The 69,511-nt window shown below is 32.6% G+C and overlaps 2 protein-coding genes across 2 annotated transcripts; one reads left to right on the forward strand and one right to left on the reverse strand.

Moving 5' to 3' along the window:
* The first annotated feature begins 15,701 nt into the window (after positions 1 to 15,701).
* On the forward strand, positions 15,702 to 38,810 carry LOC143228731 (E3 ubiquitin-protein ligase CCNB1IP1-like). Its single transcript, XM_076460022.1, has 8 exons — positions 15,702 to 15,756; positions 15,999 to 16,069; positions 16,298 to 16,372; positions 32,413 to 32,527; positions 33,413 to 33,433; positions 33,928 to 34,125; positions 35,350 to 35,418; positions 37,990 to 38,810. The coding sequence occupies exons 2-8, from the start codon at positions 16,043 to 16,045 to the stop codon at positions 38,139 to 38,141; spliced, it is 657 nt and encodes a 218-aa protein (XP_076316137.1). The 5' UTR covers positions 15,702 to 15,756; positions 15,999 to 16,042; the 3' UTR covers positions 38,142 to 38,810.
* Positions 38,811 to 43,875: 5,065 nt separating this feature from the next.
* On the reverse strand, positions 43,876 to 54,437 carry LOC143228732 (uncharacterized). The gene is made up of 7 exons (XM_076460023.1): positions 54,243 to 54,437; positions 50,898 to 50,984; positions 50,506 to 50,569; positions 49,556 to 49,652; positions 48,994 to 49,234; positions 45,182 to 45,324; positions 43,876 to 44,529 (listed from the first exon to the last, which is right to left on the reverse strand). Exons 1-7 carry the CDS (start codon positions 54,352 to 54,354, stop codon positions 44,359 to 44,361), a joined length of 915 nt encoding a protein of 304 aa, XP_076316138.1. The 5' UTR covers positions 54,355 to 54,437; the 3' UTR covers positions 43,876 to 44,358.
* Between the last annotated feature and the right edge of the window lie 15,074 nt (positions 54,438 to 69,511).

Below are 69,511 nucleotides of genomic sequence, written 5' to 3' on the forward strand. Positions count from 1 at the left end.
AGATTTAACTGAAATTGACTACGATAACGCTAACAGTACAGATACGTGTTGTGATGATCATAAAACCATTTGTGCCACAAGGAATTTCTTTTATTCTTCGACTTTAATGTCTGTAAATTTTACAAATTTTAATGCGAAATAAACTTTTGTTTGTTTTTAGGCTCAAAGCAACACCATGGGCTATCTGTATTGTGCTCACAACGGGTATCGAAACCCGGTTTTTAACGTTGTTAAAAACGTACCAATGGACCGCTGAGAGGTGGAGCGCATATTATAGTAATAAGTAAACAGCTATAAAATTAACAAACTTTTTCCACTACACATTTTATTAAAATATATTAAACTTACTTTTAACGTCAGTCTTTTCTGTCTAATCGTTAAAAATAAGTATTGTGGTGAACCTCTGGGTTTTGGGGCTGGTGATCATCATTCGAACCTGTGCGATATCGTAAAACATTCCCAGCGCGTTAAGCTGTGTTTGCTTGTTCTGGATTGTGCGCAAAGCTACACGAGGGCTATCTGGACTAACTGTCCCTAATTTAACAGCGTAAGGCTAAAGGGAAGGCAGCTAGTCATCACCACCCACCGCCAACTCTTTGGCTACTCTTTACCAACGGATAGTCGGATTGATCGTCAAATTGTAACTACCCCACGGCTGAAAGGACGAGCATATTTTATGTAATGGGGATTCGAACCCGCGACCCTTGAATTACGAGTCGCGTGCACTAACCACCTGTCCATGTTAAGCTGTGAATGCGTTATAAATGTAACAATTAATCCCTTATCGTGTGTGGAAGGATGACTAGCAGTTTTTCCCTCTGACCAGTAATTTGAAATTAGGAACGTTATTAGAAAGAACCTAAAACAAGCATGTTAAAATAGTTTTTTAGAAGTGTATTCATATTATTTGTTAATAAGTTTGAAGGCTTATTGTGTTAAAAGTCGGAATTCGACCAGCCTCGAGATGGACAAAGTTGAGCTCTACGCCAAAACCAAAATCCATTAAAAATAACAATTATAATAATTGTAATTAATGTTGTGAAGAATTATCCTTCAGTTCGGAAAGCAGTATAGAAAGAAATACGTCTCTCGCATAAAGCAACAGATGTTTGTGTTATGTTTTTCATTCCAATAAAGCAGTATAGAAAACGTCTCTTGCATAAAGCAACAGATGTTTATGTTTCTGATTCCAATAAAGCAGTATAGAAATACGTCTCTCGCATAAAGCAACAGATGTTTATGTTTCTGATTCCAATAAAGCAGTATAGAAATACGTCTCTCGCATAAAGCAACAAATGTTTAAGTTAACTTTTTGTTTCCAAAATGTTCCTTAAGAGGGGGTCCTATATGCCTCTGTAAGTGAAGGAAACAAGTGGTTGGAATAAAGGGTGAATATTTATTTCAAGACAGGCGTGGTTTACAGTAATGTTTCCTTGCTGAATAAAACACTATGTTTATTATAATTAATCTAAGAAATGTTTTTATAATGCTTGTTTCAAGCTCTAAATACTAGTCACCTACAGAAGTAATAATTATTTAAAGTCTCACTTTAAGATAACGTCTGTATTTCTTATCGTGCTATTTAATATTAAATTTTTCAATCCGAATCGCCGGAAGTTATATTTGGTCTTAATCTGATATCTACTTTAACATCAGATGCCTAATTCTTAATATAGCTTAATTATTATGTGTAACAGTTGTACCCTACCAGATTTATAAAAGAGCTATATATTGTTTTGTTGTTGTTGTTTTATTTATGGAACGGGGGGTTAGTCCCGTTTGGCCAAATATATTTTTTATTAAAATCGGCCATCAGTGTATACAACTGTTCTTTAACTATAGTTTTCATATGTAAAAACGGATATAGTTAACAGTTGAAACCTTTTCCTTCACTAGAGGGCCTTTACCAGTGAATTTGGTAAAATATTATTAATTTTGTGTTGCTAGGGTATTAAACGTTTGACTAAAGTATTTTTGCTGTTTATTTTACGTCGATAATATAAACACTAAAGATGTCTTGTTTCATGATAAAATCTATTCATTAATATCTCAAAGCAAATCCGTAGCTAATTAACGAGCAGGGCATTTTTTACTTCATTCATAGAATTATTACTAATTCTATTAATAACATAACTGGTGTTAAGAATATAATCTTTCTATTAATTCTATTAATAACAACTGATGTTAACAACAAGATATTTTTAATTAATTCGTAGGGTAATTACTAATTCTATTAATAACATAACTGGTGTTAAGAATATAATGTTATTAATTCTATTAATAACAACTGATGTTAACAACAAGATATTTTTTAATTAATTCGTAGGGTAATTACTAATTCTATTAATAACATAACTGGTGTTAAGAATATAATCTTTCTATTAATTCTATTAATAACAACTGATGTTAACAACAAGATATTTTTAATTAATTCGTAGGGTAATTACTAATTCTATTAATAACATAACTGGTGTTAAGAATATAATCTTTCTATTAATTCTATTAATAACAACTGATGTTAAGAACAAGATATTTTTTAATTAATTCGTATGGTAATTACTAATTCTATTAATAACATAACTGGTGTTAAGAATATAATCTTCCTATTAATTCTATTAATAACAACTGATGTTAAGAACAAGATATTTTTTAATTAATTCGTAGGGTAATTACTAATTCTATTAATAACATAACTGGTGTTAAGAATATAATCTTTCTATTAATTCTATTAATAACAACTGATGTTAACAACAAGATATTTTTAATTAATTCGTAGGGTAATTACTAATTCTATTAATAACATAACTGGTGTTAAGAATATAATGTTCCTATTAAAACTTTAATGAAACTTTTATTATAAATTTGCTGCACAATAAACACTTTCAATAAACACTTTCAATTTTTTTTTTTTTTTTTCAATTTTCAACGAGACACCAGCTTTTCAGTAGCAGTCGTTACAGTTAGTCAGTATTGGTTACAAACAAAATTATTTACTTGGGTTTAAGGGTTCTAGATATAGTCGTTAATGCTGTGTTACAAAAAAAGTAGTTATGAAACCGAACTGTCCTTCACGGTGTTAATAAAGGAGCTAATTTAAGATATAGGTATGTATTAGAAGTTGTAAAATATCTCTAATCGTCTTAGTCAAAATTCTTCTTTTAATTTAAATATATATAAAATAGAATACGAGATAATTTCTTTTAAGAAATCCAGATGCTGTGATGTGAAGGTAACTCAGTTACCACAATATTAACAAACCAGAATGATAAAACTTTGCTATAATTATTCGTGTTTGATTAAACTGTATGCGTGATATGTACAAGCAGAACTGGTAACATTTATAAAGTTTAGAAGTTAGTGTTTTGAGCCCGCGTTTGTTTGTTTTTTACTGTAAATGTCTAGTTAGTTGGTTCTTATATCTTAAACCCCCACTTGTAAAGAAGGGTGGAGATCTTCGATAGCGAAATTATTTAACAAAGTACAATAAAATTGTTTACTTATATTTTCTAAGGGTCTCTGTCTTTTCTATTTCACACGAATGTTACCTATAAATGACACCAAGAAATGTCGTTCCACTATTTATGTTTTGAGGTCTTCCTTACGTTCATTGATTACGAAGTTAACAAACAAATTAGCACACACTTGATACAGTTACAGTCGCAAATATATAAGGGGTCAATTTATAAGTTTCATTTGTTTGAAGTCAGGCACAAAGCTACACAATGAGCTATCTGTGCTCTGCCCACCACGGGTATGGATCGAAACCCGGTTTCTAGCTTTGTAAGTCCGCAAACACACCGCTGTTTGGCATTTGTAGTGTAGGTCAACAGACTAAAACAATATGTGTTATGTGCTTAAAAGCAAACACAAATTTACAGTTTTAATAAAATTTTGAAAATATTTAGTTTAACTACGATATTAATTTTGCATCATAACTCGTGTAATTGTTCTCTAAAATATAAGAGGCGCACTTGTCAGCATTAAACGGAATACAATCATAAAAATAACCGAGTTACCTTACAGAATATGCACGCTTAACATTATAGAAATATTTTTTTAAACCAGAAATAATCTGACAATAAACCTGTTAGTTACAATAACACTGTAAAAGCTAGACGTAATGAACATCGGTTGGGAGTGAGAAAACTGCTGCCTCTTGGTCAGTATAAGGGATTACAACACATTAAGTCATTACTGAATGATCACAAAGAGCGACAGCTTTTCTTATTAGGCAGTATGAAAACAAAAGGAACCAGCGTGATTATAAGACTATGTGAAAGAGAAAAATGTTTTTTTGAATTTCGTGCAAAGCTATTCGAAGAGTAAGAATAGATGTCATTAGTTATATTAATAAACAGAAATCTATGTTTAAATTGGGAGAAGTCAATTTTTCCTAGAAATAAGTACAACCTTGAAATTAAAGGAAAAGGAAAATGCGAACGTAGCACAATCATAACAAAATGGTATCAAAGTGACTTTCTCAAGCCTATTCAGAATTTGAATTTAGAATTAAATAAAACAACTTAATATTCAATAAAATATAACTTCTAAATTTAAATCTAAACAGCATTAATGGAGTCCAAATCTGAATGTTGAAGTTAAAATGCTCTGGTGGATTGGATAATAACACACACACACGGATATCATTTGAATTACACTATAACTAGTTTGGATTTTTATGAAGGACCACAAGCATATTAAATCTCTCGATCGTTAAAACCACATAAACAGCGCAAATACCCGCTAAATATAGTATAATTACGGATTGGAACTCCGGAAGCTAGCGAAGTATTAGAAATTTTAGGCGTAAAATTTACTCGTGAATTTATTTATATATTTTCACCAAAACTTTAACTTCAACGAAGAGAAACTGATGTAGCTATCTGATATATTCTTTAATTCGTTACTTGAAAGACTGACACAAGTACATAAAGTAAGCCTCGTATAATAGTGGAAGTTGAAAATTGTTTGGTTTGGTATTTACTCAAGTTCAACATCAGATTAGTGTTAATAACTTCACTAAGTGATTATAAAATATACGAACGTTTTTATTAACTTACTATAGTATTATAAATTTACATATTAATGATAAGAAATTATAAGAATATTATCCGAGGCTTAAATATACAAAAAAGTAAGAAACATACATACGACTTTCCACTTACGACTACCACTGCGTATCTTCAAAAAAAGTAGGAGAGGCGGCGCTGTACTTATAAAACACTAGGTGAAACACGTCGATTTACCGCTATTTTGATGTGGTAAATTTCAGTGTTACAAGAGGTAAACAAATGACACGTTCACGGTTTTTTGAAGCCTAAAATTTGTAATATTTTTTTGTTAGTAACATTTATTTACCATTAATCACACTACTTTGGTAAAGATATATAAATGGGTATGAATCCAGCTGTGTTAATTTTTATTTTGATTATTTTAAGCCTGTCGTTTCCTATTGAGGCTGAGACCGATGACCCACAAGGCTACCAATTGTACCTCGATCAATATGTACAAAGTACTTTAGAAATAAACAGTTTGATCACTTGTAAACAAAACTCTCGATTATCTTAATATTTTAATTTCATCGGTAGTGTCTTTCCATGTTTTCGGTGATTATCTGTTTAACGGCTTAACACTGGCGTTAGGCTTCACCTTCATATTTAAATTATCTTTTATTTTGATACCAAAAAAAACTCATTTATATAAATAGAAGGACTACACACACATATATAAAACAAGACAATAGTTATAAAATAAAATATGTATATATGTATGTGTGTGTGTATTAAATAAAATAGCTTCAAAACTATTATATTTATTGCATTGGTTGCAAATAGGCCATTAAAATCAGCACTATAAAACAACAATGAATTTAGTATAAGTTAATTCTTAAAATTAGTTTTATTTTAAGATTCCTCTGCGAAGTTGTCTTTAATGATAGCAACTAAAGGCGTTAAGGATGTCCCATCTATCAGACAAAATCCAAACTCAGAGGTAAAAAACTAGTTATCAGTAGTGGAAAATCAAAGTGCGGCGTTGAGTGCTTATACCACAACGACTCAACTCCTAGTGCCTTTCACTGTCTGCAGCCAATTGTGGAAATGCAGTCACCCCTCTAAGCTCTAATGTGTTAACAGTGCTTCCACAGGCCAGGCACCCAGCATTTTGCAAAATTTAATTTTTCAAATAATTCCGGATCATTTGTTTATTGGCAAACACTTTTACTGAAACCTGACTGGACACAAAAGTGGACGACTGCCACACCCTTTACGAAAACCGAATTCACGACTGGCCACAAAACGGATATCGACGTTTAGTGCTGCTCTGGTATTGATAGGGTAACGCTAATATAGAAAAATGACTTGCAAGTGCAGGGTGTGTATGTGTGGTATTTGTGGTAAATATCCTCGACGTTAGTGTGAGTGTAACTGTTTAGACCCAGATACCAAAATGGCACGAGAAGCACGTGGAAGATAGCCTCAGAGCAAATTAAAGGCACGAAAGAAGATTAATTACGTATTTCATTGAAGAGTGGTGAAGATGAAACGTATAGCGATATTTTCTGATGATCTCGTGTGTCATCAAAGAAACGACACAGATCATCCAAGAAGTCAAGTGTGAAAGTCGCTAATACCAAGGTCACGAACTTCGTATATACTCTGAAAACAAAGAACACGAAATCGAACAAATAGCCAAGAACACAACAAACTATGATTGATCTTAGACAAGAAGAGAAGTTATTACCACACATACATCTTCTGAGGTTAATACAGTGTGCTGTGGGAGTTATTGTTTAAACATTTAACGAACTGTTTGACAGTCTTGTAGATACAGATATTGTTTAAACATTTAACGAACTGTTTGACAGTTTTGTAGATACAGATATTGTTTAAACATTTAACGAACTGTTTGACAGTCTTGTAGATACAGATATTGGTTAAACATTTAACGAACTGTTTGACAGTCTTGTAGATACAGATATTGTTTAAACATTTAACGAACTGTTTGACAGTCTTGTAGATACAGATATTGTTTAAACATTTAAAGAACTGTTTGACAGTCTTGTAGATACAGATATTGTTTAAACATTTAAAGAACTGTTTGACAGTCTTGTAGATACAGATATTGTTTAAACATTTAATGAACTGTTTGACAGTCTTGTAGATACAGATATTGTTTAAACATTTAACGAACTGTTTGACAGTCTTGTAGATACAGATATTGAACTGTTTGACAGTCTTGTAGATACAGATATTGTTTAAACATTTAAAGTAGATACAGATATTGTTTGACAGTCTTGTAGATACAGATATTGTTTAAACATTTAAAGAACTGTTTGACAGTCTTGTAGATACAGATATTGTTTAAACATTTAATGAACTGTTTGACAGTCTTGTAAGATACAGATATTGTTTAAACATTTAACGAACTGTTACAAACAGTGTTTGGGAGATACAGTCTTGTAGATACAGATATTGTTTAAACATTTAATGAACTGTTTGACAGTCTTGAAGATACAGATATTGTTTAAACATTTAACGAACTGTTACAAACAGTGTGTATTCCAATGGGAGCGAACTTCTCTTTTAACATAGCCAATCTGTGTATTAGTTGTCATTTTTTGCATAAAAGTCATTCATGAAACAGGTTTCAAATCCTAAGTAATATTGATATATCAGGTCATCCATTAAGTCACGCCCGATGTTAGGTTCAGAAAAAGTGAAAAGATTTCAAACACTTTTAATGTTATTTAAACAATAATGTTATATTATTATTAATTACTTCCTGACAACGATTCACAAACTTCTAACTGTCACTTCTGTAACATTCTTATGGTTTGGAGGAAAAGAATGTAGAGAGGGTAGTTTTGACATCTTCATGTGTTACAAGTTGTTTACCATCAAGATAGTTCTGTAAACATCAGAATAGATGATAATCAGATGGGACAAAGTCTGCAGAATAATGAAGATGTGGAAGTTTTTCCCAGTCTAGATCTTCAGTCTTTACAGATGTGGTTCTTGCTGTATGGGACCGTGCATCATCCTGGTGTAACACACCACCTTTACGATTGATCAAAGCAGGACTCTTGTTTTATCAGTGCAACATTCAAGCGCTCTAACGGTTGACAACGGAGGTCTGTAATTGTTACATTGAGTGGCAGCAACTCAAAGTGGATCACACTAACAATATCCCACCAGGTGTTTAACAAGACTTTCCGTGGGGGGAGGTCCAGTTTACCTGTAGTGCGCTAAATGTTTTTATAAAATATCCATTTTTCATCTCCAGTCACTAACCTGTCCAAAACAGGTGAGTTACGTTCACGAGAGTACAGAGAAGTGTAAATGTCCGCTCTTGCTCTCAGTTCTGACACCTTCAATTGGCAATTGAAAACATTTATTGCACTGTTTTATAATAAATATAAAATATTTTAATTAATAAATTTTCGATAAAGAAAATGCATTTTTTGACACTAGAGGTAGCTACACTAAATTTTTATTAACTTAACTAATTGATACTCGAAAAGAACATTATTCATCACTCCACTTTTAAAGAGATATGTTAACACCCCCCTCCCGAAAAAAACAACAACAAAAAACATTGCCAGATATATTAGACTGGTCAAAAACCTCATCCTTTCCAAGATCTATGAGTTACTTTGGGGCTTCAAAAGGGTGAGTATAAGATATTTCTTGTTTTTCCAAAATATTTTTGGCTTCATTCCCCCCTCCAAATGTTTAGTGGTGGTATCGCTGCTAATTGTATTTGCTCGATTCTGTCGAGTTCTTGTTAAGACGTAATTCAAAGAGCCCTAACAGTGTTTACACCAATTATGTCATTATCTGCTCGTTAAACTGGGCCTAACGCTTCATTTATAACTGGTAAAGTTTGTTCTAACGACGTGATATTATCCATTTTGTCGGAGAAAAACCAGAATGATGTAATACACATAAGTGGTTAAGAGTATACTTGCATGGCGGAAGTAGCGTCATAGATCAATGAGGTTGTATCAGAAAGCCAAGAGTTATCGTGAAACTTGGTTGCTGTCAAGGGAACGCGTTACAAGGAGATATGACATGAAATCACAGTTCGAGTGCTACTCGACAAATAGCGCGTTGTTAAGTCTATAGTTCTTGTTTTGTTTGTTTTTTAATTTCGCGCAAAGTTACACGAGGGCTATCTGCCCTAGCCGTCCCTAATTTAGCAGCGTAAGACTAGAGGGAAGGCAACTCTTGGGCTACTCTTTTACCAACGAATAGTGGGATTGACTGTCACGTTATAACGCCCCCACGGCTGAAAGGGCGAGCACGTTTGGTGCGACTATAGTTCTACAAAGTGCTACTAGAGTACACTTCTGTCTCACTACTCTTATCAAACATTTAAAATCTACTTGTTTTCCCTTTTAATTCCCCAAATTTTTCATCATCAAATTCGAAGTTCAAGACAACCAGTAAATTTATTTTATCATGAGCATAATGTATTACTGGTGTAACTGTATTTTACCGAAATAAAGCACGTAGTGCAGAGAACAAAATAGTCCAGAATATTATAATATTTCTTATTTTTACACATAGTATTATTTGTTTGTTGAGAAGCACAAAGCTAAAAAATAGGATATCTGTCATTTGCCCACCACGTGTATCAAAACCTGACTTACAGCCTCATAACTTCTCATATTTAACTATGAGCCATTGGGAAGTATAGTGAATTATGAATCAAATTGTAAATTTGTATTGTAGATGTACTTTTTATGAAATTCACGTATTTTAACGATGAAGTATAGTCTTTTTTGTTATATTTTTTGTAAATATCTTTATAACAAATAACTTGTTCCATATTTTTTCTGCGTATTTGAAAAGCATCGTTGTACACATAACCGGAAATTCACTACTTAAGAAGAAGAACAAAACGATATAGATTTGAATGTTTTTCTGTTTCCCCGGTAAGTCTTCGGGTCTACAGTGCTAAAATCAGGGCTCGATTCCCCTCGGTGAACTCCTCAGATAGCCCGATGTAACTTTTCTATAAGGAAACAGCATCAATGTCTTTCTGACGTTTCCTGAAAACCGATGGTTCAATTTTGACGAGGTATATAACAGAGATCGCATTTCACTTACTACAAATAATGAATATTAGACCAATAATACATTATGAGATGAGATGATCGTAAAAATGGGAGTGATTGTAAACTCTGATGCATATTTTGTTTTGTGAGAGTTGGTTAAAATAATTAATTCCAAAATATTAGTATAGATACCATTTATATAACTTCTGTCTTGGAAGAACATGTACATAAAACACAATACATAAAAAACGGTAATATTGGCTCAAACAAATGGTATTAGAGTCAATAGTATTTGCAGATCCTTAGAAATAATAAAGTTTAAAATGGTCACGAATTATTAACTAGAAACAAAGGTCTTTCGAAAATCTGCATAAATATAATATTTTTGTCTTCACACTTCGTTCCTGAAGATGACGTTGTAAACCTCGAAACATGTAAAGTTCGTATTTTATAAACGGGTTTAACTATGTATCAGTTTTAACGTTGTCTGTTGTTTATTTATTACATATTTATATATGTGTATGTACGTGTGTATGTGGGTGTAATTTAAGGGATGCGAAACATACTTTACCCCCTCATCTTACTCCCCTACACGCCTTAGTAATAAAATTCGTTTGTTTTTCGTAACGTAGGTATTTGATTGGTATTGACTTTTCATAGGCTGGGAGTAAGTGTTGCTGTTATCGTAGAAATAAAGGCTGTGACTTGTTGGTAATATTATTTTTTCTTATTCATTTGTTCATATTAATATAAATTTTTGTGAGTATTTTATGACTGTTATCATTATTCTTAATAGTTCACTACCTAGGCAAAAAAGATTGTCAACTATGGGTTGATGTGTGAGCTTAAGGTACTCTATGGCTATCACAAAGAGCAATTAATCTCTTTAGGTAATTAATGTTGCGTAAACAAACATTATTTTATCGGAACTGAATATTGTTTAAAGTCACATCTTTTTTTAATTCACGTTCTTTATTATATACAAAAGTTGTTAAATATATTTGAAATGACGTAATTAGTACTGTTAGAATAGATGTGATAAGCTATTAAGCCTAACTGTTAATTAGGCCAACGTACCTCTACCACTTGTAGAAGTAATCATTGTGGAGACAATAGAACTACAAAATATGAAACATTTTTTAAAGTGTAAACCTACAATGGTACGTGTAAGTAAGTTTTGTAATTTATTTGATGAGGACTACCCAAAAGTGTTTCAGAGTTTGTAATTCGTTTAAACCTTCGCATAAAAAAAAACGACATATTTCTTTGAAAGTGTCTTTCAAACAGCGCTGTATTGTAGTATACATGTGCCACCTAAGTTTTATATGAAACTTAAGCCTAATCAATAGCCTTTTCATTACTTTACTGAATTTAGGCCTAAAAGATACCTTCAACGCCAATTTCATATTTGAACTATAATTGTCCATAATATTTATTATCGAATAATAACTTAGACAATAACTTATGCACGTTTCAGTTTCTAATATTCCTTACTGAAAATTAAGTTCGTTATTAATTTGCAATAATAACATTTTATCATCACTGTGTTGAAAGACAGGATTTTTTCTCATATTCTTTATGTGTCTAGTTTGTGTTAGAAAAAAAGCCAAACTGGGCTCTGTCCACTGCCGGGAATCGAACATCGGATTTTAGTGTTGTAAGTACGTAAACGTACCGTGGTCCAACCAGGTGTGTGTTTGTGTATTTATAGCAAAGTCACATTGGGTTATTTGCTATCTCCAACGAGCGGAATCGAACCCCGGAATTTATCATTATAAATCAGAATACTTCCAGCTGGCCCCACCAGAGGATTTATGTTTAGTGTAACTGGTAAAACTTCAAGACTAAAATTTAAAATGACTAGGAAGAAATATATCCCTGTATTTTATTTCTTATGTATTTTATAGTTTTTAAGATATGTCTTTATTGGTATTATATACATATGCAAAAGAGAAAAAAGTCAGACATTTGGTGTGTTTTATATAAAAAATATTATAAGTAATATAAGAATTAACCTTTCAAATATTTATACACTGTGAAAGTAATGCTACCTACATAGGCTTGTTTTTAATTATATTATAATTAAACAATTATATAACAATTATATTAATATATAATATAATTATTAATATATATTAATAATATATGTAACAATTATATTAAATGTTGTTTGTTAAATGTTCTCTCATTATTTGAGAATTTCGTTTTTTCATGCTAATATACAAAATTTATAATACAAAATCTTGGTTTGTACAACTTGCAAAAATAAACTGGTTAGTTTTCTTTTTTTTCCCTAATCAGGTTTAAACTGGTATAATTCAAATAAATTTTTTATCATAACTTTTCAGGTGTAGAACTAGAAAGCAAAACTAAAAGTGATATTTTTTTTTTGGATGTTGTTATTTTTTTTAACAAGTTCAGTAAGACAGAAGATGGACAGTGAGTTGATATGTAATTTCAAGAAATGTAGGAAGAAACTTTCATCGCTTGCGTGGGTATGTTGCAACAATAACCAAATAATATAGTTACATTTGGTCTGCAGTTAGAAGAATTGTAACCTTATTTCTAAAGTATTTATGGTTTGAACATTTTAAAATCCGTTTTACCTGTGACTAATCAAGATGTTCCATCAAAAAACAATTACGATAGCTATAACTGAAATTATTAAAATCGTTGAATTATTTGAAACAGCATTATATATAATTAATTAGCATTATAATTAATTAACATCATAATTAAATACATTATAGTTAATTAACATTATAATTAATTACATTATAATTAACCAAATTGTTTTAATTTTTCAGGTGACTTCCTGTTCTCATATCCTTTTTAATTTTTACATTTATAATTTTTGTCTAAAGTTATTAAGTTTTGGTCATTAAAACAGTCTTTAGTACACAAAATAGAAGTTATTCGTAGTTTATTAAATAAAATTGGAATATTTCTTAAGTGCGTAAGAAGACACACACACACATATACACTGCTGCCAAAATCTTAAGGCCAATGAACATAAAGAAAAAATATGCATTTTGCGTTGTTAGACTCAACCACTTATTTGAGTAGAGCTTCAAAAGATGAAAATAAGAAAAGGGAAAATAAAAATAAAAAACTTTTTAACATTTAATAGGGAAAATGCGATCACTGTGAAATTAGCCTAAATATTAGATGGTCAAAAGTTTAGACCATACCAAAAAGAAGTCCTAAACAGGGTAGGAAATGCCCAACAAGAGGTCTCAGTAGTGAGTTGAACGAATGTCATTGCGAATAACTTCAACCATTCGCTTTGGCATGGTCGATATAAGTGTTTTCAGAAGGCTGGCTGGAATGTTATTCCAAGTGGTGAAGATGGCTTCACGATGATCATGCACTGTTTGGAACTGACGTCCATTTCTATAGACTTCCCTTGCCATCCACCCCCAAACATTTTCAATGGGGTTCAGTTCGGACGAATACGCTGAATGGTCCAAAAGAATCACGTTATTCGCCATGAAAAATTCCTTTGCCTGCGGGCATTGTGGATTGCAGCGTTATCCTGATGAAAGGTCCAGTCATTTTCACACAAGCGAGGGCCTTCAGTCAATAAGGATGTTCTCTCCAACATGCCAATGTAGCCAGCTGCTGTTTGACGCCCCTGTATAACCTGAAGTTCCATTGTTCTATGGAAAAAGAAAGCACCCCAAATCGCGATGGAACCTCCTCCACTGTGTCGTGTAGAAAATGTCATGGGTAGGATATCCTTATCGTGCCAGTAACGTTGGAAGCCATCTGGTCCATCCAGGTTAATTTTTTTCTCATCAGAGAACAAAACCTTCGTCCACTTTTTTCGTCCCATTTTTGGTGCTTCTTAACAAAGTTTAACCGAGCTGTTTCGTGGTGCGGAAGGAGACGTGGCCTTTGAATACGTTTACGGTTTTAAAAGCCTTTTTTTCGCATGTGCCGTTTTATTGTTCTTTAGCTGCATTCTGCGTCCGTAAGGGTCTTAATCTGGTTCGACGATCGCCTGGTGTCTTGCCGGACAACCCGTCGAATCCTCCTGCTCAACGCCGGCGAAATTTTCTTGGACCGACCACTTGAAATTCTCGTTCCGTATCCTTCAGGATCTTTTAAGAAATTTGCAACAGCAGTTTTACTACGTTCAATCTCACCAGTGATGACACGTTGAGAGAGACCTTGTTTTTACAGCTCGACAATTCTGCCACGTTCAAACTCTGTCAACTTTTCAGCCTTTGCCATGTTTTTACCCAATGTAACACAGGAGATGTCAGTGGGATATGTTGACAACGCTAATGCTTGAACACAAATGACTAAATTTCGTTACGTGTTCACCGATTAACGCTTTGTGTCAGTATGGTCTTAAACTTTTGACCAGCTAGTATTTAGGCTAATTTCACAGTGTTCACATTTTTACTATTAAATACTAAAAAGGTTTTTTATTTTTATTTTTTCCTTTTCTTATTTTCATCTTTTGAAGCTCTACTCAAATAAGTGGTTGAGTCGAACAACGCAAAATGCAAATTATTTTTTTATGTTCATTGGCTTTAAGGTTTTGGCTAGCAGTGTATGTATTGAATTGGGCAGTATTCATATGCTTCAGACACTAGTTAAATTCCCTACTTTCCTTGATTAGAACTGAAATTTTACTAAATCATAGGAAAAACTGAAGTTTCATAAGTGTTGTTCTCTCTGTCAAGGGATCTCAGAAATTTCCTATAGCAATTGAACGTCGTTTCTCTGTGTTGAGAAACTGATAGGAACACAAAATCAATAAGGAAAATGGTGGTGTTGTAGATTTAGTTAGAATAATAATGTGACATGTGCATCTTAGAGTGTGTATTTTGATCTTAAGTGTTTTTTTTATCATAGCTTCCCAGTTTTTGTATTGTTTATGACATCATTTTCTCTGGTTTTGATTCTCACGATTCCTACTTATTGGCCTGACATGGCCAGGCAGTTAAGGCACTCAACTCGTAATCTGAGGGTCGCGGGTTCGAGTCCCTGTCACACCAAACATTCTCGCCCTTTCAGCCGTGGGGGTGTATTAATGTGACGGTCAATCGCACTATTCGTTGGTAAAAGAGTAACCCAAGAGTTGGCGGTGAGTGGTGATGACTAGTTGTCTTACTGTACTAAATTAGGGTCGGCTAGCGCAGATAGCTCTCGTGTATCTTTGCGCGAAATTCTAACCAAACCAAACACTACTTATTTCTCCACTTAAAATTGCGAGGGTGTTAAAACTGGGTCTCTGTGTGTGTGTTTCCACGCACGTATCTTGAAATCTAATAGATCCAATATTTCATTTACCAGTAATAGATAGGTTAAATAATTATGTTGAGGGTTTGTTTGTTGATAACGGCAAATTGCGAGACAACAGGCTATCTGTGCTGTCTTCAGGTTTACCTCTGAGTTACAGTGCCACAAGGGGAACTATAGAAACGAAATTGCAGCGTAATGTATTGAACCCATTGGGGTGTCAAAGTAAAAAACACAAACAGGTGGTCCAAGAACAATGTTTTAGAACCATTTATATAAAGATCCACCTTATGTTTATTTTGTTGAAGGTTTTAAACTTAGAATAGGGTATAAAGAAAAGTGTTAAAACTATGAAAGTCTTTACCTTACTATTTGCATTGTACATATCTTTTGTAATGAAGATGGTACTAGGGAATTTGAAAAGGCATTTGTTTGCCCAGCTTGTAAGTATAATTTGTTAATTTTGTATTTTAAATGTATAGAAATACGTATGTGTGAGCAAGAACTGTGATGTTACGAAGTTTGTATTCAACATGGTTAGAATGATTTGTTTTGTGAAGTCTATCGGTCAATCCAGTTTAACCAGATTTTTTTAACAACTTAATGAGGATTAAGTCAAAATTAATATTTTCTGCAGCTATTTTGTGACAGAACAACCACTTTTATGGCATTTTTGTCTCACTAGGTGACTCTGTGTTACAAGAGAAGTTTGATATTATAAGAGTCGACATGAATCCAACAGAGCAGTACAAGTCGGTAAGCTTCGTTAAGGATAAACAGTTCTATCGAATGTCTTATACGTGTTTAAATGATTGAAAACTGGGACTTCTGAAACGTACAACTGAAAATGTGCTACTTAATATCCGAGTTGTTTTTTTCCTCATAAATGAAGTTATAAATATTTAAGTTAGCAGATTTGTTTTGAATATGTGATGGTAAAGTTATAAAGTGAGCATATGATAACAGACTGTTACATTTTCACAGATGGTGTTGGTAGGGCAGAAACCAGAAGTTATTCATGAAATTTGTACCAGGGCTATTTCTTTTTGGAATTATCAGGTACATTTATTTATATTTGAAGAGACGTAGTTGGTTTTGTCAATACAGTTTGTGGGTGTTTATACAACAGAAACATGTAAGAAAACTACGTTTACCATACGTTGATGGTAACAGTAACAACATAAAGTACAGCGGAGCGCCGTTAAGCCGCGGTATTTGAGGGGTCAACCTACTAAACCGCGGATTAAATCTTTGTGACTGAAAAGCCGAAGTCGCCAACACCTCCGCCGAGGAGCCTCATCCGGGCCATTGCGTGATCATTATATCGGGTTATCAAATTAAAAATAATACTTTAATTATTGATCACTTTTTTCACGGATTTACCGCGGATTAACTTTGTATGGAGAGTTGTGATTCGGTAACAATGGCGGACTCCATAAATCTGACATAGAGAGCGGATAAGGTAGATCAACGGTCGATTTCTATTGTAATATATTTTATTTATTTCCCAAATTAAAGCAAATCCTTTTGAAACATCCCCTTGAAGTTATAAAGCCAGGATTAAATTCGTAAGCCGCGTTTTTACACGTTCTTAAATTAGCGGTGAACCGCGATAATCCTCGCTCACAAGACTTGCTACAGCGGCTTCAGCGATTTCGCGTTTTACTGGTCCGCGGCTTAATGGCGCTCCACTTCAGTTATATAAATACAGGTTATCAAACTCTTTGAAAAATACAAAACACAAATTAATTGTACCAAAATCAGATAAATTTCAATAGGTATATCTTCTAAAACCCTGTGGTGAAAGCATCTAACAAAGAAGATATTGAGGTATCTCATGTCATCAGCACGTTAAATTATAAACCAGGAAAGGTTAAGAAAACACTACAAAATGGAAGGTTGAATTATAAACTAGGAAAGGATAAGAAAAAAGAATACAAAATGGTAGGTTGAATTATAAACTAGGAAAGGATAAGAAAAAAGAATACAAAATGGTAGGTTGAATTATAAACTAGGAAAGGATAAGAAAAAAGAATACAAAATGGTAGGTTGAATTATAAACTAGGAAAGGATAAGAAAAAAAGAATACAAAATGGTAGGTTGAATTATAAACTAGGAAAGGATAAGAAAAAAAGAATACAAAATGGTAGGTTGAATTATAAACTAGGAAAGGATAAGAAAAAAGAATACAAAATGGAAGGTTGAATTATAAACTAGGAAAGGATAAGAAAAAAGAATACAAAATGGAAGGTTGAATTATAAACTAGGAAAGGGTAAGAAAAAAGAATACAAAATGGAAGGTTGAATTATAAACTAGGAAAGGGTAAGAAAAAAAAGAATACAAAATGGAAGGTTGAATTATAAACTAGGAAAGGGTAAGAAAAAAGAATACAAAATGGAAGGTTGAATTATAAACTAGGAAAGCGTTAGAAAAAAGAATACAAAATGGAAGGTTGAATTATAAACTGGGAAAGGGTTAGAAAAAAGAATACAAACTGGGAAAGCTTTAGAAAAAATAATACAAAATGGAAGGTTGAATTATAAACTGGGAAAGGGTAAGAAAAAAGAATACAAAATGGAAAGTTGAATTATAAACTAGGAAAGAGTGAAAAAAAAAGAATACAAAATGGAAAGTTGAATTATAAACTAGGAAAGAGTGAAAAAAAAATAATACAAAATGGAAAGTTGAATTATAAACTAGGAAAGAGTGAAAAAAAAAAAATACAAAATGGAAGGTTGAATTATAAACTAGGAAAGAGTGAAAAAAAAAAATACAAAATGGAAGGTTGAATTATAAACTAGGAAAAGAGTGAAAAAAATACAAAATGGAAAGTTGAATTATAAACTAGGAAAGAGTGAAAAAAAAGAATACAAAATGGAAAGTTGAATTATAAACTAGGAAAGAGTGAAAAAAGAATACAAAATGGAAAATTGAATTATAAACTGGAAAGAGTGAAAAAAAAACAAAATGGAAAGTTGAATTATAAACTAGGAAAGAGTGAAAAAAAAATACAAAATGGAAAGTTGAATTATAAACTAGGAAGAGTGAAAAAAAAGAATACAAAATGGAAGGTTGAATTATAAACTAGGAAAGAGTAAAAAAAAAGAATAAAAATGGAAAGTTGAATTATAAACTAGGAAAGAGTGAAAAAAAAAAATACAAAATGGAAAGTTGAATTATAAACTAGGAAAGAGTGAAAAAAAAAGAATACAAAATGGAAAGTTGAATTATAAACTAGGAAAGAGTGAAAAAAAAAGAATACAAAATGGAAAGTTGAATTATAAACTAGGAAAGAGTGAAAAAAAAAATACAAAATGGAAGGTTGAATTATAAACTAGGAAAGAGTGAAAAAAAAAAGAATACAAAATGGAAGGTTGAATTATAAACTAGGAAAAGAGTGAAAAAAAAAAATACAAAATGGTAGGTTGAATTATAAACTAGGAAAGAGTGAAAAAAAAAAGAATACAAAATGGAAAGTTGAATTATAAACTAGGAAAGAGTGAAAAAAAAGAATACAAAATGGAAAGTTGAATTATAAACTAGGAAAGAGTGAAAAAAAGAATACAAAATGGAAGGTTGAATTATAAACTAGGAAAGAGTTAAAAAAAAAAAGAATACAAAATGGAAAGTTGAATTATAAACTAGGAAAGAGTGAAAAAAAAAGAATACAAAATGGAAAGTTGAATTATAAACTAGGAAAGAGTAAAAAAAAAGAATACAAAATGGAAAGTTGAATTATAAACTAGGAAAGAGTGAAAAAAAAGAATACAAAATGGAAAGTTGAATTATAAACTAGGAAAAGAGTAAAAAAAGAATACAAAATGGAAGGTTGAATTATAAACTAGGAAAGGGTTAAGAAAAAAAAAAATACAAAATGGAAGGTTGAATTATAAACTAGGAAAGGGTAAGAAAAAAATACAAAATGGAAGGTTGAATTATAAACTAGGAAAGGGTTAAAGAATAAAATGGAAAGTTGAATTATAAACTAGGAAAAGAGTAAAAAAAAAATAAAAATGGAAGGTTGAATTATAAACTAGGAAAGAGTGAAAAAAAGAATACAAAATGGAAAGTTGAATTATAAACTAGGAAAGAGTGAAAAAAAAAGAATACAAAATGGAAAGTTGAATTATAAACTAGGAAAGAGTTAGAAAAAATCAGGAAGGTTGAATTAATACAAAATGGAAAAATTATAAACTAGGAAAGAGTGAAAAAAAAAGAATACAAAATGGAAAGTTGAATTATAAACTAGGAAAGAGTGAAAAAAAAGAATACAAAATGGAAAGTTGAATTATAAACTAGGAAAGAGTGAAAAAAAATACAAAATGGAAAGTTGAATTATAAACTAGGAAAGAGTGAAAAAAAAAAGAATACAAAATGGAAGGTTGAATTATAAACTAGGAAAGAGTGAAAAAAAATACAAAATGGAAAGTTGAATTATAAACTAGGAAAGAGTGAAAAAAAAAAAAATACAAAATGGAAAGTTGAATTATAAACTAGGAAAGAGTGAAAAAAAAAATACAAAATGGAAAGTTGAATTATAAACTAGGAAAGAGTGAAAAAAAGAATACAAAATGGAAAGTTGAATTATAAACTAGGAAAGAGTGAAAAAAAAAATACAAAATGGAAGGTTGAATTATAAACTAGGAAAGAGTGAAAAAAAAAATGAATACAAAATGGAAAGGTTGAATTATAAACTAGGAAAGAGTGAAAAAAAAAAAGAATACAAAATGGAAGGTTGAATTATAAACTAGGAAAGGGTTAGAAAAAAAAAGAATACAAAATGGAAAGGTTGAATTATAAACTAGGAAAGGGTTAGAAAAAAGAATACAAAATGGAAAGTTGAATTATAAACTAGGAAAGAGTTAAAAAAAAAGAATACAAAATGGAAGGTTGAATTATAAACTAGGAAAGAGTAAAAAAAAAAGAATACAAAATGGAAGGTTGAATTATAAACTAGGAAAGAGTGAAAAAAAAGAATACAAAATGGAAGGTTGAATTATAAACTAGGAAAGGTGAAAAAAAAAGAATACAAAATGGAAGGTTGAATTATAAACTAGGAAAGAGTGAAAAAAAAGAATACAAAATGGAAGGTTGAATTATAAACTAGGAAAGAGTGAAAAAAAAGAATACAAAATGGAAGGTTGAATTATAAACTAGGAAAGAGTGAAAAAAAAAGAATACAAAATGGAAGGTTGAATTATAAACTAGGAAAGAGTGAAAAAAAAGAATACAAAATGGAAAGTTGAATTATAAACTAGGAAAGAGTGAAAAAAAAACAAAATGGAAGGTTGAATTATAAACTAGGAAAAGAGGAATACAAAATGGAAAGTTGAATTATAAACTAGGAAAGAGTGAAAAAAAAAAATACAAAATGGAAAAATTATAAACTAGGAAAGAGTACAAAATGGAAAGTTGAATTATAAACTAGGAAAGAGTGAAAAAAAAAGAATACAAAATGGAAGGTTGAATTATAAACTAGGAAAGAGTGAAAAAAAAAAGAATACAAAATGGAAAGTTGAATTATAAACTAGGAAAGAGTGAAAAAAAGAATACAAAATGGAAAGTTGAATTATAAACTAGGAAAGAGTGAAAAAAAAGAATACAAAATGGAAAGTTGAATTATAAACTAGGAAAGAGTGAAAAAAAGAATACAAAATGGAAAGTTGAATTATAAACTAGGAAAGGTGAAAAAAAAAGAATACAAAATGGAAGGTTGAATTATAAACTAGGAAAGAGTGAAAAAAAAGAATACAAAATGGAAAGTTGAATTATAAACTAGGAAAAGAGTGAAAAAAAAAAAATAAAAATGGAAGGTTGAATTATAAACTAGGAAAGAGTGGAAAAGAATACAAAATGGAAAGTTGAATTATAAACTAGGAAAGAGTGAAAAAAAGAATACAAAATGGAAAGTTGAATTATAAACTAGGAAAGAGTGAAAAAAAAAGAATACAAAATGGAAAGTTGAATTATAAACTAGGAAAGAGTGAAAAAAAATACAAAATGGAATTATAAACTAGGAAATGGAAAAAAAAAATTGGATTGAATTAAACTAGGAAAGAGTGAAAAAAAAAAGAATACAAAATGGAAAGTTGAATTATAAACTAGGAAAGAGTGAAAAAAGGAAAGAGTGAAAAAAAGAATACAAAATGGAAAGTTGAATTATAAACTAGGAAAGAGTTGAAAAAAAAGAATAAAAATGGAAAGTTGAATTATAAACTAGGAAAGAGTGAAAAAAAAGAATACAAAATGGAAAGTTGAATTATAAACTAGGAAAGAGTGAAAAAAAAAGGATACAAAATGGAAAGTTGAATTATAAACTAGGAAAGAGAAAAAAAAATACAAAATGGAAAGTTGAATTATAAACTAGGAAAAGAGTGAAAAAAATACAAAATGGAAAGTTGAATTATAAACTAGGAAAGAGTGAAAAAAAAATACAAAATGGAAGGTTGAATTATAAACTAGGAAAGAGTGAAAAAAAAAGAATACAAAATGGAAGGTTGAATTATAAACTAGGAAAGAGTGAAAAAAAAAGAATACAAAATGGAAAGTTGAATTATAAACTAGGAAAGAGAGAAAAAAAAAGAATACAAAAAGGAAAGTTGAATTATAAACTAGGAAAGAGTGAAAAAAAGAAAATACAAAATGGAAAGTTGAATTATAAACTAGGAAAGAGTGAAAAAAAAATACAAAATGGAAAGTTGAATTATAAACTAGGAAAGAGTGAAAAAAAATACAAAATGGAAGGTTGAATTATAAACTAGGAAAAGAGTGAAAAAAAAAGAATACAAAATGGAAAGTTGAATTATAAACTAGGAAAGAGTGAAAAAAAAAGAATACAAAATGGAAAGTTGAATTATAAACTAGGAAAGAGTGAAAAAAGAATACAAAATGGAAAGTTGAATTATAAACTAGGAAAGAGTGAAAAAAAAGAATACAAAATGGAAGGTTGAATTATAAACTAGGAAAGAGTGAAAAAAAGAATACAAAATGAAAGTTGAATTATAAACTAGGAAAGAGTGAAAAAAAAAGAATACAAAATGGAAAGTTGAATTATAAACTAGGAAAGAGTGAAAAAAAGAATACAAAATGGAAAGTTGAATTATAAACTAGGAAAGAGTGAAAAAAAAGAATACAAAATGGAAAGTTGAATTATAAACTAGGAAAAAAAAATACAAAATGGAAAGTTGAATTATAAACTAGGAAAGAGTGAAAAAAAAGAATACAAAATGGAAAGTTGAATTATAAACTAGGAAAGAGTGAAAAAAAGAATACAAAATGGAAAGTTGAATTATAAACTAGGAAAGAGTGAAAAAAAAAGAATACAAAATGGAAAGTTGAATTATAAACTAGGAAAGAGTGAAAAAAAGAATACAAAATGGAAGGTTGAATTATAAACTAGGAAAAGAGTGAAAAAAAAATACAAAATGGAAAGTTGAATTATAAACTAGGAAAGAGTGAAAAAAAAGAATACAAAATGGAAAGTTGAATTATAAACTAGGAAAGAGTACAAAATGGAAAAAAAAAACTAGGAAAATACAAAATGGAAAGTTGAATTATAAACTAGGAAAGAGTGAAAAAAATACAAAATGGAATACAAAAACTGGAAAAGGTTGAATTATAAACTAGGAAAGAGTTGAAAAAAAAAAAAGAATACAAAATGGAAAGTTGAATTATAAACTAGGAAAGAGTGAAAAAAAAGAATACAAAATGGAAGGTTGAATTATAAACTAGGAAAGGGTTAGAAAAAAGAATACAAAATGGAAGGTTGAATTATAAACTAGGAAAGGGTGAAAAAAAAGAATACAAAATGGAAAGTTGAATTATAAACTGGGAAAGGGTAAGAAAAAAGAATACAAAATGGAAAGTTGAATTATAAACTAGGAAGGAGTGAAAAAAAAAGAATACAAAATGGAAAGTTGAATTATAAACTAGGAAAGAGTGAAAAAAAAGAATACAAAATGGAAAGTTGAATTATAAACTAGGAAAGAGTGAAAAAAAGAATACAAAATGGAAAGTTGAATTATAAACTAGGAAAGAGTGAAAAAAAGAATACAAAATGGAAGGTTGAATTATAAACTAGGAAAGAGTTAAAAAAAAAGAATACAAAATGGTAGGTTGAATTATAAACTGGGAAAGGGTTAGAAAAAAGAATACAAAATGGAAGGTTGAATTATAAACTAGGAAAGAGTTAAAAAAAAGAATACAAAATGGAAAGTTGAATTATAAACTAGGAAAGAGTGAAAAAAAAAGAATACAAAATGGAAAGTTGAATTATAAACTAGGAAAGAGTGAAAAAAAAATACAAAATGGAAAGTTGAATTATAAACTAGGAAAGAGTGAAAAAAAAAGAATACAAAATGGAAAGTTGAATTATAAACTAGGAAAGAGTGAAAAAAAGAATACAAAATGGAAAGTTGAATTATAAACTAGGAAAGAGTGAAAAAAAAAAAATACAAAATGGAAAGTTGAATTATAAACTAGGAAAGAGTGAAAAAAAAAGAATACAAAATGGAAAGTTGAATTATAAACTAGGAAAGAGTGAAAAAAAAGAATACAAAATGGAAAGTTGAATTATAAACTAGGAAAGAGTGAAAAAAAAAGAATACAAAATGGAAAGTTGAATTATAAACTAGGAAAGAGTGAAAAAAAAAATACAAAATGGAAAGTTGAATTATAAACTAGGAAAGAGTGAAAAAAAAAATACAAAATGGAAAGTTGAATTATAAACTAGGAAAGAGTGAAAAAAAAAAGAATACAAAATGGAAAGTTGAATTATAAACTAGGAAAGAGTGAAAAAAAAGAATACAAAATGGTAGGTTGAATTATAAACTAGGAAAGGGTAAGAAAAAAGAATACAAAATGGAAGGTTGAATTATAAACTAGGAAAAGAGTGAAAAAAAAAAGAATACAAAATGGAAAGTTGAATTATAAACTAGGAAAGAGTGAAAAAAAAAGAATACAAAATGGAAAGTTGAATTATAAACTAGGAAAGAGTGAAAAAAAGAATACAAAATGGAAAGTTGAATTATAAACTAGGAAAGAGTGAAAAAAAAAAATACAAAATGGAAAGTTGAATTATAAACTAGGAAAGAGTGAAAAAAAAGAATACAAAATGGAAAGTTGAATTATAAACTAGGAAAGTGAAAAAAAAAAAGAATACAAAATGGAAAGTTGAATTATAAACTAGGAAAGAGTGAAAAAAAAGAATACAAAATGGAAAGTTGAATTATAAACTAGGAAAAGAGTGAAAAAAAGAATACAAAATGGAAAGTTGAATTATAAACTAGGAAAGAGTGAAAAAAAAAGAATACAAAATGGAAAGTTGAATTATAAACTAGGAAAGAGTGAAAAAAGAATACAAAATGGAAAGTTGAATTATAAACTAGGAAAAGAGTGAAAAAAAAAAAATACAAAATGGAAAGTTGAATTATAAACTAGGAAAAGAGTGAAAAAAAAAATACAAAATGGAAAGTTGAATTATAAACTAGGAAAAGAGTGAAAAAAAAATACAAAATGGAAAGTTGAATTATAAACTAGGAAAGAGTGAAAAAAAAATACAAAATGGAAGGTTGAATTATAAACTAGGAAAGAGTGAAAAAAAATACAAAATGGAAGGTTGAATTATAAACTAGGAAAGAGTGAAAAAAAAAGAAACAAAATGGAAAGTTGAATTATAAACTAGGAAAGAGTGAAAAAAAGAATACAAAATGGAAGTTGAATTATAAACTAGGAAAGTGAAAAAAAGAATACAAAATGGAAAGTTGAATTATAAACTAGGAAAGAGTGAAAAAAAAATACAAAATGGAAGGTTGAATTATAAACTAGGAAAGAGTGAAAAAAAAAATACAAAATGGAAAGTTGAATTATAAACTAGGAAAAGTGAAAAAAAAAGAATACAAAATGGAAAGTTGAATTATAAACTAGGAAAGAGTGAAAAAAAGAATACAAAATGGAAAGTTGAATTATAAACTAGGAAAGAGTGAAAAAAAAAAAATACAAAATGGAAAGTTGAATTATAAACTAGGAAAGAGTGAAAAAAAAAAATACAAAATGGAAGGTTGAATTATAAACTAGGAAAGAGTGAAAAAAAAAAAATACAAAATGGAAAGTTGAATTATAAACTAGGAAAGAGTGAAAAAAAAAGAATACAAAATGGAAAGTTGAATTATAAACTAGGAAAGAGTGAAAAAAAAAGAATACAAAATGGAAAGTTGAATTATAAACTAGGAAAGAGTGAAAAAAAAAAAGAATACAAAATGGAAAGTTGAATTATAAACTAGGAAAGAGTGAAAAAAAAAATACAAAATGGAAAGTTGAATTATAAACTAGGAAAGAGTTGAAAAAAAAGAATACAAAATGGAAAATGTTGAATTATAAACTAGGAAAGAGTGAAAAAAAAGAATACAAAATGGAAGGTTGAATTATAAACTAGGAAAGAGTGAAAAAAAAGAATACAAAATGGAAAGTTGAATTATAAACTAGGAAAGAGTGAAAAAAAAGAATACAAAATGGAAAGTTGAATTATAAACTAGGAAAGAGTGAAAAAAAAAATACAAAATGGAAAGTTGAATTATAAACTAGGAAAGAGTGAAAAAAAAAGAATACAAAATGGAAAGTTGAATTATAAACTAGGAAAGAGTGAAAAAAAGAATACAAAATGGAAGGTTGAATTATAAACTAGGAAAGAGTGAAAAAAAAGAATACAAAATGGTAGGTTGAATTATAAACTAGGAAAGGGTTAGAAAAAAGAATACAAAATGGAAGGTTGAATTATAAACTAGGAAAGGGTAAGAAAAAAGAATACAAAATGGAAAGTTGAATTATAAACTAGGAAGGAGTGAAAAAAAAAGAATACAAAATGGAAGGTTGAATTATAAACTAGGAAAGGAGTGAAAAAAAAAGAATACAAAATGGAAAGTTGAATTATAAACTAGGAAAGAGTGAAAAAAAAAGAATACAAAATGGAAAGTTGAATTATAAACTAGGAAAGAGTAAAAAAAGAATACAAAATGGAAAGTTGAATTATAAACTAGGAAAGAGTGAAAAAAAAAGAATACAAAATGGAAAGTTGAATTATAAACTAGGAAAGAGTGAAAAAAAAATACAAAATGGAAGGTTGAATTATAAACTGGGAAAGGGTTAGAAAAAAGAATACAAAATGGTAGGTTGAATTATAAACTAGGAAAGAGTTAAAAAAAAGAATAATAAAAATGGAAGGTTGAATTATAAACTGGGAAAGAGTGAAAAAAAAAGAATACAAAATGGAAAGTTGAATTATAAACTAGGAAAGAGTTAAAAAAAAGAATACAAAATGGAAAGTTGAATTATAAACTAGGAAAGAGTGAAAAAAAAATACAAAATGGAAAGTTGAATTATAAACTAGGAAAGAGTGAAAAAAAAAAGAATACAAAATGGAAAGTTGAATTATAAACTAGGAAAGAGTGAAAAAAAAGAATACAAAATGGAAAGTTGAATTATAAACTAGGAAAGAGTGAAAAAAAAAGAATACAAAATGGAAAGTTGAATTATAAACTAGGAAAGAGTGAAAAAAAAAAGACAAAATGGAAAGGTTGAATTATAAACTAGGAAAGAGTGAAAAAAAAAAATGAATTGAATTATAAACTAGGAAGAGTGAAAAAAAGAATGAATTGAATTAAAACTAGGAAAGAGTGAAAAAAAAGAATACAAAATGGAAGGTTGAATTATAAACTAGGAAAAGAGTGAAAAAAAAGAATACAAAATGGAAAGTTGAATTATAAACTAGGAAAGAGTGAAAAAAAAGAATACAAAATGGAAAGTTGAATTATAAACTAGGAAAGAGTGAAAAAAAAAAATACAAAATGGAAAGTTGAATTATAAACTAGGAAAGAGTGAAAAAAAAGAATACAAAATGGAAAGTTGAATTATAAACTAGGAAAGAGTGAAAAAAAGAATACAAAATGGAAAGTTGAATTATAAACTAGGAAAGAGTGAAAAAAAAAATACAAAATGGAAAGTTGAATTATAAACTAGGAAAGAGTGAAAAAAAAGAATACAAAATGGAAAGTTGAATTATAAACTAGGAAAGAGTTAGAAAAAACAAAATGGAATACAAAATGGAAGGAAAGTTGAATTATAAACTGGAGGAAATTAGGGAAAAAAAAAGAATACAAAATGGAAAGTTGAATTATAAACTAGGAAAGAGTGAAAAAAAAGAATACAAAATGGAAAGTTGAATTATAAACTAGGAAAGAGTGAAAAAAAAGAATACAAAATGGAAAGTTGAATTATAAACTAGGAAAGAGTGAAAAAAAAGAATACAAAATGGTAGGTTGAATTATAAACTGGGAAAGGGTTAGAAAAAAGAATACAAAATGGTAGGTTGAATTATAAACTAGGAAAGGGTAAGAAAAAAAGAATACAAAATGGAAGGTTGAATTATAAACTAGGAAAGGGTAAGAAAAAGAATACAAAATGGAAAGTTGAATTATAAACTAGGAAGGGTGTGAAAAAAAAGAATACAAAATGGAAGGTTGAATTATAAACTAGGAAAGAGTGAAAAAAAGAATACAAAATGGAAAGTTGAATTATAAACTAGGAAAGAGTGGGAAGAAAAAAAAAAAAGAATACAAAATGGAAAGTTGAATTATAAACTAGGAAAGAGTGAAAAAAAGAATACAAAATGGAAGGTTGAATTATAAACTAGGAAAGAGTGAAAAAAAAGAATACAAAATGGTAGGTTGAATTATAAACTGGGAAAGGGTTAGAAAAAAGAATACAAAATGGTAGGTTGAATTATAAACTAGGAAAGAGTTAAAAAAAAAAGAATACAAAATGGAAAGTTGAATTATAAACTAGGAAAAGTGAAAAAAAAAGAATACAAAATGGAAAGTTGAATTATAAACTAGGAAAGAGTTAAAAAAAAAGAATACAAAATGGAAAGTTGAATTATAAACTGGGAAAGAGTGAAAAAAAAAGAATACAAAATGGAAGGTTGAATTATAAACTAGGAAAGAGTTAAAAAAAAAGAATACAAAATGGAAAGTTGAATTATAAACTGGGAAAGAGTGAAAAAAAAAGAATACAAAATGGAAAGTTGAATTATAAACTAGGAAAGAGTGAGAAAAAAGAATACAAAATGGAAAGTTGAATTATAAACTAGGAAAGAGTGAAAAAAAAAAATACAAAATGGAAAGTTGAATTATAAACTAGGAAAGAGTGAAAAAAAAGAATACAAAATGGAAGGTTGAATTATAAACTAGGAAAGAGTGAAAAAAAAAGAATACAAAATGGAAAGTTGAATTATAAACTAGGAAAGAGTGAAAAAAAAAAGAATACAAAATGGAAAGTTGAATTATAAACTAGGAAAGAGTGAAAAAAAAAGAATACAAAATGGAAAGTTGAATTATAAACTAGGAAAGAGTGAAAAAAAAGAATACAAAATGGAAAGTTGAATTATAAACTAGGAAAGAGTGAAAAAAAGAATACAAAATGGAAAGTTGAATTATAAACTAGGAAAGAGTGAAAAAAAAAAATGAATACAAAATGGAAAGTTGAATTATAAACTAGGAAAGAGTGAAAAAAAAGAATACAAAATGGAAGGTTGAATTATAAACTAGGAAAGAGTGAAAAAAAAAGAATACAAAATGGAAAGTTGAATTATAAACTAGGAAAGAGTGAAAAAAAAAATTAGAATACAAAATGGAAAGTTGAATTATAAACTAGGAAAGAGAGTGAAAAAAAGAATACAAAATGGAAAGTTGAATTATAAACTAGGAAAGAGTGAAAAAAAAAGAATACAAAATGGAAAGTTGAATTATAAACTAGGAAAGAGTGAAAAAAAATACAAAATGGAAAGTTGAATTATAAACTAGGAAAGAGTGAAAAAAAAAAATACAAAATGGAAAGTTGAATTATAAACTAGGAAAGAGTGAAAAAAAAGAATACAAAATGGAAAGTTGAATTATAAACTAGGAAAGAGTGGGAAAAAAGAATACAAAATGGAAAGTTGAATTATAAACTAGGAAAGAGTGAAAAAAAAGAATACAAAATGGAAAGTTGAATTATAAACTAGGAAAGAGTGAAAAAAAGAATACAAAATGGAAAGTTGAATTATAAACTAGGAAAGAGTGAAAAAAAAGAATACAAAATGGAAAGTTGAATTATAAACTAGGAAAGAGTGAAAAAAAGAATACAAAATGGAAAGTTGAATTATAAACTAGGAAAGAGTGAAAAAAAAGAATACAAAATGGAAAGTTGAATTATAAACTAGGAAAGAGTTAAAAAAAAGAATACAAAATGGAAAGTTGAATTATAAACTAGGAAAAGAGTGAAAAAAAAAAAGAATAAAGAGTGAAAAAAATGGAAAGTTGAATTATAAACTAGGAAAGAGAAAAAAAAAGAATACAAAATGGAAAGTTGAATTATAAACTAGGAAAGAGTGAAAAAAAGAATACAAAATGGAAAGTTGAATTATAAACTAGGAAAGAGTGAAAAAAAGAATACAAAATGGAAAGTTGAATTATAAACTAGGAAAGAGTGAAAAAAAATAAAATGGAAGGTTGAATTATAAACTAGGAAAGAGTGAAAAAAAGAATACAAAATGGAAAGTTGAATTATAAACTAGGAAAGAGTGAAAAAAAAAGAATACAAAATGGAAAGTTGAATTATAAACTAGGAAAGAGTGAAAAAAAAGAATACAAAATGGAAAGTTGAATTATAAACTAGGAAAGAGTGAAAAAAAAATACAAAATGGAAAGTTGAATTATAAACTAGGAAAAGAGTGAAAAAAAAAAAGAATACAAAATGGAAAGTTGAATTATAAACTAGGAAAGAGTGAAAAAAAAGAATACAAAATGGAAAGTTGAATTATAAACTAGGAAAGAGTGAAAAAAAAGAATACAAAATGGAAGATTGAATTATAAACTAGGAAAGGGTTAGAAAAAAGAATACAAAATGGAAGGTTGAATTATAAACTAGGAAAGGGTTAGAAAAAAGAATACAAAATGGAAAGTTGAATTATAAACTAGGAAAGGGTAAGAAAAAAGAATACAAAATGGAAAGTTGAATTATAAACTAGGAAAGGGTAAGAAAAAATAATACAAAATGGAAAGTTGAATTATAAACTAGGAAAGAGTGAAAAAAAGAATACAAAATGGAAAGTTGAATTATAAACTAGGAAAGAGTGAAAAAAAAAGAATACAAAATGGAAAGTTGAATTATAAACTAGGAAAGAGTGAAAAAAAAAAGAATACAAAATGGAAAGTTGAATTATAAACTAGGAAAGAGTGAAAAAAAAGAATACAAAATGGAAAGTTGAATTATAAACTAGGAAAGAGTGAAAAAAAAGAATACAAAATGGAAGATTGAATTATAAACTAGGAAAGGGTTAGAAAAAAGAATACAAAATGGAAGGTTGAATTATAAACTAGGAAAGGGTTAGAAAAAAGAATACAAAATGGAAAGTTGAATTATAAACTAGGAAAGGGTAAGAAAAAAGAATACAAAATGGAAAGTTGAATTATAAACTAGGAAAGGGTAAGAAAAAATAATACAAAATGGAAAGTTGAATTATAAACTAGGAAAGAGTGAAAAAAAGAATACAAAATGGAAAGTTGAATTATAAACTAGGAAAGAGTGAAAAAAAAAAAAAACAAAATGGAAAGTTGAATTATAAACTAGGAAAAGAGTGAAAAGAATACAAAATGGAAAGTTGAATTATAAACTAGGAAAGAGTGAAAAAAAAGAATACAAAATGGAAAGTTGAATTATAAACTAGGAAAGGGTAAGAAAAAATAATACAAAATGGAAAGTTGAATTATAAACTAGGAAAGGGTAAGAAAAAATAATACAAAATGGAAAGTTGAATTATAAACTAGGAAAGAGTGAAAAAAAAGAATACAAAATGGAAAGTTGAATTATAAACTAGGAAAGAGTGAAAAAAAAGAATACAAAATGGAAAGTTGAATTATAAACTAGGAAAGAGTGAAAAAAAAGAATACAAAATGGAAAGTTGAATTATAAACTAGGAAAGAGTGAAAAAAAAAAAGAATACAAAATGGAAAGTTGAATTATAAACTAGGAAAGAGTGAAACAAAAAAGAATACAAAATGGAAAGTTGAATTATAAACTAGGAAAGAGTGAAAAAAAAAGAATACAAAATGGAAAGTTGAATTATAAACTAGGAAAGAGTGAAAAAAAAGAATACAAAATGGAAAGTTGAATTATAAACTAGGAAAGAGTGAAAAAAAAAGAATACAAAATGGAAAGTTGAATTATAAACTAGGAAAGAGTGAAAAAAGAATACAAAATGGAAAGTTGAATTATAAACTAGGAAAGAGTGAAAAAAAGAATACAAAATGGAAGGTTGAATTATAAACTAGGAAAGAGTGAAAAAAAAAGAATACAAAATGGAAAGTTGAATTATAAACTAGGAAAGAGTGAAAAAAAAGAATACAAAATGGAAAGTTGAATTATAAACTAGGAAAGAGTGAAAAAAGAGTGAACAGTTATTATTATTAAACAGACAATGGAAGAATGAATTATAAACTTTAAGAAAAGAGAAAGAAGTTAAAAAGAAAGATTTCATGATGAACTGGGATATATAAAAAGAAACAAAAGAAATTTAGAATTTCAAATTAGGAAGTGATTGAGAAGGTTTTAAAAATGATTTATTATGAAATGAGTAAATAACAAATATTGTAATATCCAAATCTAGTGACATTTTTATTATTAAAGTGTGTTATTTTTACATTTTGTGTTAATAGCAAGGTACTAGGTGCATTCAGGTCACTGTAGATTTTAACATATTTGTGTATGTATGTGTGACTATTAATGTATGACCATGTTTACTACAGTGATCTACACAGTTTGTTGTGTAGAATTAGCTTTATCTATTTACGGTTGATTTGTGGAGTTACTGTACCTTTGTTCAGAAGAAACATTTATTTTATTTACATATTCAAGTTTAGGAATCTGAACTCTTGGAAGATACCTTGACAAAGGCTCATAAATTGGTTTCTGTTATTTTTGTAGATTGGGTGAGGTTTTAAAGAAGTTTGGTGTTTTTAAGTCACATGAAACGTTTCATTCTGGATTTTTAAAGGAATCTTTTTCTCAGGTGTATCAAGAAGTCATGTACCAGGAGTACACAGCAAAGAAGAATAAGGACCGTTTGGTTCAATTGGAACAATATTATGAACAGGTTTTAGAAAAAGCAAAGGCAGAAATAACGTGTATCCTTATTCAGTTCCCACAAACCTGTATTTATTACAGATCGAAAGGAATGTTTTGTTATTTCATGATGGGACTCAGTTTTGAAAATCCTTACACTATGTAACAAAATGTTTACTGTTTCCTGTTCCTGGACAGAAAGTGTTATTTCCCAGTTGCTTATGCCTAAAGTAAATGGAAAAGACCAGTTTTTCTCTTCGAACTTTGCTTTTGTGACCTGGGAGTGTATAACAAAAACATGATGGGAGATGATATTTGGGAGCTGATACGTGAAAGTGATTTACATTACAGTCGCAAATCTCAAAAAACAACTCACTTCTAAACATGTTTGTGTAACTTTAGTATAAATACATGTAAATCTTGATTCATATGTTGTTTTATTCAGACCTTATGTAAATGAAATTGTGTAGATTTGCCCATTTTTAAATAGAAAATTTCATTATCCAGGTCACAAAACCAAAGTTTGAAGGGAATAATGGCCATTTTCTGTACTTTTACAACATAAGCAGTTAAAAAGTAACACATACCATCCAGGGACTATCTTATGTGTATATTAAAATGTTGAAGTTCTGTAGAGGGATTAAGTATTATAGACCTGCTTTCATACATTTAGTACTTATAATCTGACAGTTGTTAAATTTAAATCTGTGTTAAGTTCTATCTCCATGTTTCTAGGTGACTGTAACCGTTTATAACATGTAATCGGTTCTCTCTCGTTGAACTACCATAAATGAAGTAAAATTAAAATGAGTTAATGTGCTGTAAGTGCTTTAATTAAAGTAACAAAAAAAAACTTAAATAAATTTTTATACTGGTTTGTTTTAGCAGAAACAAATAATTTTCAGAAAATGTTTCAAATACATTTCTTTAATAAGTATCCAATTTAGATGCTAAACAACAGATTGAGAGTAAGTATATTATGTGTAACATGGCTGATTTTGAGCTGTTTGAAATTTATTTCGATCATTACACTATGATATATGTGGTGCCACATAAAATTATTAGGAAAGTCAATGCAGAAAAAGGTACCACAATTAATATTTTTTCATAAGTACATTTCACAGAGTATTTGGATAAAACAAATCTGTAAATAATACGTAATTTTTAGAAATAAAATATTTAACGTTTTCTGTTAATTCTGTAGTAAACAAAAGTATTTCGTTTAAAAACTAGATTCTTGTTGTAACAATAGTTTATTATTACTCAGCATAATGTTTGAGTTCATCTTGGTATAGTTTTAACTCTTCATTTAAATTATACGTTTCTCAACGTGAATTACTTTAGCAAGAAATCTGTAGAAAAACATTTAATCCAGGCATAGCAAGAAAAAATAGTCAAGATAACCGTGAGTTACCAGTGACTTTTAACAGTTAGCATATGATATAATAAATTCATATTATAGCAAAAAACAAAGAATTAGAAACTGAAAGGCAAAGAATTGCGGAGTTATCGGAAAGGTTGATGGAACAGAGGCGACAGTATCAGAAACTACAGTCGATGTATGAAACCATGAGAAGGAAAGCCATATCTCCAGCTATCTATCACAAATGTTCCACTGCACATAAAGGTGATGTTTCGTTTGGAATGTGTACTGCAAATGGTAAGTGTTAATATATCTGCTAATCAGTTAAAAATAACCACTCTGACATTTTAATGTAATCAAAATTGTATCTGGTTAAGCATACTCTATGGTTATTTGAATTTTTAAGAATGGTCTTAATCACAAACATTAGAGGGCTAATTTTTAACTATGGATGATAGAGCAGTCACTAGGCATTATGTAATACCTCTCAGAATTGATGCTAAGCTAAGAAAATCAAAATTTTGAGTGACACAATTTTCTTTATATCATGATTCATGGCACAACTTATGTTTCACTGTCAAACATGGTCTAACTGTTGGTCTGTAGGTCCATGATTTGAATCCTACTACACAATAATTACACTCTACACTTTGAGATTGTTGGTGGTTTATAACTATTCACTGAGACAAGAGTAGCCCAGAAGTTAAACTTACTCTGTGGTCATTTGGATTATAACTATTCACTGAGACAAGAGTAGCCCACAAGTTAAACTTACTCTGTGGTCATTTGGATTATAACTATTCACTGAGACAAGAGTAGCCCACAAGTTAAACTTACTCTGTGGTCATTTGGATTATAACTATTCACTGAGACAAGAGTAGCCCACAAGTTAAACTTACTCTGTGGTCATTTGGAGTTTTAAAAAGGATTACCTAGTGGTTTTAACTCTTTATTCCCACTGGTTTATTAGTTATAAGCAGCTAGTACAAGTAGTCATTACGTAGTTCTGTGTGAATACCTGAAACACAGCTTAGAATCCACATGTTTCAACAGTATTGAAGGTTTATAAAATTAGAACTGTTATAAGACGATTAGTATCTTATTGATTACATTCTAATTTTTATGTTTTTAATGCACAAAACAAAATCGATCATTACACAGTGTTTGCACTGTGCATAATTATCAGAAGAGATAATTATGAATAATTGAATGTTTAGAAGCGGAACATGACGTCAAGAGAAGAATATGCAATTATATGGTCAACTATTTGTTGGGTTCATGATTGAAAACATGTGTCCGAAGTCTTTCTGTTAAAAAATTGTTTGCTTTCATTAAATACGAATGAAATGCTATTGAATTAGCACAGGCTAATATTTTTGTCTCCAATGTAATTGGTTGAATTCATTCTTTAAAAGAACACCTAAAACCAATAAGAGTAATACTTGAAAATTTACAGCAGAACTAAAAAGAAAACCTTTTGCATGACGAATGTTGATGCAGTGTTTTTTATAACTTTTACAGATATCTTACGACCACAAGGGAACTGGATGGGTGACTACAACAGAAATAACTGTGTACAGCAGGCAGAAAGTATGTAACTAACAAATTACAGGAACTCACTTTCGTTGTTATCAACTCATCCTATTTTTTGAAGTCTCAAGTAATCTGAGCTATCAGATAGATGTGTAATATTTTATTTTTTGTGCATGCTTACCAATGTTTCAAAGCAGTTACAAATTAAAAAGAAATAACGTATCTGACATAAAGAAGACGGGTAATATAAGTGTTGATCAAAAGAAAACTTCATTATTCTATAACCCTATCAGTTTATCCTTTCCCTGTCAGAGACCAACTGTCAGTAAGTAGTTATTACTTTATTATGTGTTCTGGTCAGTAAGTAGTTATTACTTTATTATGTGTTCTGGTCAGTAAGTAGTTATTACTTTATTATGTGTTCTGGTCAGTAAGTAGTTATTACTTTATTATGTGTTCTGGTCAGTAAGTGGTTATTACTTTATTATGTGTTCTGGTCAGTAAGTGGTTATTACTTTATTATGTGTTCTGGTCAGTAAGTGGTTATTACTTTATTATGTGTTCTGGTCAGTAAGTGGTTATTACTTTATTATGTGTTCTGGTCAGTAAGTGGTTATTACTTTATTATGTGTTCTGGTCAGTAAGTGGTTATTACTTTATTACCTGTCCTGGGCAATAGTAGTTCTGGTCAGTAAGTATTTATTCTTTTATTATGTGTCCTGGTCAATGAGTGGTTATTACTTTATTATGTGTCCTGGTCAGTGAGTGGTTATTCCTTCAGTAAGTGTCCTGGTCAGTGAGTGGTTATTCCTTCAGTAAGTGTCCTGGTCAGTGAGGGGTTATTCCTTCAGTAAGTGTCCTGGTCAGTGAGGGGTTATTCCTTCAGTAAGTGTCCTGGTCAGTGAGTGGTTATTCCTTCATTACGTGTCCTGGTCAGTGAGTGGTTATTCCTTCATTACGTGTCCTGGTCAGTGAGTGGTTATTCCTTCATTACGTGTCCTGGTCAGTGAGTGGTTATTCCTTCATTACGTGTCCTGGTCAGTGAGTGGTTATTCTCTCATAACGTGTCCTGGTCAGTGAGTGGTTATTCCCTCATTACGTGTCCTGGTCAGTGAGTGTTTATTCCCTCATTACGTGTCCTGGTCAGTGAGTGTTTATTCCCTCATTACGTGTCCTGGTCAGTGAGTGTTTATTCCCTCATTACGTGTCCTGGTCAGTGAGTGTTTATTCCCTCATTACGTGTCCTGGTCAATAGTAGTTCTGGTCAGTAAGTGGTTATTACTTTATTACATGTCCTGGCCAATGAGTGGTTATTACTTTATTACGTGTCCTGGCCAATGAGTGGTTATTACTTTATTACATGTCCTGGGCAATAGTAGTTCTGGTCAGTAAGTGGTTATTACTTTATTACATGTCCTGGCCAATGAGTGGTTATTACTTTATTACGTGTCCTGGCCAATGAGTGGTTATTACTTTATTACATGTCCTGGGCAATAGTAGTTCTGGTCAGTAAGTATTTATTCCTTTATTATGTATTCTGGTCAATGAGTGGTTAATACTTATGTATCCTGGTCAATGAGTGGTTAATACTTATATATCCTGGTCAATGAGTGGTTATTACTTATGTATCCTGGTCAATGAGTGGTTATTACTTATGTATCCTGGTCAATGAGTGGTTATTACTTATGTATCCTGGTCAATGAGTGGTTATTACTTTATTACGTGTTCTGATCAATGAGTGGTTATTACTTTATTACATGTCCTGGGCAATAGTAGTTCTGGTCAGTAAGTGGTTATTACTTTATTACGTGTCCTGGGCAATAGTAGTTCTGGTCAGTAAGTGGTTATTACTTTATTACATGTCCTGGCCAATGAGTGGTTATTACTTTATTACGTGTCCTGGCCAATGAGTGGTTATTACTTTATTACATGTCCTGGGCAATAGTAGTTCTGGTCAGTAAGTATTTATTCCTTTATTATGTATTCTGGTCAATGAGTGGTTAATACTTGTGTATCCTGGTCAATGAGTGGTTAATACTTATATATCCTGGTCAATGAGTGGTTATTACTTATGTATCCTGGTCAATGAGTGGTTATTACTTATGTATCCTGGTCAATGAGTGGTTATTACTTATGTATCCTGGTCAATGAGTGGTTATTACTTATGTATCCTGGTCAATGAGTGGTTATTACTTATGTATCCTGGTCAATGAGTGGTTATTACTTTATTACGTGTTCTGATCAATGAGTGGTTATTACTTTATTACATGTTCTGGTCAATAAGTGGTTATTACTTTATTACATGTCCTGGGCAATAGTAGTTCTGGTCAGTAAGTAGTTATTACTTTATTACATGTCCTTGGCAATAGTAGTTCTGGTCAGTAAGTATTTATTCCTTTATTATGTGTTCTGCTCAGTAAGTAGTTATTACTTCATGTAAGTACCCCAGTCAGTTAGTGGTTATCACTTCATGTACGTACCCTGGTTAGTAAGTAGTTATCACCTGGAGTTAGTTCGGATACTATACCATCTAGCGAGGAACCAAGGGTGATCAAAACATATTAGTTCTGTTTCTGCACAGTTTGTCACGTATTGGTCATATCTGATAAAAAGTACCTTTCATTGTAGGAGAATTTGTTCTGAGACCTGTTCACACACCTCACAACAACAGTAGAATTGATGGCTTACAATTGTCTTCACTTGGAAACCGTCTTGTGGAACTAGAAAACCAGCAGCAATTCATGTGTATGAAACAACAGGGACATAAAATTAAACAGTAATGTTTAATTATTGTAGATCATTCTAACTTCTTTATTTGTGCACTTAAGTAGTTCAGTTTATTCAATGTCATATATATATATATATATACATGGTTTATAAAACCCATGTTGTTTACACAGAAATACATGTTAGAATTTGTAAAGTTATTGATTTATATCAATTTTATTTTAAATGTAAAAGTCTCAGATGAAATAATTAATGAATCATTCTGTTTATGAATATTGAGGTGTTTTATTCACATATAATAATTTATCGTTCTTTTTTGACCCTCAAGTGTTAGTGTAAATTCTCTTTTCTTTAAAGTATGTAGTATTGAATGGAATATTTTATACGTTACTACAGTTAGATTCAAGGTTGGTCTGACATGCAAAAGATCTGAAGCCATAATTATGAAACATTGGTGTGGTTAAGTACATGCAGTACTGTGATTGCTTCAGTATATATAATATAGTTATAACAAATGCTCAAGTTCATTTGTAGCAACGTTTCCTCTATTAAGAAAGGACGAATATGTTCTTTATATTATGAAAAATGTGTTCATTCTTATTAACAGAACTTGTACCTTAACTACCCGAAAATATTGCAAGTGCTTGTGTTGTCAGAGCTAAAACCAAGTGAAAACGTGACATCAAATTTGTTTGGTTGTGTTCTCACCATGAGATTGAGAGTACAGATGTTATCCCACCTAAACCCATTTAACAATGCTTATGTGATTGTCTACTAACCCTTATTAACAAAAATTAGCCATTTACAAATATTTATTATAATGTTTAACACATGGTTCGTGTACTACGGATTACTAGTCACTTGTGTATTGGTTGTGATTTAACGTCAATGGGGCAAATAGCCTTAATGGTACAAGATTTACACATTGGCTATAAAGCAACATACGTTGTTTAGTTGAAAAAAAAATTATTTATTGGGAATACCAAGCTAAGATACATCACAGTTCTATGATGTTGGTTACATTACATCACATCATGCTATATTCACTAGCAGTACAGTACACCAACATCTTGTAAAGCTACAGTATAAAATTGAGCACCTATAAGAAAAGGGAGATGTTACAGTGGAAATGGAGCTACTGTTGAGCTTTCACAGACTTGTTATTTTCACTTTTCAAGAAATAAGCACAGAAAAGGATAAAATACGACATTAGAATATAACACATTGTGTAGAATTACGGTGTTAATATGCTGTGATAAGTGTTTAGAATCACAAACTTCAAGGTAGAACACAGATTCCTCCTCTGAATTATTCAATCTGCGTGTCTTCTAACTACCATAAGAGATTACTTTTGAACGTAGCTTCAATATACCACAGCATGTTTACATCTTACAGAAAGGATATGTTAGAATTAAAATGTTGCTCACAATAAATAATTACTGACAGTGTAATTTTCCTCTTGCATATTATTAATCTAGGTTACCTGACCTCTTGTTCATTAATAATAGAAGTAACTCTTATCTAATAGTCACCTAGGTAACATGACTGTTTGTCGCTTGGGTCAGTGGTTCGTACTCTTTCCCAACTGAGCAGCAGCCAATTCTTATACAGTCGTCTCACTGACAGCTTCTTACAATGTTGAATTTTTAAAATACTTTTAATTTACAATATAAAACAACATAGGTAAGTATATCTGTAAACACAAACTTTGTTTTCCAATTATTTTGTGAAATATCTCCTTGTAGGTCTGTGATGAGGAATCAGTGATGTAGATTTTGATACAGTAGCTCTATATCCAATTCTTATTTAAAAAAAACAACTGCTTGTAGAATAAATATTTAATACATTAAGTCAGATAATAGTGAAAAATAATACCTAGTGTTATTGTAGAGACCTGCTTCTCACTGAAAACCTGAATAATTTATCTTGAATTTTCTCTTACCTTGATTAATATTAAACACATCTATGATTAGGTTCTTATCTTTTTCTTTTTTTTACCAAAAATCTCACGAAAAATTTTCAAACACGTACTTTTACACCATTGTTGATTTTGTATTAAGAAACAGCTTCCTAGTTCAGTAAGATAGATCAATCGCTTTATAAAAAGGTACGTCTAATTTCCTTATGAAAACCCACAAACGGTTAATAACACTGTAGGCATCTCTACATTTAATGGGTTGTATTCTAAGATAAATATACAAACTCAGGCACAACTTTGATATATACGTCCAGGGTTCGAGTGCTGTTACTTCTTTTATTCACAATTTAATATTAGTATCTCATCCTAAGATTTGGTTATTGGAAGCAAAACTGTACACTGGAATTATACCTACTGTCTTATGATGCTACATTGCACAATGAACATTAAATCTGACAGTACTTGAAATTGAAACCATACACTAGTGTCAGTGTGTACCCTAAGAAGTTCTCTGTTCCAACAATATGATAGATTACTTTTGTTCGACAGCTGTGAGTGAAAATTATTGAGTATTGGCAGATATTTTGGTTGGTGCACATGACATGATGATATTCAATAATGTGAAAATTTAAATCATACAAACTTATAAGAACAGTTGGATAGTGTGTGCAAACAACAGCACATAACAGTAATTACAGAGATTTAAATCATACAAACTTATAAGAACAGTTGGATAGTGTGTGAAAACAACAGTACATAACAGTAATTACAGAGATTAAAATCATACAAACTTATAAGAACAGTTGGATAGTGTGTGAAAACAACATCAGATAACCGTAATTACAGAGATTTAAATCATACAAACTTATAAGAACAGTTGGATAGTGTGTGAAAACAACATCAGATAACAGTAAATACAGAGATTTAAACCATACAAACTTATAAGAACAGTTGGATAGTGTGTGAAAACAACATCAGATAACAGTAATTACAGAGATTTAAATCATACAAACTTATAAGAACAGTTGGATAGTGTGTGAAAACAACATCAGATAACCGTAATTACAGAGATTTAAATCATACAAACTTATAAGAACAGTTGGATAGTGTGTGAAAACAACAGCACATAACAGTAATTACAGAGATTTAAATCATACAAACTTATAAGAACAGTTGGATAGTGTGTGAAAACAACAGCACATAACAGTAATTACAGAGATTTAAACCATACAAACTTATAAGAACAGTTGGATAGTGTATGAAAACAACAGCACATAACAGTAATTACAGAGATTTAAATCATACAAACTTATAAGAACAGTTGGATAGTGTGTGAAAACAACAGCACATAACAGTAATTACAGAGATTTAAATCATACAAACTTATAAGAACAGTTGGATAGTGTGTGAAAACAACAGTACATAACAGTAATTACAGAGATTAAAATCATACAAACTTATAAGAACAGTTGGATAGTGTGTGAAAACAACAGTACGTAACAGTAATTACAGAGATTAAAATCATACAAACTTATAAGAACAGTTGGATAGTGTGTGAAAACAACAGTACATAACAGTAATTACAGAGATTAAAATCATACAAACTTATAAGAACAGTTGGATAGTGTGTGAAAACAACAGTACATAACAGTAATTACAGAGATTTAAACCATACAAACTTATAAGAACAGTTGGATAGTATGTGAAAACAACAGCACATAACAGTAATTACAGAGATTTAAATCATACAAACTTATAAGAACAGTTGGATAGTGTGTGAAAACAACAGCAGATAACAGTAATTACAGAGATTTAAATCATACAAACTTATAAGAACAGTTGGATAGTGTATGAAAACAACATCAGATAACAGTAATTACAGAGATTTAAATCATACAAACTTATAAGAACAGTTGGATAGTGTATGAAAACAACATCAGATAACCGTAATTACAGAGATTTAAATCATACAAACTTATAAGAACAGTTGGATAGTGTATGAAAACAACATCAGATAACAGTAATTACAGAGATTTAAATCATACAAACTTATAAGAACAGTTGGATAGTGTATGAAAACAACATCAGATAACAGTAATTACAGAGATTTAAACCATACAAACTTATAAGAACAGTTGGATAGTGTATGAAAACAACAGCACATAACAGTAATTACAGAGATTAAAATCATACAAACTTATAAGAACAGTTGGATAGTGTGTGAAAACAACAGCACATAACAGTAATTACAGAGATTTAAATCATACAAACTTATAAGAACAGTTGGATAGTGTGTGAAAACAACAGTACATAACAGTAATTACAGAGATTTAAATCATACAAACTTATAAGAACAGTTGGATAGTGTGTGAAAACAACAGCACATAACAGTAATTACAGAGATTTAAATCATACAAACTTATAAGAACAGTTGGATAGTGTGTGAAAACAACAGCACATAACAGTAATTACAGAGATTTAAATCATACAAACTTATAAGAACAGTTGGATAGTGTGTGAAAACAACATCAGATAACCGTAATTACAGAGATTTAAATCATACAAACTTATAAGAACAGTTGGATAGTATGTGAAAACAACAGCACATAACAGTAATTACAGAGATTTAAATCATACAAACTTATAAGAACAGTTGGATAGTATGTGAAAACAACAGCACATAACAGTAATTACAGAGATTTACACCATACAAACTTATAAGAACAGTTGGATAGTATGTGAAAACAACAGCACATAACAGTAATTACAGAGATTTAAACCATACAAACTTATAAGAACAGTTGGATAGTGTGTGAAAACAACAGCACATAACAGTAATTACAGAGATTTAAATCATACAAACTTATAAGAACAGTTGGATAGTGTGTGAAAACAACAGCACATAACAGTAATTACAGAGATTTAAATCATACAAACTTATAAGAACAGTTGGATAGTGTGTGAAAATAACATCAGATAACAGTAATTACAGAGATTTAAACCATACAAACTTATAAGAACAGTTGGATAGTGTGTGAAAACAGAAAGCTCGATTCTGGACAACACATTGAGTACAGATATATTACAAGATAATAATACGATTGTTGAGTTTGTAACCAAAATATTTGATATCATACTCAAAATAACATGATAATTACATATGAGGAAAAGTCAATCGGGAATATTGACATATCTTGTAGGATCCATCAGAGACAATGTCAAGATATTCTGACACATGTCAAAACAATTGTTTGGCAGTTTCAGTTAAATACCGATTAACATGTTTGTTTTTAACAGTTGGAAGTGTTCAGATGAAGGAATATATTTGCCTTCACTTTTGACAAACCTTTTATTTGGGTTCCTCTGCCACTTATTTTCCTCAATTCTGACAACACAATGTTTGTCTCCAACCCCTAATGTGAAATGCCTCTTCTTTTTTTTTTTTTAGCTATAGGTCTTTGGATGGTCAGTTAATATTCAGGGTTTGAATCCCCACACAGAAAAAGTGCAAACAGCCCATTGCACTAAAAAACATAGCACTAATATTTCTACTTAAATGGATACAATTACAAAAAACAGTTGTGCACTTCCATACATTTTACCATCTAGAGTATAAAAGTAAGAAACAAAACTTACACTTAAAGCCACAGGTGTCAGCCTACAGAATTAGACAACTTAAGACTCTTTTTGAATGACTTTACCATTTTCTGTTAACTGTTTTTGTAATGGTCATCAACCCAGAAAGAAGTCACAAACCTACAAGACACTTGCTCTAAGTAGGATATTTACCTACAATTTCTTGCATCCACTATTTTGAAGAATAACCTTGGGTCGTGTTATTCCTTCTATAATTATACAAAACTGTAAAAGAATCTTAAACAATAATTTTATTTTTCAAACTAGACTACAAGCAATCTGTCACTAAAGGATTTAATAAACTCACATGCATCCCATCACTTCCGAAGTAGTTGATATCTTGTCTAGTCTTACTGTAATCGTAGCATGATGATTGATTTTAGGGGTAATTTATTCAGTGACAAAATATAGACATGTGTAAATTGTAAAAATAATCCCACAAAAGAGAAAGAGAAACACGTTTGATGAAGGGATGTGACAAAAATAAAAACGTTTATAGAGAATAACTGTGTAAACACATAATCTAAAACTGATTTTGTTGTTAAATTTTCACAGTTAAGTCATGTTAAGAGGTGAGCTTATGCAGAGATATATTGGTAGAATATATCACAATGGTCACAACTTTTTAAAAAAAAAGTTACTTGTTTGACTTGTATATTGAATAAAACAATATTTAAGCTAAGCCATAAACACGTGAAAATGTAAAACCCATTGGTTTAAAGTGCAGTTCTTTCATCATAAACAACAATTGCCTCATTATCCACCAGCGAGTCGGTGTCTTTGTGAATGAAAGGTAAGATGAGAAAGGAGTTCTGACTCTTGGTCACTGCTATGGCTGCTGCACTGTCGTTTCTCATGCGGTTTTTCCTTTTCTTGCTGAAATTTACCTGAAACCAAACAATTATTTGTTTTGTTTTCCTCGCAGAAAATTTCAGAGAATTTGACACGTGTATAAGAATTAGATATAAAAAGATCGGTAAACATTCCAAACAAGTTGTCTGTATAAAACAAAAAAATACTGTCAAGAAATTTGTCTCTTTAAATACGTTTTATCTGTTACTATCTATAATTTTTTTCCATCTAAAACATCGGTCGTTGGCTCCAGAAATTCACCAACACATATTTTTACAAATGTTGATTTATGACATACATAACGTGCTGGATAGTGGAGTCGAAGTCTGTTTGTTTTTTGGCTATCTGTACTTGGTCCACCACTGGGGAATCAAACCTTGGATTTTAGAACTGTGAATCCCGTAACTTAGTGTTGACCTGGAGTTAAAACAGCTCATTCAATAAGCTGACCTACTTACTTCTGTCCTTTGTTGTTGGTATACTTTATGAAGTAACATCAGTGTGTGTGTGTGTGTAATGTTTAAATTGTATCGTTGAAACATACTTTACAATAATCTACTGTTTTGGGTTTCAGGCCTGTCAGTAAATAAAATATGCTGTCCCTGTAAAATGGTCTATTCTGAAATTATTCTAGTTAAGAATCATCTTTTGTAAATAAACATTTACGATAGTAAAGTGGTATCTTACTTTGGCATACAACTCATTAAGGTCATCTTCAGTTGAAAGTGGCCGAAGACGAGAATGTCCCCATGCTGGAAGGCTTCTAGTTTTCATTATTGTGTCAGGGGTCATTATGAACTGGTGAGTTAATCCATTTAGTTCATCTAATCCTGTAAAAGTTCATTGCAAAACTTTTTCTGTACATGGTATATTTAGTTTTTGTTTTACGTAAACAAACTGATAAGTTAATGGAAATTATATTCTGCCTTATTCTCTAAGGAGATTAAGTTTTTTTGAGAATTTATTTCTGAACCAAAAACTCAGGACAGTTGCAAAGACTCCACTGGAGATTTTAAAGTTAGGTAGCACCGCTTAAAGAAATGTAGCTATGTATGTAAAAACAGTGAATACATTTATGAAATACATGTTATATTTTTCCTCTTGGAATGGATGGTTTACATTTAAATATGGTAGGAGTTTGCTTGTTTCTAAGGGTTATTAACTCAGCTGTATAGGAAGTTTTAAACTAGGACTAGACAGTGGGGAGGACCAAGAAAACTAAATGTAAAAAGGATGCAGAGAAAAGTCTAACATAAGAAATAAGTAAAGTAGTAGTTACAAGGACAAGACTAGTTGTTACCGTTGTGAAGTAGCAGTTACAAGGACAAGACTAGTTGTTACCGTTGTGAAGTAGCAGTTACAAGGACAGGACTAGTTGTTACCGTTGTGAAGTAGCAGTTACAAGGACAGGACTAGTTGTTACCGTTGTGAAGTAGCAGTTACAAGGACAGGACTAGTTGTTACCGTTGTGAAGTAGCAGTTACAAGGACAGGACTAGTTGTTACCATTGTGAAGTAGCAGTTACAAGGACAGGACTAGTTGTTACCGTTGTGAAGTAGCAGTTACAAGGACAGGACTAGTTGTTACCGTTGTGAAGTAGCAGTTACAAGGACAGGACTAGTTGTTACCGTTGTGAAGTAGCAGTTACAAGGACAGGACTAGTTGTTACCGTTGTAAAGTAGCAGTTACAAGGACAGGACTAGTTGTTACCGTTGTAAAGTAGCAGTTACAAGGACAGGACTAGTTGTTACCGTTGTAATGTCAGAAATATAAGAAATGAAACAGATGACTTTTAAACACTGGTATGAATGAAAGATTCTGATGTAACAGGAATAACTGAAATATAGTCAAATATAGATGATTTTAATGACAAAGTACAGGGTTACAGGTTATTTAATAAGGACTAAGTATGATGGTTTAGGTTTCTATTAGTGGATATAAAGTACAGGGTTACAGGTTATTTAATAAGGACAAAGTATGATGGTTTAGGTTTCTATTAGTGGATATAAAGTACAGGGTTACAGGTTATTTAATAAGGACAAAGTATGATGGTTTATGTTTAGGTTTCTATTAGTGGATATAAAGGCTTTTAGTGGTAATTTGTTTCAGATCACCAAATGATATTGATGGAATTCGTGGGAAACTTTACAATAACATTAAGATTTCAACTGTTAATGAAGTCATAATTATGGGTGATTTTAATTCTGGACACATTTGTTGGGAAATGTTAAAGACAAATCATGAATGAGAAAGGTTTTTGGAAACTGTTCAAGATGGGTTTCTTCATGAATCAGTCAAGGAACCTACTGGAAATAATGTTTTAGATTTATTGTTCATTTTAAATATAAGAATGATCGAAAAGGGTAGAAGTGAAAAACATCTGGATGCAAGTGATTATTGTTGTAGTAGGTTCATTGTTTTGCTACATATGGAGATAAGGAATAATATTTTGTTTACAAGTTTAAACAAAAACACATTTTGAAGAGATCCAACAAGAATTATATATTGTGAATTGGGCAGCTGAGTTATTTTGAGACACTAATCAGATTATTATGAATTTTTCTGAGTACATTAAGAGTAAACAAATCATTATAATTGGAGTAGGACTTTTGAGGAATGGTAAAGGATGGCTAGTATCTGACGGTTGTAAGATGATTGGGTTGTTCAATTTTCCTTTTTCTTCAGTGTTTACTAACAAAGATTTAAGCAATATTCCATATCTTGAACAGTTTATAAATGGAAACAAGATCAAACAAAATGACTGTATTAATTCTAAGCTGGTTAATAATAAAAACAATAAGGATCTTCAGCCAGATGACATTTTCCCAAAGGTTTGGAAGGAGGTTAAGGATTGGATATGTGAGTCACTTGCTAATACTTGTTTGGTCAGTCCTTGTATAGTGGTCAGGTATCAGAGGACTGGAAGTTAGCTTATGTCACTCCTGTTTTCGAGGGAAGTGATAAAAATTGTCCCAATAATTATAGACCCCTTCAACTTACATAGTTGTGGGAAAAGTTTTGGAAAGTTAGTTAACAAAGTTTAGAATGTTATTTGTTCACTGAGGGAAACTCTTGCCTTACAAATCTTTTGATGTTCTTTAAAAAGGTTACTGTTTAAGTAGATGAGAACAAGGATGTAGATTTGTTGTATTTAGATTTTCAGAAAGCATTTGAAAAGGTTCCACATAAAAAGCTTGTAAAATAATTATCTCTATTGGTATGCACGATAAGTTAGCAATAGAAGAGTGGCTGGATGGAAGACAGCAGAGGGTTGTTACAAATAGAGTTCAGTCAAACTGGATTCATGTCATCAGTGGGATACCTCACAGTTCAGTCTTAGAACTTTTGGTCATTTTTATTGACATCAATGACACAGATGAAGAAATTGTCAATAAGCTACTTAAATATTCTGATGACATTAAGATCTTGGTTGTTGTTGGCTGAGACAATTTCATTTTTCTAACAGGGTGGTTGGCTTTAGAATGGGTTGCTTTAAGATGTTGTAGAAGCAGTAAATTTAATAAAAAGCTTGATGTGGATGATAAGGGCTGGCTTTAAGAATTTTTTAAACTCAGTTTATAGGATGAAACAGCCAAGGTGAACCAATAGATCCCATTATGTTGATTACCTATAAACGTGGCACTGACATAGTTAATATCTTTAGTGAAAGTACTATATTTTCACAAATTACATTACCTTCATCTAGCAGTAAACAATATATTGTTAAACATTTATCAACCTTTAAGGAAACATAAACATATAAACAAATAAAAAGGTGCATGTTTACATCCCAACCAGGAGTTTTAATTTTACTTACCATCGTAAGATGAGCATTCACTTAGTGGAGGCATGTCAACCAGGAGTTGTAATGTTACTTACCATCATAAGATGAGCATTCACTTAGTGGAGGCATGTCAACCAGGAGTTGTAATGTTACTTACCATCATAAGATGAGCATTCACTTAGTGGAGGCATGTCAACCAGGAGTTGTAATGTTACTTACCATTGTAAGATGAGCATTCACTTAGTGGAGGCATGTCAACCAGGAGTTGTAATGTTACTTACCATCGTAAGATGAGCATTCACTTAGTGGAGGCATGTCAACCAGGAGTTGTAATGTTACTTACCATCGTAAGATGAGCATTCACTTAGTGGAGGCATGTCAACCAGCAGTTTTAATGTTACTTACCATCGTAAGATGAGCATTCACTTAGTGGAGGCATGTCAACCAGGAGTTGTAATGTTACTTACCATCGTAAGATGAGCATTCACTTAGTGGAGGCATGTCAACCAGGAGTTGTAATGTTACTTACCATCGTAAGATGAGCATTCACTTAGTGGAGGCATGTCAACCAGGAGTTGTAATGTTACTTACCATCGTAAGATGAGCATTCACTTAGTGGAGGCATGTCAACCAGGAGTTGTAATGTTACTTACCATCGTAAGATGAGCATTCACTTAGTGGAGGCATGTCAACCAGGAGTTGTAATGTTACTTACCATCGTAAGATGAGCATTCACTTAGTGGAGGCATGTCTTTTAGGCAGTAATAATTTCGAACAGTATTCTCGGGAATACTGGACAGGATCACCTGACTAATATCAACACCCACATCTGGAAGAGCTGATTCTGAGGGATCACAGCCTCTGACTTGAGAGTCTAGTAAAGCATCGTGAGAAAGACGGACTGGTTGACTCAACGGTCTGGGTTTCATACTAGCATTATTGTGTGTTTGTTTAACCTGAAAATTCCAAAGTGTGTTACTGTAGACTTTAACATTCTTTCATTACCACATAAATTTGTGATACATGATGGAGCCCTTCAAAAATTTGGCTTTCTTTTAATAACTGCAAAACGTATTACATCCTGAAAGTATTAATTTAAATTTTATTCTTAGTTTAAAGCATGACTTTATATAAATTCTCAACACTTAGTGGGCAGTTTACGTTCTGTACCAACACCTAAGTTAACAAAACCTCATGTCAAAGTTGGGTGAGACTATTTCACAGCTGTTTTGGAGTTTGCAAGAAAGTAAAAACAAAACAAAAGTGGTACAACTCACCCTCTTATCATCTTCAACAGACACCAGTTGAGAATGTGGAAGAGGCCTGTTGTTATTATCAACTTCTTTCTTTACTCCGACAAACACCATGGACTCACTAAATCAGAAAATAATGAAACTTAACCTCCCTTCATCTGGTTATTTTTACATATCTTGCTTGCAGTGCAAATATAATTCAGTTTTAAGGTTTTTAACGATAGAAAAGCTACAAACGATGGTCTCAAACATTTAATTTCTTTCATAATACTCCAATGTCATTTGCTTGTTTGTTTTTGAATTTCGCACAAAGCTACTCCAGGGCTATATGTGTTAGCCGTCCCTAATTTAGTAATGTAAGACTAGAGAGAAGGCAGCTAGTCATCACCACCCACTGCCAACTCTTGGGCTACTCTTTTTACCAACGAATAGTGAGATTGACCGTCACATTATAACGCCCCCACGGCTGAAAGAACGGGCATACGAACCCGCGACCCTCAGATTACGAGTCGCACGCTTAGCCAGGCCGGGCCTGAATGCCATCTTTTCCCATATCAAATCTTATCATTTACCATATGATATTTAAATAGACAGTGGATTCTTTAACAATGATATTTAAATAGACAGTGGATTCTTTAACAATGATATTTGAAATAGACAGTGGATTCTTTAACAATGATATTTGAATAGACAGTGGATTCTTTAACAATGATATTTGAAATAATGACACGTGATACAATTGTACTTACTAAGCTGGAGATCTTCTAATGCTGCGAAGTTTAATAATAGCACATACATAGATATATATATATATACTACAAAGAAACTGATTTATATCAACTTTCAACCAATGACTGCACTGACTTTATTTATTGTAACTGCCAGGTAGCTATTACAATGAATGTGTAACCAAAAACAATTAATTTTCATGCAATGAGTTTAAATCTGTGAGAAAAATACAATTTACAACTTGCCTCTGAATAATTCCAGATCCCGTTTGTTTAACAATTTTGCCATCTTCCAATTGGTCTTTGCAACCTAAAAATTAGAAACGAGCAGTAAAGTTACCCCGTAAAGAGTTGTACATGTTAAAGTTTATAAGCAAAATTCTTGCTTTTGTCTTCCTCGTTATAACAGTCACTTTTTAACAAAACAAGATATATTACTAATATATTTTGTCCATTTATACAAAATATTACTAAGAGATGGCACCACTGACAAAATTTATATACGTGTTTAACGTCTTGTAACTTTCATTTAAATAATTATTTTATCTTTTTTTTTTCTTTTGTCACAGTTTATTCTGATACAAGATCACAGACTTATTATTATCCAAGGCAGTTAGATACTATAGTAGATGTATTACTGTATTCCTTCTCGTCCACTGTCTTTTGACAACAGCAATGCCAGGCAAGTACGGCAACTGCCAATATGAGCATTAATCCCAAGGCACCTGAAAATACAGAAGAGAAATAACACTGTATTACTACAAACAGCAACAACGAGTCAAAACTAAGTTGACTTACTTTAAACACCACTATTATGTCGACGTTCTCTGATCATCTGTTACTTTAGCTGATTAAACTGTGATGAGTCGTACATAAAGATCAAAATTGAATTATAAATGTGCCAAGAAAAAACATTTCATAAACCATTTTTTTCTATCGTACAAGGTTTTTTATTTATGCAGCTATGCCTTTTAATTCTACCACGAGACGTCGCTGCTTTACAATTCTTTCTCTTTTTTTTTTTCTTATTGCTCTTAACCATGCCGCTAAAAAATGGACATTATCTGTGGCCTACACGTCGAAGGTATCAAAACTCTATTTTCAGCTTAAAAAACTCGTTTAGACTCCCAAACCACCCAGTTACATCAACTTGACATTTGCAATGTTACAATGACGGGCTAATAATTAAGGACTATCTTAACCTTCCATACTACCCAGTTACGTGAACCTGACAGTTGTAATGTTACAATGAGGGCAAATAATTAAGGACTATCTTAACCTTCCATACTACCCAGTTACATCAACCTAACGGTTGTAATGTTACAATGACGGGCAAATAATTAAGGACTATCTTAACCTTCCATACTACCCAGTTACATCAACCTAACGGTTGTAATGTTACATGGCGGGCTAATAATTAAGGACTATCTTAACCTTCCATACTACCCAGTTACGTGAACCTGACAGTTGTAATGTTACATTGACGGGCTAATAATTAAGGACTATCTTAACCTTCCATACTACCCAGTTACATCAACCTGACAGTTGTAATGTTACATGACGGGCAAATAATTAAGGACTATCTTAACCTTCCATACTACCCAGTTACATCAACCTAACGGTTGTAATGTTACAATGACGGGCTAATAATTAAGGACTATCTTAACCTTCCATACTACCCAGTTACATCAACCTGACAGTTGTAATGTTACATGACGGGCAAATAATTAAGGACTATCTTAACCTTCCATACTACCCAGTTACATCAACCTAACGGTTGTAATGTTACAATGACGGGCAAATAATTAAGGACTATCTTAACCTTCCATACTACCCAGTTACATCAACCTAACGGTTGTAATGTTACATGACGGGCTAATAATTAAGGACTATCTTAACCTTCCATACTACCCAGTTACATCAACCTGACAGTTGTAATGTTACATGACGGGCTAATAATTAAGGACTATCTTAACCTTCCATACTACCCAGTTACATCAACCTGACAGTTGTAATGTTACATGACGGGCTAATAATTAAGGACTATCTTAACCTTCCATACTACCCAGTTACATCAACCTGACAGTTGTAATGTTACATGACGGGCAAATAATTAAGGACTATCTTAACCTTCCATACTACCCAGTTACATCAACCTGACAGTTGTAATGTTACATGACGGGCAAATAATTAAGGACTATCTTAACCTTCCATACTACCCAGTTACATCAACCTAACGGTTGTAATGTTACAATGACGGGCTAATAATTAAGGACTATCTTAACCTTCCATACTACCCAGTTACATCAACCTGACAGTTGTAATGTTACATGACGGGCAAATAATTAAGGACTATCTTAACCTTCCATACTACCCAGTTACATCAACCTAACGGTTGTAATGTTACAATGACGGGCAAATAATTAAGGACTATCTTAACCTTCCATACTACCCAGTTACATCAACCTAACGGTTGTAATGTTACATGACGGGCTAATAATTAAGGACTATCTTAACCTTCCATACTACCCAGTTACATCAACCTGACAGTTGTAATGTTACATGACGGGCTAATAATTAAAGACTATCTTAACCTTCCATACTACCCAGTTACATCAACCTGACAGTTGTAATGTTACATGACGGGCTAATAATTAAGGACTATCTTAACCTTCCATACTACCCAGTTACATCAACCTGACAGTTGTAATGTTACAATGACGGGCAAATAATTAAGGACTATCTTAACCTTCCATACTACCCAGTTACATCAACCTGACAGTTGTAATGTTACATGACGGGCTAATAATTAAGGACTATCTTAACCTTCCATACTACCCAGTTACATCAACCTGACAGTTGTAATGTTACATGACGGGCTAATAATTAAGGACTATCTTAACCTTCCATACTACCCAGTTACATCAACCTGACAGTTGTAATGTTACATGACGGGCTAATAATTAAGGACTATCTTAACCTTCCATACTACCCAGTTACATCAACCTGACAGTTGTAATGTTACAATGACGGGCTAATAATTAAGGACTATCTTAACCTTCCATACTACCCAGTTACATCAACCTGACAGTTGTAATGTTACATGACGGGCTAATAATTAAGGACTATCTTAACCTTCCATACTACCCAGTTACATCAACCTGACAGTTGTAATGTTACATGACGGGCTAATAATTAAGGACTATCTTAACCTTCCATACTACCCAGTTACATCAACCTGACAGTTGTAATGTTACAATGACGGGCTAATAATTAAGGACTATCTTAACCTTCCATACTACCCAGTTACATCAACCTGACAGTTGTAATGTTACATGACGGGCTAATAATTAAGGACTATCTTAACCTTCCATACTACCCAGTTACATCAACCTGACAGTTGTAATGTTACATGACGGGCAAATAATTAAGGACTATCTTAACCTTCCATACTACCCAGTTACATCAACCTGACAGTTGTAATGTTACATGACGGGCTAATAATTAAGGACTATCTTAACCTTCCATACTACCCAGTTACATCAACCTGACAGTTGTAATGTTACAATGACGGGCTAATAATTAAGGACTAATTTAACATTTCACACTATCCAGATACATCACTCTGACAGTTGTATTGTTACAGTAAAATGTTTTGATACATAAAAAGTAACTCGGTACAATATTAATGCTGTAATCTACAGGATGACCCGTAAGTCCCTACCCATCCATATGTTATTATGTTATATTCAATTACGCATGTGTTATAACCTTGTTTTTCTTCTCAGAGAAATATGGCCGATGTAAGCCCATTTACACTTGAAGAACATGGCGTCGCATAATATTATACAGCGAGAATGAGTGACAGCACACAGATACACTGGATACATAAGATATGTGGATGGGTAGGGACTTACGGGCCACCCTGTATGTTAAAACCTTTCGACGATATGGGCTGATGTTATTCAATGTTTTATCCTTACCTATGGCTGCACCAACAAGAATGGTCAAATCTCTATCCAGATTCCATTTGGTCAGGAAGCCCCGGGGTGTGCCGGTTACGTTCTCCGCAGTATGGTCCATGTAAGCCAACATGGTTACGCTTTGTTGTAGCACCACGTGGCGGTAACCACTATGATTCAAGGTGTCGTTATCTGTTAAAATAGGTGTAAAAAAAAACACTATCAAATACTGTGTGTTTCTTTATAACAAAGCCACATCAGGCTATCTGCTGAGCCCACTGAGGGGAATCGAACCCCTGATTTTAGCGTTGTAAATGCGTAGACATACCGCTGTACTAGCGGGGGGCCCATCAAATAGTAAATGTTAAGTTACAAGACTAAAGTACCATTACTGTTTGAAGAATACAAGGGGGCGTTATAATGTTCTAATCTATTAAAATAATAGCCAAAGAGTTGGCGGAGGGTGCCTTCCCTCTAGTCTGTCAATGCTAAATTAAAGGCGGCTAACGCAGACAGATTTCATAACAGACCTATCGAAATGTATAGGGCTCGGCATGACCAGGTGGTTTAGGCACTCGACTCGTAAACCGTAGATCGTGGGTTCGAATCCCCGTCACGCCAAACATGCTCGCCCTTTCAGCCGTGGGGGCGTTATTATGTGACGGTCAATCTCACTATTCGTTGGTAAAAGAGTAGCCCAAAAGTTGACGGTGGGTGATGATGACTAGCTGCCTTCCCTCTAGTCTTACACTCCTAAATTAGGGACGGCTAGCGCAGATAGCCCTCGTGTAGATTTGCGCGAAATTCAAAAAAGCTAAACCAAATGTATAGTGTGACTTTTGCTCCCGTTATTTTGTTTTTCTTATAGTTGTCATAAATTGGAAGGTATCATACGGAGTGTGACTGTCCTTTATGTACTATGAAAGTAGACTCCCCCCCCCCCAGCATGGTTTTGTGAACGTTTTATTCTATACCTAAACCAAGAAGAACATTTTCGTTAGTACACGTTTCGGGCAATGAGCTTCCTGTCAACAAATGGGCAAACAACGATTTACGATTACATTTTAGGGTGAACACACTGTGTCTTTCGACAGAATATTAATCTGAACAACTTTGTCAGTTTATTACAATACCTGGTATAACGTGTTTAACACTCTCATGAACCAGTTTGCTAACACAGCAGTGAGAACATGCCGTTCCTAGTTTTAAACTGATGAACTAGAGTGAAGGCAGATAGCCAAGAGCACCCACCGCCAACTCTCGAAGATCTCTTGACTGATACGACAACAAATAAACAAAAATAGCACATAGAATAAAAAATGACGATTCCAAACAGCTCACTAGACAATCATATTGCATACACATACTGATCCCAAGAACTGGATTGACTGATCATATTGCATACACACACTGATCCAAAGAACTGGATTGACTGAACATTTGTATAATTATTTCGAGCTATTTTTAGAACACTCGTTATTGAATTATTTCAACAACCATCTACTAGTCCTAATATAACTTTTAATATACGACGTTTAAAATATTGATTACTACGTGTACAGGAACAAAGTTCTGATAGAATCCGTTTCCCAGTAATTCACATAACACACGAACGTAGTAAGACGCGACTTCACATAACTGACAACGACTGTGTACTTGGTGTACTTCCGCAGAGTCCCCGAAATGGTTCTCTTTCAAGAGTAAAGTGAACCAAAATTAAGAGTAACAAATGTTCTGGTCTTACAGGTCACATGTCATGCCGTGTTATAGCCTATAGTGTGCATAATGTTTCTCGTGATTCATGGCATGCTCACATTTCATTGAAATCACGACACTACAAATTGCAACGTTACGCGTCCCTTATATGACGTCATTTCAGGGTCAACATTTTAGTGGTGAAAGTGGCTAATAATTCCACTAGACGGTCTTAGGCCCTCTTTCTGGGAACTACAGAAATATTATTACGATTCAGAAAGCGTAAACAAACATTTATTTAAACCACACAGTTTCTCTTGTCGTATGATGCAGTGATGTAAGACTACCGTAGGCCAAGAGGTTAGTTTGTTTTTGAATTTCGCGCAAAGCTACACGAGGGCTATCTGCGCTAGCTGTCCCTAATTTAGTTGTGTAAGACTAGAGGGAAAGCAGCTAGTCATCACCACCCACCGCCAACTCTTGGGTTGGGCTACTCTTTTACCAACGAATAATGGGACTGACCGTCACATTATAACGCCCCCAAGTCTGAAAGGGCGAGCATGTTTGGTGAGACGGAGATTCGAACCCGCGACCTTTAGATTACGAGTCGAACACCTTAACCCATCGGGCCAGGAGGTATACATTTCAGACAAACGATACACTATTTAATGTTCGTAGCGACTATTTAATGTTTGTAGCGTTGTGCGAATGTGGTATCTATGATGGTGACTTGCGTGTTGACCTGATAAAACAGTGACCCCATGACTGCTTCATCAGACAGTGACCCCATGTAACACCTGAATAATAAATAATGGTACATTTCCACACAAACACTTATTCAAACTATGAAACGTCACAGAACTCTTTATAAAACGTGTGTAAGTTTCACTTATTTCGTAAAACATTTCACGAAGAACGGTGACAGAAATAGGATCTGTTGAAACGTGAAGTCCTTTGTAACGTCACTCGGATTACACGAAAAGAACTATAGTAACACAAGACACATATAGTTTGTTTCAAATACTAAATTCATTTTAAACCTTCTACAAAAACCGCTGAAAGAACTGGTAGTGTAATGATATTATATATTTTTCCTGTTTCATATTATACACAATAACTTGAAAGTCGTACTGATAGCAAAGTAATTTTTTTCTGCTTATTACCTCGTCCAGGTGTCGCTTTAACACCTGGCATATGCTTTCTTTTATATGTTAAAATATCCAAAACATTCTGTCACTCACAGAAATCATGCATTTTACACATTTTATCATCTCCAGCCACATACAAAACTATAACATTATCACCACACTACAAGTACACAGAACGTTATCACCGCACTACAAGTACACAGGACATTATCACCACACTACAAGTACACAGAACATTATCACCACCACACTACAAGTACACAGGACATGATTACCACACTACAAGCACACAGAACATTATCACCACACTACAAGTACACAGAACGTTACCACCACACTACAAGTACACAGAACATTATCACAACACTACAAGTACACAGAACATTATCACCACCACACTACAAGTACACAGAACGTTATCACCACACTACAAGTACACAGAACGTTATCACCACACTACAAGTACACAGAACGTTATCACCACACTACAAGTACACAGAACATTATCACCACACTACAAGTACACAGAACGTTATCACCACACTACAAGTACACAGAACGTTAACACCACACTACAAGTACACAGTACATTATCACCACACTACAAGTACACAGAACGTTATCACCACACTACAAGTACACAGAACGTTATCACCGCACTACAAGTACACAGGACATTACCACCACACTACAAGCACACAGAACATTATCACCACCACACTACAAGCACACAGAACATTATCACCACCACACTACAAGTACACAGGACATGATTACCACACTACAAGCACACAGAACATTATCACCACACTACAAGTACACAGAACATTATCACCACACTACAAGCACACAGAACATTATCACAACACTACAAGTACACAGAACATTATCACAACACTACAAGTGCACAGAACGTTATCACCACACTACAAGCACACAGAACGTTATCACCACCACACTACAAGCACACAGAACGTTATCACCACCACACTACAAGTACACAGAACATTATCACCACACTACAAGAACACAGAACGTTATCACAACACTACAAGAACACAGAACGTTATCACAACACTACAAGTACACAGAACGTTATCACAACACTACAAGAACACAGAACGTTATCACCACCACACTACAAGTACACAGAACGTTATCACCACCACACTACAAGCACACAGAACATTATCACCACACTACAAGTACACAGAACGTTATCACCACCACACTACAAGCACACAGAACATTTTCACCACCACACTACAAGCACACAGAACATTATCACCACACTACAAGTACACAGAACATTATCACCACACTACAAGTACACAGAACGTTATCACCACCACACTACAAGTACACAGAACGTTATCACCACCACACTACAAGTACACAGAACGTTATCACCACCACACTACAAGTACACAGAACATTATCACCACCACACTACAAGTACACAGAACATTATCACCACACTACAAGTACACAGAACATTATCACCACACTACAAGCACACAGAACATTATCACCACACTACAAGCACACAGAACATTATCACCACACTACAAGTACACAGAACATTATCACAACACTACAAGTACACAGAACATTATCACCACCACACTACAAGTACACAGAACATTATCACCACACTACAAGTACACAGAACATTATCACCACACTACAAGTACACAGAACGTTATCACCACCACACTACAAGTACACAGAACGTTATCACCACCACACACTGCAAGTACACAGAACGTTATCACCACCACACTACAAGTACACAGAACATTATCACCACCACACTACAAGTACACAGAACATTATCACCACACTACAAGTACACAGAACATTATCACCACACTACAAGCACACAGAACATTATCACCACACTACAAGTACACAGAACGTTACCACCACACTACAAGTACACAGAACATTATCACAACACTACAAGTACACAGAACATTATCACCACCACACTACAAGTACACAGAACATTATCACCACACTACAAGTACACAGAACATTATCACCACACTACAAGTACACAGAACGTTATCACCACCACACTACAAGTACACAGAACGTTATCACCACCACACTACAAGCACACAGAACATTATCACCACACTACAAGTACACAGAACGTTATCACCACCACACTACAAGCACACAGAACATTTTCACCACCACACTACAAGCACACAGAACATTATCACCACACTACAAGTACACAGAACATTATCACCACACTACAAGTACACAGAACGTTATCACCACCACACTACAAGTACACAGAACGTTATCACCACCACACTACAAGTACACAGAACGTTATCACCACCACACTACAAGTACACAGAACATTATCACCACCACACTACAAGTACACAGAACATTATCACCACACTACAAGTACACAGAACATTATCACCACACTACAAGCACACAGAACATTATCACCACACTACAAGCACACAGAACATTATCACCACACTACAAGTACACAGAACATTATCACAACACTACAAGTACACAGAACATTATCACCACCACACTACAAGTACACAGAACATTATCACCACACTACAAGTACACAGAACATTATCACCACACTACAAGTACACAGAACGTTATCACCACCACACTACAAGGTACACAGAACGTTATCACCACCACACTACAAGTACACAGAACGTTATCACCACCACACTACAAGTACACAGAACATTATCACCACCACACTACAAGTACACAGAACATTATCACCACACTACAAGTACACAGAACATTATCACCACACTACAAGCACACAGAACATTATCACCACACTACAAGTACACAGAACGTTACCACCACACTACAAGTACACAGAACATTATCACAACACTACAAGTACACAGAACATTATCACCACCACACTACAAGTACACAGAACATTATCACCACACTACAAGTACACAGAACGTTATCACCACCACACTACAAGTACACAGAACGTTATCACCACCACACTACAAGTACACAGAACGTTATCACCACCACACTACAAGTACACAGAACGTTATCACCACCACACTACAAGTACACAGAACATTATCACCACCACACTACAAGTACACAGAACATTATCACCACACACTACAAGTACACAGAACATTATCACCACACTACAAGCACACAGAACATTATCACCACACTACAAGTACACAGAACGTTATCACCACACTACAAGCACACAGAACATTATCACCACACTACAAGCACACAGAACATTATCACTACCACACTACAAGCACACAGAACATTATCACCACACTACAAGTACACAGAACATTATCACCACCACACTACAAGTACACAGAACGTTATCACCACACTACAAGTACACAGAACATTATCACCACCACACTACAAGCACACAGAACATTATCACCACACTACAAGTACACAGAACATTATCACCACACTACAAGCACACAGAACATTATCACAACACTACAAGTACACAGAACGTTATCACAACACTACAAGTACACAGAACGTTATCACAACACTACAAGTACACAGAACGTTATCACCACCACACTACAAGTACACAGAACATTTTCACCACCACACTACAAGCACACAGAACATTATCACAACACTACAAGCACACAGAACATTATCACAACACTACAAGTACACAGAACGTTATCACCACCACACTACAAGCACACAGAACATTATCACCACCACACTACAAGCACACAGAACGTTATCACCACACTACAAGCACACAGAACGTTATCACCACACTACAAGCACACAGGACATGATTACCACACTACAAGTACACAGGACATTATCACCACACTACAACTACACAGAACATTATCACCACACTACAAGCACACAGAACATTATCACCACACTACAAGCACACAGAACGTTATCACAACACTACAAGTACACAGAACATTATCACCACCACACTACAAGTACACAGAACGTTATCACCACACTACAAGTACACAGAACATTATCACCACCACACTACAAGCACACAGAACATTATCACCACACTACAAGTACACAGAACATTATCACCACACTACAAGCACACAGAACATTATCACAACACTACAAGCACACAGAACATTATCACAACACTACAAGTACACAGAACGTTATCACCACCACACTACAAGCACACAGAACATTATCACCACCACACTACAAGCACACAGAACGTTATCACCACACTACAAGCACACAGAACGTTATCACCACACTACAAGCACACAGGACATGATTACCACACTACAAGTACACAGGACATTATCACCACACTACAACTACACAGAACATTATCACCACACTACAAGCACACAGAACGTTATCACAACACTACAAGTACACAGAACGTTATCACCACCACACTACAAGCACACAGAACATTATCACCACACTACAAGCACACAGAACATTATCACAACACTACAAGTACACAGAACGTTATCACCACACTACAAGTACACAGAACATTATCACCACCACACTACAAGCACACAGAACATTATCACCACACTACAAGCACACAGGACATGATTACCACACTACAAGCACACAGGACATGATTACCACACTACAAGTACACAGGACATTATCACCACACTACAACTACACAGAACATTATCACCACACTACAAGTACACAGAACGTTATCACCACACTACAATACACAGAACGTTATCACAACACTACAAGTACACAGGACATTATCACCACACTACAAGTACACAGAACATTATCACCACACTACAAGCACACAGAACATTATCACCACACTACAAGCACACAGAACATTATCACCACACTACAAGCACACAGAACATTATCACCACACTACAAGCACACAGAACATTATTACCACCACACTACAAGTACACAGAACATTGTCACCACCACACTACAAGTACACAGAACATTATCACCACCACACTACAAGTACACAGAACATTATCACCACACTACAAGTACACAGAACGTTATCACCACACTACAAGTACACAGAACGTTATCACAACACTACAAGCACACAGAACGTTATCACCACACTACAAGTACACAGAACATTATCACCACACTACAAGCACACAGAACATTATCACCACATTACAAGTACACAGGACATGATTACCACACTACAAGTACACAGGACATTATCACCACACTACAAGTACACACTAAACTATAAAGATACTCGCTATATTACAGGAGTAATATGGTATATTTAAATTTGCCCTCGCTAAAACAGCGGTAAGTCTATGACTTTACAACGTTAAAATCAGGAGTTCGAATCCCCCAGTAGGCTCAGCAGATGTGGCTTTGCTATAAGAAAACACATATTGTTACCTCCAAGCACTACCGTACATGTAATGTTCAGTTTACGACTTACGTCAGTATAGGTTTACATCATTTTTCCTAACAACGTCTTGTGACCAATGAAAATCCATTAATTAAACGGCTGCGACAGTGGAACTTTCTAGGAGATTGTTTTATAAGATAAATGATTACGAAACATGTTGCTGTCTAAACGTACAGCTTACCAAACTGCCGAAAAAAAAAACTGTTTATAAAGATTGTTATCGAGTCATGTTTTGTGTCCACCAAGAGGAATCGAACCCCTTATTTTAGCGTTGTAAATCCGAAGACTTACCGCTGAGAGACTATAAAGATAAAACAAAAAATCACTGGCGCGTGATCAGCTTTTCCAAGTTTTTATTTTTGCCTCATAGCAGGTCGACCGCTTCCTATAAATTCTTAAAAGACTTAGGAATTCCCACACTTTTCCTATAATCAGGTATAATTATTTGTTTTCCTATTTCTTAAAAAAACGAGTTCGTTATTCCATAGTGACCTGTGCAGCCCATTTAAACTGAGTACGTTTTTGACATCAACGAACAACATAATACACAAAAACTAGAAATTATGACCAAATAAAAATTTTGGGCAGTTCGCAACCCTATAGCACTACTGCGGTACGTCTTCGCTAGAAACCGATTTTCGACACCCGTGGTGGGCAGAGCACACACAACCCAGAGTGTAGGTTCGTGCTTAACTTGAAACAAATACACAAATCACTGATGTATAAAAACCTATTAAGGTCACTTTAAATTGAGGCCCCTTTCTGATGTCTAATGACTTGAAATTACACAACACAATAAGTTGTGTTGCAGTTTCACAACCGAAAAGGTTTTTTTCTTCTGTTTTTGAATTTCGCACAAAGCTACTCGAGGGCTATCTGCGCTAGCCGTCCCTAATTTAGCAGTGTAAGACTAGAGGGAAAGCAGCTAGTCATCACCACCCACCGCCAACTCTTGGGCTCCTCTTTACCACGGAATAGTGGAATTGACTGTAACATTATAACGCCCCCACGGCTGAAAGGGCGAGCATGTTTGGTGAGACGGGGATTCGAACCCGCGACCTTGAAAACATATTTTACAACCTCTGTTGGAAAGGAACCTGTAACGATTTTTTAACTTTAATATTCAGAAACTATTTAATAAAGATACTCCCGTTATCCAACTTCCCTGTAATAATCCAAAACAACTGAAACATATCCACGGTACAGATCATTTCACCAGTCCTAGCATAATACTAAAATATATCAACTACGTTGGATTGTATATCCAAAGAAAAACACCAATATAAGCCTCCCAGTGGCTCTACAACAATACTTATAATGCTAAAAACCTAGTTTCGATACCTGTGGTTGGCACAGCACGGACAGCCCATTGGGTAGCTATGCGTTTAACAACGGTCGTAAACAAACACATTAATAAAACTATCAGTGTTCAAAATCAGATCACATTCACAGAACAAGAATAGGATACCGAGTACAACGATTCTTTAGTCATTCCAAAGCTGTTTTTATTCGTATACATGTGGACCCACATGGCTCGAATTAAATATCTTAGGTTGGGAGTCGAAATTTAATATATTTTGTTTCCAGGTCTATTCTCAGAAGATCTGTGATAAAAATCGTCCTCTCCCCAAACTTTCAAAAACAGTGCAACAGCTGGGGGGACTAAGCAGGGTTCGACATAACTACCTCGGTAATTTCAACTCAGTAAGTTTACGTTAAATGCTTGTGTATTAAATGCTCTTTTTAAATTCCATAACAATGAAATAGACGAACTTCCTTTATGTTGTTGATTATTACCACTAATAGCAATCATATAAATTACGCATGTGGCTACACGCGCAGATACAGTTGTTTCGAACAACGCAGTCAGCGCTTTCGGCTGAAACTGACGACACGTGCAAAGGTGTGGTACCGAAACTGAAACCTACACGTGGGAAATAACGTAACTTCTCGGAACAGAAATTAATGTGTTTAATAACATATTAAAAATACTAAAAGTAACTGCTTACTTCTTTTATCCAATATTTTATAAGTTTATCCGGAACTTATAGTTTTAAATGGTGAACAGTTATAAACCAATGTTAAGTTTAAACTGAAGCTGTGTCAATGTACATCAGAACAGAAATGGCGTATTTAATAAAACAATTTGTTTACAGCCCTTTCTAAAGCTGTGTAATTCATACGATTCGCCTCACTCAGAGTTAGAAATTAGAAACTAAGTTAAATCAACATATTTTGTGAAAAGATCACTGACATCTTAAGCCTTTTTTTTAAATATGTGCTTTTTTGTCTGTTAAAATTCATCGGTTTTTTTATGTATGTGACACTTGATAATCTAAACAGTTTACATCTGTAATATTAAGATAATCTTTCTTTTTTCAATCAGAGCACTTGAGATATTTTATGTGAAGTTGTTGCACGTAGCAAAAGACGTGTAATTTAAAGTGCTACTAATACGTAGTAATTCAGTTATGTAGTTTGATTTGTTTTTAATTTCGCGCAAAGCTACACGTGAGCTATCTGCGCTAGCCGACCATAATTTAGAAGTGTGAGATTAAAGGGAAGGCAGCTAGTCATCACCACCCACCGCCAACTCTTGGGCTTCTCTTTTACCACCGAATAGCGAAATTGACCGTCACATTATAACACCCCCCACGGCTGGGATGGCGAGCACATTTGGTGCACCGGGATTCGAACCCGCGAACTTCAGATAATGAGTCGAGCGCCTTAACCCACCTGGCCATGCTGGGCCTAAGACTATAGGGAAGGCAGCTAGTCAACACCATCCTCTGTTAGCTGTTGGGCTATTCTTTCTCCAACAAATAGTGGGATTGACAGTAGCGCTTTTACGTCCCCAGGGCTAAGTCAAAAACAGAAAAGTAATGTGCTCCGAGTGTTAAACACTTTTCATAACGAACTCACCATTGCTAACGAACAATGTTAATAACAGAAATTACTATTTGGAGTTATCAGGAATTACGTTTCATGTAATAAGAAAAGCCCACAGTGATAGTATTTCATTACCTGTAATGTCTGAAGTACAGCACAATAACAGGAAGTATTTGTAATTTCCTTCAGAACGTACAGAGTTAAAATGTTAATTTTTGGATGGTCCCCTGTGTAATATTTCACTGTTTGTGTACCATGTGCATAGGCATAGACACACGACCTTCATTCGACTTTGTGTAGATATTATGGAACTGAATAAAATAATTTCTTGGAATCAGACACACAGACTAATAAGCAGCTATAACGTACTTGCAGTGAAATTAGAAAACAACTCGTCTTATTCGACGTTAATTAGGCACTCAAACCGCACACATTAGGAAGTTCCTTATTTTCACTTAACTCTATGATTAGTAATTTTACAGTGGTTAACTATACCCTACATTGGATATATCTGGCTTTATTTATCACAAGGAGATATATATTTAGAAATATCAACACTACCTCCTTGGGAGATAACCAACACAGATACTAGCCAGTTCTCCTGCGCTGGACCCCTGCTGAGGATCAAGCTAACCCCTTTCTCAGGGTCTGTTCAGCGCAGATCCTACAACAACAAATACAAAACCTCTCTGTAGTCTCGGTAGGAAAGAGTCTATGTTGAATTAATTCATAATGAAGATGGACTGATTTTCGTTCATCCCCGAGATAACTCTACCTTATGTGCGTTCAGAAGTCCATATTTCACAGTTTAAATTAGTCGTGTCCCACTGGACAGAAGTTAAGGATTCATTGCAAACACGTTTATCTCTATCACTTTAGTTCCCACTTCACGCGAGCGGAAAGTTTCGTAGTATTTCCCTTCACGTGGTCCGACAACAGATATTTTTGCGTGTGAAATTCTAAATGGTTGTGTGGTATATTTATGAGAATAACGGAATGTTAAAAGGACCAGTCAAAACGTTCTCACATGATTGTTTCTTTGTTTGTAATTAAATATAAAGCTGTACAATGGGCCATCTATGCTCTGCCCATCACGAGTATCGAAGCCCGGTTTCTGCTGTAGTACGTCCGCAAACATACCGCTGTGCCACTTTAGGGGGCAAAAGTGCGATTGACCGTCACAATAAAAATGGGCCTACGGCTGAAAGGGCAAACATTTTCGGTGACGAGATTCGAGCCCGTGATTGGAAGGTTCAGAGTCGAACGCCAGAGCCATCTAGCCGTGAAAATAGTTATGATACACAACCTCTATCAACACTGATATATTCAGACACGAAGAGATTGTAATCATAAACCTTTTGTTTAATTTTATGTTTTACCGATCAGGAAAACACAACGTTTCATTATGAGAATTTTATTACTTTGATAATATACAAAACCTAATGTAACCGAATGTGGATTATTCCAACAACAACAAAAAACCTACTATAACCGAACGTGGATTGTTCCAGGAAAAATAAAACCTGATGTAACCGAATGTGGATTATTCCAACAACAACAAAAAACCTACTATAACCGAACGTGGATTGTTCCAGGAAAAATAAAACCTGATGTAACCGAATGTGGATTGAACCAATAAAAAAACAAAACCTAAAGATCAATGACTATGGTTGCAGTGGCTAACTGGACTCACGTGGCCGTGGATCAAAATACAAGGATCTTTAACCACTATTGTGGACGCCTCCACAATAGTGGTTAAAGGAGACAGAAACCCTGAAATTCCCCGATCCATCGAATGGCAGTCAGAATATATTTTGTACTATAGCTTCAACGAGTTGTTGCATCACTTTCGTGTGTGATTCGCGCCAGTTTTCAAATAATTTAAAGCAAGCGATGAGGAAGTAGTTTCGCCGAAAGGGGAAAAGGTCACAGAGGACTTGACCTCCAGGGTATGAACTTTTCTTACCCAAACACCGACAGACATTCGCCGAAATATCTGTGAATAGAAAAGTGTACACATCTATTTTATCTGTGATAAAAGCCATGACTGGTGGTACCAACTTTCGGTGTTTATGGACACCAAGTCCTCACGACAATTTTGGGTGGGAAAAAGAGATAACTGATGAAAAAGGAAAATGTGGTAATCAAATATAAGTATATTAATGGTAGTCTTATTTCAGTTTCCATAGTTATTCCACAACCAGCAAACTGGTCGTGATGTTATGTTTGTGATAAATCTTAGCATATAACTGATTTTGATTTGTAGTCTATATAATGTTCAGATGTGTTCCAATTGTTGCAAACCTGCTTATTACCAGACATTAATGAGATAATGTGCACTATACTTTAAAGGGCTGCATTTAGGATACATGAACTGTATTTTATGATACCGTGTTTAGGTATACATGAACTGTTTATGATACCGTGTTTAGGTACACATGAACTGTATTTTATGATACCGTGTTTAGGTACACATGAACTGTATTTTATGATACCGTGTTTAGGTACACATGAACTGTATTTTATGATACCGTGTTTAGGTACAACATGAACTGCATATTATGATACCGTGTTTAGGTATACATGAACTGCATATTATGATACCGTGTTTAGGTATACATGAACTGCATATTATGATACCGTGTTTAGGGATACATGAACTATATTTTATGATACCGTGTTTAGGTATACATGAACTGTATTTTATGATACCGTGTTTAGGAAAACATGAACTGTATTTTATGATACCGTGTTTAGGGAAACATGAACTGTATTTTATGATACCGTGTTTAGGTATACATGAACTGTATTTTATGATACCGTGTTTAGGTATACATGAACTGTATTTTATGATACCGTGTTTAGGTATACATGAACTGTATTTTATGATACCGTGTTTAGGTATACATGAACTGTATTTTATGATACCGTGTTAGGTATACATGAACTGCATATTATGATACCGTGTTTAGGTATACATGAACTGTATTTTATGATACTGTGTTAGGTATACATGAACTGCATATTATGATACCGTGTTTAGGTATACATGAACTGTATTTTATGATACTGTGTTAGGTATACATGAACTGCATATTATGATACCGTGTTTAGGTATACATGAACTATATTTTAAAGGACTGTGTGTGTAAAATGAATGTTATTAATTTTGTACCAGTGTGTAAATAATCCATGTTTATGGTAATTATAAAATTCACCGTCCCATGTTGTTGTCTTCTTTCTTCCGACATATTAACAAGACAGAATGGATATTTTAATTAGTTTCGGTTTCATGAGCAAGATTTAAATGTATGTAAACACTATAATATAAAGATAATCCATAACCAACGAAAAGAAATTATTCTCTAGTTCTCCATAACATGAGAACATACGTCCAGAAACGGTTGCAGGCTTCTGATAGCAATATATTCCTCAATCAGTGGTAATATAGTCTAATAAACGTTAGATAAAATGATTATAACAACACGTGCCCAGGTAGCATAGACGCCAGACTGAAGATAAATATTTGAAAACGTAGTAGTGGTTTTAACATCAAACAATTACAGGTTATGTCTGCTATCATTGTTGAAAAATATGTCATATCTTCATGGATATGTCTTACAAAGATCGACTTGGACATGTTCTTTTGTCTCGGAAGCATATTAAAGGTTGTGTGCAAGATCTATTTGATCAAACGCACCCATTACAGCTGGAATTCAATGAAGGTTTTAGGTCCCTGGAGTCTCGTGGGTTCTGGATTAAGTTGTATCCATTCTTCTGTTAGGAATGTCCCTAATTATGATCCACTTTTATTGGAATAGACTATAAAGGCGCCGCTCCCCCTGCTTCCTGTATGCGACTGACAATAGCCCTGATTCACCTTGGTGTACTCACGTGCGTTACATTCTCTCTGTAAACTGTAACCATAATAGGACAGACTTGGACATATGTAACAGACATATCTTTACTCAAGTGAAAAGTGAAGTAGAATACACCCACAGCTGAATGTGCACAGCACTGTTCAGCTCGAACTTTGAACTTTACAATACAGAGTGTGTATTAAGTCTTGCCTCATCCTGTCTTACTGCAAAGTTCAGTTAATATAACACTTTTTAAAAAAAAATTGAGTAACA

Source organism: Tachypleus tridentatus, chromosome 10 (genome assembly GCF_004210375.1).
Source record: "Tachypleus tridentatus isolate NWPU-2018 chromosome 10, ASM421037v1, whole genome shotgun sequence".
Lineage (NCBI taxonomy): Eukaryota > Metazoa > Arthropoda > Merostomata > Xiphosura > Limulidae > Tachypleus > Tachypleus tridentatus.

Excerpts from the sequence above, each read along its gene's own strand:
- LOC143228731 (XM_076460022.1), top strand. The coding sequence starts at position 16,043 with ATGAATCCAACAGAGCAGTACAAGTCG. Across the intron at positions 16,070-16,297 it reads CAACAGAGCAGTACAAGTCG|ATGGTGTTGGTAGGGCAGAA; the intron begins GTAAGCTTCGTT and ends ACATTTTCACAG. Across the intron at positions 33,434-33,927 it reads TGCTAAACAACAGATTGAGA|CAAAAAACAAAGAATTAGAA; the intron begins GTAAGTATATTA and ends TTCATATTATAG.
- LOC143228732 (XM_076460023.1), bottom strand. The coding sequence starts at position 54,354 with ATGTTGGCTTACATGGACCATACTGCGGAGAACGTAACCGGCACACCC. Across the intron at positions 50,570-50,897 it reads AGTGGACGAGAAGGAATACA|GTTGCAAAGACCAATTGGAA; the intron begins GTAATACATCTA and ends TCTAATTTTTAG. Across the intron at positions 45,325-48,993 it reads TGAATGCTCATCTTACGATG|GATTAGATGAACTAAATGGA; the intron begins GTAAGTAACATT and ends GAACTTTTACAG.